Genomic DNA, 72,089 nt, shown 5'->3' on the forward strand with positions numbered 1-72,089 from the left:
AGGAACACCCTTAAGGCGTTGATATCCTTAGGTGGCGACCAATCTGTGACACCCTGAATCTTCCGTTGGCCCATCTTTATCCGCCCTTCCTCGATGACATGTCGGAGGAAGTCGATATGCTTTTGGCCTAATGAGCACTTGGATAGCTTCACATATAATTTATGCTCCCACAGTCGGGCTAGGACCTTCCGCAGGTGCTTCAAGTATTCCTCCAATATTTTGCTATATACCACAATGTCATCGAAATAGACCACTTCGAATTCATCAATGTAATATCGGAAGACTTGGTTCATCAAGGTGCAAAATGTGGCTGGAGCATTAGTTAAGCCGAATGGCATGGCCAGAAAGTCGTACGACCCATGTCTTATTACACAGGTCGCCTTGTGTTCATCTTCCTCAGTAATTCGGACTTGCCAGTAACCTATCTTCATGTCTATTTTGGTGAACACTATAACACCGCCCAATCTATCGAACAAGTCTACCATTAGCGGGATATGGTACTTGTTCTTCACCGTGATTGGTTTAGTGCCCGATAATCCACACAGAGTCATAGGGTGCTACCCTATTTCTTTTGGAATAGCACTGGGACACATAAGGAGACTTGGAGGGCACAATAATCCGCGTTTCTAGTATTTTCGTCAAGTGTCTCTAAAGCTCAATGAGTTCGGGTTGTGACATTTTGTAAGGCGCCCGAGCACGTGGCTTCGCAACCGGCACCAACGCAATCTCATGGTCCACAGTGCACCTAGGTGGGAGTATCCTTGGCATGTCTTGTGGCATGATATCTTCAAACTCCTTTAGCAGCTCTTCCACGGGTGCAAGGATGGGACCCGGAGAGTGTTCTATATCTTCAATACAAAGGGTAGCTAGGAATGAGGTTCATGTCTTTTGACTCCCTTCTTCAACTGCAAAACCAAGATGTTCTCAGCGTCTATCTTGATGGTTGTGCATGGGATAATACAAGTCTTGGCCCTATTTGCTCCTATCATCAGTAGCATGTCGCATAAGGTACATGAATGGTGTTGTTTTGCCTTATGAATTCCAACCCAACTAACAGCTCGAAGCCATCTATGATCTCCACTCGCAAGTTGAATTTTCCTTCATAAGGACCAAGCTTCACTGGCACTCCTTTGGCTATTCCACCCATTGGCTGAGGCGGTAACTTGATAGCCTTGACATAACTTCTTCCCTTTCCCACAATTAGACCAAGGCACTCTACTTTAGTTGAGGCTAAGTAGTTGTAAGTAACGCTAGTGTATATCATTGCTCGGATGGGACTTTCCATTAACTTTTATTTCAACGAACATCAAGGTCTTCTCTTGATTAAGAGGAGGCCCCTCATCCACCTTCTCCTTCTTATTATAGACACCGGCATTGGTTCCTGCTAAGGCCTTAGAAATAAAACAAAGAAGTGCATTGAAGACACCTATTAGTTTTGTCTGGTCAACATCATCTGTGTCGTCATCCGTCCCATCATCAAAAATTTGATGGGCGTTCATCTGTGCCTATAGACATTCATTGTTCCAATATGGCCCGCTGCAATGATGGCATCTTGAAGAGGGTTTCCTCCCCCTATCATTGTTATGAGATGCAACACTATTTCTACCTGAGTAAGGAGTCTTAGATTTGGTTGCACTCTGATCTCCTCCACTTCTGCTAGGGCCACCATTGCTAGGCTGGCCCCCTATGCATCCTCCACAGATAGGCGGTTGAGGCCTATCCATTCGAGCTTCAACTTGATAGTCCCCAAGGCATTCTGCTGCTTGGATCGCATTGGGTAAAGTGTTTACCCTTTGGTCTAGCGGAGTGATCGAGGCCAACCCTACACTACTACAAGTAGCAAGAGTGGTCGAAGCAGCTTTTACCTGAGAAGGTCGGGATTGATTTCCACAGGGAGCTAGATATTGGAGTTGAGTTTCTATCTAAATTGGAGTTGCATAATTGTTCCTAATTGCACGTATATTCATAGTTGGTTTTGATATTACTTCTAATTTTATACTACTAAGATGCTAAATTAGGCTAAGTGAAACTAAGAATAAACTATTGAAGGTTGTCTAAATAGGTAAAAGGCACTAGGGAAGTGACTTTCTCCTAGGTAGCTAATTGACAGATTCTCGAGTCTAAGGCTAGATTGTCATATTTGGGGATTACGATATAACCATTGCACGATTCTACTCATTCTATACTCTTGGTAATTCGAGTGATTTTGCCCTAATTGACTTTCTCAAGACCAATTGGGTATGATAATTTGTGCAAGCTATTGAGGTTCAAGTCAGGTATTACTATCTCTAGGTTTAACCCTTTAATTGGGGCTATCAATCTCTTGAATATGCTCCAATTCCTTGTTGGACCAATTTCATAGACTTAGGCTCTCTTTCTTAGGAAGAGCCAAAGTCAACTAGGCATAAACTAGTGTTTGCAACCATTAATTCAACATTAAAACCCTATATTTGTCCAAATATCAAACACCTATAGACAATCAAGTCTTAAAACACAAGACCCATCAATTACCCACACTAGGGTTGAGCCACAACCCTAGCTAATGGGTCTAGCTACTCATGATTATAGAAGAAAATAAAGAAATAGATGAAGAAAAACCCATAATATTTAATTACTAGATAAAACTGGAAGATTCAATGATGAAACTAAGCTAAAATTACTCAAAATAGAAAAGAAGTATTGTTCACGAGCGCAACTCCTCGTCAAAATACAACTCATAACCTAAAAACGGGAAAATAAACTATTTATACTAGGCCAAAAATTCTGGACAAAAATACCCCTGCAGGGCTAGTGTGGACCGCACAAAATCGAGTGCGGCCACACTGAGGCTCTTGGCTGAAATAATCTGATCTCTGAAATTGGCCACCGCGGGCCGCACAAAATGCACTGCGGCCGTGGTGGCTTCTATTGCGGTCCGCACTAGACATATTCCTCCAACTTGGCAACTCTATGATCTTGGGCTTTGCGGACCGCACAAAATCGAGTGTGGCTGCAATGAAGTCAATGCGGTCAGCACAAAATACTTTGCAGCCGCATTGCTTAGCTGCCTGAAATACACACTCTCTGAACCTCCTCTTTGCGGACCGCACAGAATGGTGTGCGGCCGCACTAGTCCTGTTATACTGAGCTTGACCTTGTTCTTAGTAATTGTGCATGTTTCACTCCTTTTTGAGCTGGTTTTGATAAATTGTCACCTTGTTGACCAAACCCTGCAATCAAGTACAACAGGTGAGCCTTTGGGACTATTTTGTACACATTTCTAATCAAAACTTAAGAACGAAGGAGTGTAAAATGCATCATAATCCCTAGTTATCAACTCCCCCAAACTTAAGTTTTTGCTTGTCCTCAAGCAAACAAAATAAGACCCACCCCTTAAGAGTCAATCCAAGAAAATTCAGCTGACCTAAAGTGACCTCATCTAGCATCAATTGGGACTAACAATTGCCCTCAATTCAAATGAATCATTAACAACATTCACTCTTTTAAACACCATGGATTCAGTGCGACGCAAGAGTATCAAGAGTTGACTCAACACATAAAAAGAAATTCTTTCTATTACTTTGGCCATTGTGGAACCCAAACTCACACATCCTCGACTCTCCCTAAGCAAACTCACCTTTAGCATAGTAGCACTCAGAACGAGGTTAATAGAAATACACTCATCTCTCTCAAGGAAAAATCACAAGTCTGGCTCTAAGTACCATATGTTTGCCCCTTATGTGAGTCACCACTAATGTAAGCTTCATTCTACTCAAGATCATATACGGCTTTTGTGGAGACATAGTGAAGGCTTTTGTTTTAGGGTAGGACTGTTTGGTCTAAGTAGGTTCCATCTTCCCTTTAGCACTTCTTTTTCTTTATTTTGGCACACCTTCACTTAACTTTTTAAGTCATTTCACTTCTTTCTAAGGGGTTAGAGAGACACACTGTCACTCTTTCTTGTTCATTTCAAATCTTTTCTCCTTTCTCAACTTTCCACACCTTTCATTCTTTACTTTTATTGAATCCCTTCATTCTTTTCTACAATGAACATTCTTTTTGTTTTTTTGATTTTTCTTTCTTTTTCATTGCCTTTCCTTTTCTTCATTTTGTATCTTTTACCACTTTGTTGCAATCCTCGTCTCTCCCCCAAAACTTATACTTTTGCCATGCGCTAAGGAAAGATCGGGTGCCAAGAGAGGGTATCTTTAGAACGGGTAAAGGATTATACCGTGGTTCTTGAAAGAAAAAGGTCTAAGGCTCAAAAGGGCTGACTAGGGATTTTATCATTGGTAGGCTATGAAAGTGTTCAAGATATCATTCGGATCAAGGAGAGCCTATAATTATGTCTTAAGTCAAATTACACTTAGGATTTCTCCTAGACAAATATTTAGGGCAAGTTCTAGACCAATGGATCGGGACTTGGACTTGTAATTCAAATTCTCACCACACTGATATGGGATTTCTAAAGACACAGAGTCGGGGGCCTACAACAACTTTAGATAAGATTTGAGTACACAATGGTCCCGAAAAATCACTTGATGATTATCAGCCAATACAAGAGTCTCAAGGTCACAACCTTCACCATCCTATACACATCGATTTGTTTTTGACCATAGGATCAAAGACAAATGTGTTAGGCCCAAGTGAAGCTTTGCTTGAGGCACCCTTACCAACTAACTACTAAAAAGCAAAAAGGAAAACAGACTCAAACCTTAAAAAGGTTGTCATGCCATCCTTCATAGGGAGGAGCCACCCGGTTCACACAAATTCCACCTTTGAAAAGAACCGTGGCATTAATAAAACCAAAGGCTTATTGCAAAAACTCAAAACAAGAAGCTACGAACAAAAAATAAGAAGATAAGAAAGAAAAAATGTGGAAAGTAAAATGAATATGTACAAGAGGGAATTTAATCGAATACACAATAGGGGGAATGAATATTTACATAAGAACATAACTTTTATATACAGACCCAAAGTAAAAAATACGAAAAGTGCAATAAAATGCTAAAATTATATACATACCAAAGATAAAAAAAATGAAAGAAAGCATAAAATACTACCATATGTACAATCATCCAAATATCCAAATAGTGTTGCCCCCTCAAATGAAAGTTGGCCTTGTCATCAATGCCAACTAACCAAAATAAGCACAAAATAGAGAAGAGAGGAAAAAGAAACTCCCTATAGGCCCTCCATCTGCATGGGATCTTGAGTCTGGGTCCCTGGGTCCGTTATCTACTCGGGAACCTGTGACTGACTCCCTATGACTTGTGGCTCTGCTGGGACCTAGGCCTGGACCTGGACTGAGTCCTGGCCTGATTCCTGGGGCTGGGTGGAGGAACCTCTCTGCGGGTCCTCCAATTGAATAACTGCATCATCAGACCGGGGGATCACCCTCTTCCTCTTGGGAGGCCTCTATGACTCCTGCTCTGGTTGGGGCTGGGCTGCTGGAGATGGGTCATGCAATAGCAAATCTAAACGCCGGTGATCCACCTTCAACCTTTCAACCTCGACCCGTAGCTCCTTCACTGACTCTTTTGAAGATCGAGTCTTCCTCAATTTCTTCGCCTCCCTAGCAAGTTCCTTGAGTGATTTTCCATGTGAATCAACAACGTTCGTAAGCAATTTCTGGTTCTCTAGGATCTTCTTCTGGTTGTCTAGAAGATCCTTGAAAGTGTTCTCAATGGACTGTGGGACCTATTGAGGAGGAGGTGCTGACTAAGCTTCCACCGTGGTAGATAGTATAGACAACTTAGAAGTAGCTATCTGCATCCAATTGTTGATGTTGGCGAAGGCCTGGCTCAGGCGATGGGTAGTCAATGGGTATGCAGTGGTGGAGGGTATCCCTGGATCTATAGAAGTGGATGGACCTGGGGCTATGTCTGCTGAGGTGGAAGGAGGCTGAGTAGGAGCCACTACCACTACTGGCTCTTCATACTGGTTAGTCGAAGTAGTGGCTTTACCATTGAAGTGCTTGCCCTTAGGGTTGTCAACACCCTATAGGCTATACCATGAGAAAGGTTCCTTCACCTTCACTTTTATATCAAACTTCCACTTTTCCATATCTTGGTCCTCCAGGTACATGGTCAGGAAGTTGGGGAAGGGATAAGATATGTCACCTTCGTTCACTACCCGTGTAATACCCGAGACATCACATTCCCGACGTTAACGGGTACTCTGCCATGATAGATTCTACCAAAATCGCCCGATGAATAGGGAGTGAGTTGTCGTGGGTGGTGGGGTCTAGCCTGGTGCACACAAATGTCTCCCACCTCTTAGCCTCAAAGTTCAAAGTTCTCCTCAAGATCTTCACTCCCGTAGTCAACCAATCTGGGATGGTACCTGGGATTGCCAAGTACTCCGCCAACCAAGGATGAGCTTCGTCACCCAATGCCATTTTCTCCAAGTACAAGGACTCATCCTCCTCCAAGAAGCCCAGGTAATCATTTATGGTTTTGCCATCGAATTTCACCTTCAAGTTCCGCACTTTGGTGACTGTGGTGCCCTTTTATATGTGGGCCACATTTGTGTAGAATGCCTTCACTAAATGCTCATTGGAGTCCTTCACATGGCCTATGAAGTAGTCCTATCCAGCTCTCTCTCTGAATTGCCTCAACACATTGGGGTTTGTGAGGCAAAAGGTCCCGGGTGATAAATTTACGCTCACGTATCAATTTCCTCTCGGGCCACCACTCTCTAAACTTGTGGTAGGCAACCTCACTTACAAATCTGTCCTGCCATGCCTCCAGATTTCTAGTCCTCTCTACCCCACCTACTTGGGGCTTACCCCCTTCTACTTCTTCCCATCTTCTGCTACTGGACCCTCTCCGGATAGTGAAGTTATAGGAGAGGTGGAGTATTCATTTCCACTACCGGAAGCTGAGCCCTCAGACAACTCAGAAGATATATGCACTGATGCTTGGGCAATAGGAGAGCCTGGAGGTGTATCCCTCAACCTGTTCCTCTCTGGCCAGTTAGGAATATACACTTGCACGGAGCCTGAAGATGCCTCCTGGGAAGGCTCGTACTCACTACCCGACTGGTCAATGGCTCTGTCAGCAGCTCTTATGATCCTCCGTGTGTTCTTTATGTTTTGTCAGACTTGTGAGGTCAATCTTAACTTACCTTGTCCCCTACCCCGGGAGGACTCTCCTCTTACTGATTATTTACCACCTTTGCCTTGGGATTTCACCATTGTCTGCAAATAACATTCAGTTATGCTTTGTTAGTATCAGTAGAAACAATGAAATGTAAAGTTGTAGAAAAGTTTGTTGCAGACAGTTTAAATGTTGCAGAATGCGGACTGCACAAAATGAGGTGCGGCCGCAAAGAGGCTACCGTGGACCGTACAAAATCCGTTGCGGTCCGCATAGAGGTGGGATTTAGACTACCCACTCTCTGAATCTATGCATCGCGGACTGCACAAAAAGGCATTGCGGTCTGCATTGAGGCACCACGGACCGCACAAAATCCATTGCGGTCGCGGTCCTCAAATGTCAGCATTCAGTACTTGGTTTATTGCGATCCGCACAAAATAGCATTGCGGATCGCACAGAGGCACCGCGGACCGCACAAAATCCACCGCAGTCCACACTGAGTGCCCAGCAGCCATACCAACCTAGGGTTCATGTTTTGTTCATTTTTAGTCCAATTATTCACCTATTAATAATTCCCTAAGTGTTGTCTCAGTGTTTTAAGTACCTAGTCCTAATTAAAGCAGTATTTAACTAACCTAATCTACAAGATTGAAAGAAAAATAGGAAGGGAAGGAAAAAGAACTAAGAAAAACAAAAATTCAAAGAAAATAATTAAATTAAACAGTTAAGAAGGAGTTAAAGTTACCAGAAATGAGATTTACTGAAGATTGAAGAGTCTTAGAAGTTAATTTCGTGCAATGAGAGTGATGAACAGTGATTTTTATGCTTCTGAGATTAAAAGATCGAAAAGTTTAAATGTAGGGCCTCAGGTCCTATTTATAGAAAAAGGTCCTGGGCCCCAGCTCGCCTACCCACCACGGACCGCACAAAATAGCACCGCGATCCGCGGTGCTCAAAACCATGAGGCACTGACAAGTTGACCACTGCGGACCGCACAAAATACAATGCGGCCACAATGGACCACCGCAGACCGCACAAAATTCAATGCAGCCGCGGTGGAAAACTTCAGAGACTCCCTACTTTTGTCAAATCACTTCTGCGGTCATTGATTTCTTGCCCCCGCAAAAAGTTCTTTGCGGCCGCACAAAATGAGTGCGGTCCGCATTGCCAATTTTAGAGAGTGATCATTTTTTCAACTTGTTCCTGCACTGTGTCAACATAATCCTACAGCATCTTACAACCAATCAGTCCAAAAATTAATCCTATACTACAATGAAAATCAAAGAAAAACAAGAAGAAAGACACATGGGTTGCCTCCCAAGAAGCGCTTGATTTAACGCCGCTGCACGATGCAGGTTACCATCAAATCACTTGAGATGAAGAAGTGTCACAACGTGGCTGTCATCAATCTTGACCAGGTAGTGCTTGACCTTGTGGCCATTCACTCTGAAAACTTTCCCATTTTTATTTTTCAAGTCAAGTGCACCAAACAGAGTCAGAAACACCACTTCAAAAGGTCCACTCCATTTTGACTTAAGCTTTCCCGAAAACAAACGTAACCGAGAGTTGAACAAGAGAACCAAATCCCCCACTTTGAACTCCTTGCCAGGAGTATATTTATCATGAAGGTACTTCATCTTGTCCTTGTACAAGGACGAACTGGAGTAAGCATGGAATCAGAATTCATCAAGTTCATTAAGCCGCTCCACACGAAGTTTTGCTGCCACATCCCATTCAAGATTCAGCTTCCTCAAAGCCCACATGGCCTTGTGTTCTATCTCAACCGGTAGATGGAATGCTTTCCCAAACACCAACTGATACGAAGACATACCAATCGGAGTCTTGTAAGCAGTCCTATAAGCCCATAGAGCATCATCAAACTTCTTTGACCAATACGTCCTATTTGCATTGACCGTTTTTTACAATGTGCTCTTGATTTCCCTGTTTGTGACTTCAACTTGGCCACTCGCTTGAGGATGATAAGGAGTAAAAACTTTGTGGTTGACACCATACTTTGAAAGCAAAGTGTCAAAAGCTCTATTACAAAAATGAGACCCTCCATCATTTATGATAGCATGAGGAGTGCCAAACCTTGTAAAAATGTTCTTCTTGAGAAATGCAACAACACTCCGGGCCTCATTGTTGGGTAAAGCCACGACTTCAACCCATTTTGAAACATAGTCAACTGCCACAAGAATGTATGCGTTCTCACATGAGCTAACAAACATGCCCAAAAAATCAATGCCCCATACATCAAAAATATCAACTTCAAGGATGGTATTGAGAAGCATCTCATCTTTCTTCGAAATTCCACCGGCTCTTTGACATTCGTCACACCTCTTCACAAGTTCACTTGCATCTTTGTACAAAGTTGGCCAATAAAACCCACAACTAAGAACTTTGGAAGCCGTCCTCTCCCCACCATGATGGCCACCATAGGGAGAGGAATGACAAGCTCTCAAGATACTCAATTGCTCTTCCTCTAGGACACACCTTCGGATCACACCATCCGTGCAAATCTTGAACAAGTATGGCTCATACCAATAGAAATCCAAACTATCCTATTTGAGCTTCTTCCTTTGGTTAGAAGAGAGCTCACACAGGATTTAACCAGTCACAAAGAAATTAGCAACGTCTGCAAACCATGGCATACCATTCATCGACACCGAAAGGAGTTGTTCGTCAGGAAATGAATCATTGATCTCTAGGCCATCACGAGGCCTCCCATCCTCCTCCAAGCGGGGCAAGTGGTTCGCCACTTGATTTTCACTACCTTTCCGGTCCACAATCTCCAAATCAAACGCTTGAAGAAACAAGACCCATCGCATCAGTCTAGATCGTCATCAAGTACCGGAGTGTGGCATGATCGGTATGGACTATGACCTTGGCATCCATAAGATACGACCCAAATTTGGATGGCAAACACAATAGACAAAAGTTCTTTCTCAGTCACTGTGTAGTTCACTTGAGCATCATTCATTGTCTTGCTTGCATAGTACATCGGATGAAACATTTTATTCACTTTTTGACCCAAATCCGTCCCAACCGCAACATCGCTCGCATCACACATGAGCTCAAAGGGTAGGCTCCAATTAGGTGAGGTAATGATAGGAGTGGTGGTCAACTTGTGCTTGAGAAGTTCAAAGGCTTGCATACATTTCTCATCGAACACAAACTTGGCATCTTTTCCCAATAACTTGCATAAGGGGTTCACTACCTTCGAAAAGCCTTTGATAAATCTCCGGTAGAACCCCGCATGCCCAAGAAAACTTCTAACTCCCTTGACAGAGGTAGGGGAGGCAACCTTAAAATCACATCAATATTTGCTTTGTCCACCTCGATACTATGCTTTGAAATTTTATGCCCAAGAGTTATGCCCTCTTCCACCATGAAGTGACATTTCTCCCAATTAAGAACAAGATTGGTTTCTTCACAACGGGCCAACACTCTATCAAGATTTTTCAAAAAATCATCAAATGAATCACCCGCAACACTAAAGTCGTCCATGAACACCTCCAGAATATTCTCCACTATATCGATAAAAATGGCCATCATACACCGCTGAAATGTAGTCGGTGCATTACACAACCCAAAAGGCATCCGAGAAAAGGCAAAGGTGCCATATGGACAAGTGAATGTGGTCTTCTCCTGATTTTCCGGAGCAATCAAGATTTTGTTGTATCCAGAATACCCATCCAAGAAATAGTATAATGCACTCCCAACAAGTCGGTCTAACATCTGATCAAGAAAAAGCAATAGAAAGTGATCCTTGCGGGTTACTTTATTCAACTTGTTGTAGTCCATACATACCCTCCAACCGGTCACGGTCCTGGTAGGAATCAACTCATTTTGCAAATTTGCAACCACGGTCATGTCACCCTTCTTCGGTACACATTGCACCGGCGAAGTCCAAGAGCTATTAGAGATGGGGTACACAACCCCGACATCCAACCACTTGATCGCCTCCTTTTTCACAACTTCTTGTATTTCCTCGTTCAACCTCCTTTGATGTTCTAAGGAGGGCTTTGGATCATCTTCTAGAATAATCTTGTGCATACAGAATGCAGGGCTTATCCCCCGAATATCAGCTAAAGTCCATCCAATATCCTTCTTCTGCTTTTGGAGCACCGCCAATGTGGCATCAACCTGCATGTTAGTAATATAAGAGGAAAGAATAACTGGCAAAGTAGAACTAGGTCCTAAGAACTCATACCAGAGGTGTGGAGGCAACGACTCCAATACCAACACCAGAGGTTCCTTAATTGAAGGTTTTGTTGGTGGAGTCTTCCTATTCTTAAGGTCCAAAGATAGTTTCCTAGGCTCATAAGAGTAAGAGCCCATCCCATGTAAAGCATTCACACATTCCACTCGGCCTTCATCATCATTGACATCAAGATTCAACAATACGGCCTCGAGAGGGTCCTCCACATTGATCATTGCACTTGTATCATCAACTATCACTACCGTGACAAGGTCCACAAAAGATCACACCTCGGAACTGTTGGGCTACTTCATTGTCTTGTACACATAAAAGACCACTTTTTCATCACCCACCCCGAAGGTGAGTTCCCCTGCCTCCATATCAGCTAAGGCCTTGCCAGTAGCAAGGAAAGGTCTCCCCAATATGATTGGAACTTCATAATCCACCTCATAATCCAAGATCACAAAATCAGCTGACAAGAAAAATTTGTCCACCCGAACAAGCACATCATCAATAATACTCAATGGTCTCTTCATCGTTCTATCCGCCATTTGAAATCTCATGGAAGTCGGTCTTGGTTGCCCAATACCCAAAGTTTTGAAAACTGAGTAGGGCATCAAGTTGATACTTTCCCCTAAATCACATAGAGCCTTAGCAAAGTCCGCACTCCCAATACTGTAAGGAATGGTGAAAGCACTGGGATCTTCAAGCTTCGGGGCCATTGAACTATTGCACTAACTTGGTGGGTCATCTTTATAGTTTCACAATCCATGGATCGTTTATTTGTCACCAAGTCCTTCATGAACTTAGCATAGCCTAGCATTTGTTCAAGAGCCTTCACCAAAGGCACATTAATGGATAAGCTCTTCATCATGTAAATGAACTTTTTAAACTGATTTTCATTTTTCTGCTTCGTGAGCCTTTGAGGATTAGGTGGAGGTGGCCTTGGAAAATGAGCCTTGGATTTAGGCACAACCGGCTCCGGCATATCTATTACGTGTTCCCTAGATGGGTTTATGTCATTTTGGTTTCCACCTCGACATCTTGAATATCAATCTTCACTTCTTCATTCACATTCTCATCAATCACATTTTCAACCACCAAAGGAACTTCATCTTCTTGCAACTCAACTTTATCACTCAAAATTTGCTTTTGTTTGGAGGCATTCACATCACCGCCTCGTCTACTCCTTGTAGGTACCGCCATAACATGATTGTTTCCACCCTTCGGGTTTACTATCGTATCACTTGGTAGAGACCCCTTAGGGCGAGTGTTCAAGGAATGTGAGATTTGGCCTAACTGAACCTGCAAATTTCTAATTGAAGTATTGTGGGAAGACAACTGAGCATCAGAGTTCGCATTATTTTTCATAATCCATTCAAACATCATTTCAATTCTCCCCATTTCATTGTTGGAAGAACTAGGACCTTGGGATGGAAATGGGGGTGGATTGTTTGATTGTTGGTACATTGGGGGCCTTTGGAAGCCTTGCCCCCGGTTTCCTTGATTGTCATTGTTCCAACCTCCCTGATTGTTATTACCACCCCAGTTGTTGTTGTTGCCATTCCAATTTCTCTGATTGTTCTGATTGCCCTAATTGGAGTTTTGGTTGTTGTTCCCCCAATTACCATTGCCTTGTTGTTGTTGATTGCCCCAATTGTATTGGGGTCTCCATTGTTGTTGGTTGGAAGAATTGCCCCTTTGGCCTTGATAGTTGTTCACATATTGCACCGCTTCATTCTGCCCATCACAACCATCATCTTGGAATCCACCACAATCATTGTCAAATTGCTCCGAATTCCCTTGGTTCTATTGACCTCTTTGTCTTCTTTTGTTGACTAGCATGTTGACACCCTCCATAGCATTCACTTGGCGAGGATTTTGAGTGTGTTGCAACTGTGCCTTTGCTAGTTGGTTCATTGTAGTTGTCAGCTCAGCTATAGCCTGCCCATGATAATATAACTCTTTGTGCAAATGAGTGACCGTGGGGTCACCCTGGGGCACATTGGCTCTACTTTTCCAAGCAGAGGAAGTGTCAGCCATCTTGTCAAAAATGTCGCAAGCCTCATCATAAGTTAGCTTCATGAAGTTGCCCCCCAGCAAGTTCGTTCACTATGCATTGGTTAGTTGTGTTAATGCCCCGGTAGAAAGTTTGTTGGATCATCGCCTCAGTATATCATTGTTGGGGCATTCCTTTACCATTGTTCTATAGTGCTCCCAAATCTCATGTAATGGTTCGGTGGGCACCTGCTTGAAAGCCAAGATCTCATCTCTCAATGCTTCCATATGCCCTGGTGAGAAAAACTTTGCAATGAACTTGTCCACCAACTCATCCCAAGTAGTGATGGAATGGTTGGGAAGTCGCTCAAGCCAATCCAATGCCTTCCCTCTAAGTGAAAATGGGAAGCGTCTCAACCGAAGTGCATCTTCAGACACATTAGTTTGCTTGCTCCCCCAACAGGTATCCACAAAACCCTTGAGATGTTTGTAAGAATTTTGATTAGCAGCGCCCGTGAAATACCCATGTTGATCCAGCAATGTCAGCGTCACATTGGTAATTTGAAAATTGTCCGCCCGGATCCGGGGTGGGACAATTGCACTTGCATAGCCTTGGTTGGGATGCACTCGATGAGACACTCTTGGAGGTGGCGAGGGAGGGTCTGGAATATTATCATTGGCCTGGCGGCCTCTCCTTTGTCCTTGAGGCACAATAGGGACCTCATCATCAACATTGTCATCTACCTCCTCCCCTGGCGGAAGATCTCCAAGGGGTGCTTTGTTTAAGTTTGCTGCCATTTTGTACCTGAAGTTGTGACACACACAAATTAGTAACACAGAAGGAAAGAAGAACAATACACAGAATTATTTAGATAGATAGCCAAAACCGTTAGCTCCCCAGCAACGGCGCCAAAAAGTGATCGAGGCCAACCCTACACTACTACAAGTAGAAAGAGTGGTTGAAGCAGCTTTTACCCGAGAAAGTCGGGGTTGATTTCCACAGGGAGCTAGATATTGGAGTTGAGTTTCTATCTATATTGGAGTTGCGTAATTGTTCCTAATTGCACTTATATTCATTATTGGTTTTGATATTACTTCTAATTTTATACTACTAAGATGCTAATTTAGGCTAAATGAAGCTAAGAGTAAACTATTAAAGGTTGTCTAAATAGGTAAAAGGCACTAGGGAAGTGACTTTCTCCTAGGTGGCTAATTGACAGATTCTCGAGTCTAAGGCTAGATTGTCATATTTGGGGATTACGATATAACCATTTCACGATTCTATTCACTCTATATCTCTCGGTAGTTCGAGTTATTTTGCCCTAATTGACTTTCTCAACACCAATTGGGTATGATAATTTGTGCAATCAATTGAGGTTCAAGTCGGGTATTACTATCTCTAGGTTTAACCCTTTAATTGAGCTATCAATCTCTTGAATATGCCCCAATTCCTTGTTGGACCAATTTCATAGACTTAGACTCTCTTTTTCAAGAAGAGCCAAAGTCAACTAGGCATAAACTAGTGTTTCCAACCACTAATTCAACGTTAAACCCTATATTAGTCCAAATATCAAACACCCATAGACAATCAAGTCTTAAAACACAAGACCCATCAATTACCCATACTAGGGTTGATCCACAACCCTAGCTAATGGGTCTAGCTACTCATGATTATAGAAGAAAACAAAGAAATAGATGAAGAAAAATCCATAATATTTAATTACTAGATAAAACTTGAAGATTCAATGATGAAACTAAGCTAAAATTACTCAAAATAGAAAAGAAGTATTGTTCACGAGCGCAGCTCCTCGTCAAAATACAACTTATGACCTAAAAATGGGAAAAGAAACTATTTATACTAGGCCAAAAATTATGGACAAAAATACCCCTGCGGGGCTAGTGCGGACTGCACAAAATCGAGTGTGGCCGAACTGAAGCTCTTGGCTGAAATAATCTGCTATCTGAAGTTGGCTACCACGGGCCGCACAAAATGCACCGCGGCCGCGGTGGCTTCTATTGCGGTCCGCACTAGACACATTCCTCTGACTTGGCAACTCTCTGATCTTGGGCTTTGCGGACCGCACAAAGTCGAGTGCGGCCGCAATAAAGTCAATGCGGTTAGCACAAAATACTTTGCAGCCACATTGCTTGGCTGCCTAAAATGCACACTCTCTGAACCTCCTCTTTGCGGACCGCACAGAATGGTGTGTGGCCGCACTAGTCTTGTTATACTGAGCTTGGACTTGTTCTTTGTACTTGTGCATGTTTCACTTCTTTTTGAGCTGGTTTTGACAAATTGTCACCTTGTTGACCAAACCCTGCAATCAAGTACAACATGTGAGCCTTGGAGACTATTTTGTACACATTTCTAATCAAAACCTAAGCAAGAAGGAGTGTAAAATTCATCATAATACCTAATTATCACGGAGCTCCCGTAGCTCTCTCTGTGTTCTGTACTTAACATTTTCGGGGAAGAACTATAGGCGTTTGGCTGCCTTCAATTCTGCTCATGTCTCAAGAGTATCTTCACCAGCCTTGATGGTTTCAGATTTCACCCACCACCAGAGTTTAGCATCACCCTAAATATACATTGTAGCAGTGGCTACCTTTTTTGCTTCTTCTAACTCTCCCACGGAATCGAAGTACCGTTCGATGTCGAAGATGAAGTTCTCTACTTCCTTGGCATTTTCAAGCTCTATTGTATGGTTTTGGCTCAGGAATCTTTAGCTTTTGTGGCACATGGGCGAGTTTCACAACATCCCTGACCTAGTGTCCGCCTTCTCAAAGTAGGCCTTGTGGTGAGCATTGACAACATTGAGCTGGCATGTCAAGTTGTCTATTGTTTGCTGCATGGCAGTCACCCTGTCTGCCTTGTGCCCCTATAGACTAAATCCTCAGTCCACTCCTTTTGGAGGCCCTCAAATTTACCAAAAATTTTGGTTGCCTCTTGGCTGCCATTTTTCGGCCTCCTTCATAGTCACGCCAATTTGCAATGTCACAGTCGGCCTGCCGTATTCTGTTGTCCAAGACGTCCAACCTTTGCACTATGCTGGTTCTTTGATCAGACACTATATTCACGATGGGTCATAATACATCAACCGTCTCTTTAAGGGCCGCAATGTGGTCCCCATGATTCACCATGGTCAGAAATGGAGGTAATGACAATGTGTTCCCTCGTCCGATGTCGAGCCTAGGCTCTGATACAACTTGTTATGCGACACCTTCCTGAGATTCCTTGTAAGGGCGACGTAAGGCTTAGAAACCAATGCACGTACAATTGCTATCTGCCAACTGGGGTCCTCTCTGACGCTAGACGAGGTTGTCAGCGCCATACGGGAAAATAAATGTCAAGAAAAATTGAGAGAACAAAAAAGAGAACTATGAATGAAAGAAGGCATGATTGCATTAACGAAAGCTATTGCAGAAAACTAACACGGTATCGAGGGAGAGTGACACCAGTACAGAGAACTATTTGCTTGCTTGAAAGTTTGATTGCTTGGTCCTCCCTAATAATGCTTAAAAAAAATAAACCAAAGTTACATGACTTGACCTAACTAAGTTAGAGACACATAATGGAAATACATCAAATAAAACTACTACCCTCTCTGTTTCAAATTAGATGAGGTACTTTCCTTTTTAGTTTGTTCCAAAATAAATGACACATTTCTAAATTTGGAAATAATTCAACTTTAACTCTTCATTTTATCCATTTTACCCTTAATGAGAAGCTTTTATACCCATACAAATGTCATAACCCCATAAAGTTTTTACCCCTTAAGCTTATAAGACCACAAGTTTCAAAAGTCTTCTTCTTTTTCTTAAACTCTGTGCCGAGTCAAACTACCTCTTCTAAATTGAAACGGAGGGAGTATATATTTACAATGAAAATGACTTAGATTCCTACAAGGTAGAAGTAAGTCTGTTGGAAGTAACCTTGTCTTTAGCATTAGAGTCTGCGCACGTGGCGCTGTTGGCATTTTCCTGCGGCTGGATACTAGCGAGGGCTATCGATGGGGTGACAAAGGCACATGAGCGCTTTTCACTTGGCGCAACCAAGAGAACAGGGCCGTCCATGGAGCTAGGCATTGGGAGGCTTGCCAGGACGCCATGGGATGCTCCCAAGGGGTCATGGGGCATGGCTGGAAAGCCGCCCATGACATTCTCCCCCACCTGAGTTGGCGACATCCTCGGCGCCTTACTTGCAAGATAATCATCGATCAGGATCTTGTAGGCTTTGAGGTTTGTTCCCCTCTCCCAAGTATCTCTGCATCACAACCCTGCCATTTCACCAAGAATTCTTGGTGATCTTTACTTGAAGCATGAACCACTCGATCATCAAGAATAAATTCTACACGCCTTTTCTCGGTTGAATTAGGACCTTGAATACTGGGTATTGTGAGTTGATTCCATGAAGGATCCTCCACCGTCTTCTCGAAAAGGTTTCAGAAGGCAAACATGGAAGACTGGATAAATCTTCCACCAGGCTAGGGTATCCACCCGGTGTGTAACTTTCCCAATGTGCTTCTCAATGGACAAGGGTCCAATGTATTTTTGTAATAGGCGAGGGTTATGGACCCCTGGAAACAAGTATCAATTTGGGATTTTCACCATCATTTTTTTTCCTACTTGGTATTCGACAAAGTGATGATTTTGATCAACATGCTTCTTCATCCGTTTTTGGGCTTTGACAAGATAACTCCGTACTATCTCAAAATTTTGCTTCCATTTCTTCGAGAAGCTAGAAGCTCGAGGAGATTTCGACATGTTTGGGGCATTCAGAGTGTGTGGGAGTAGAGGTTGCTATCCGGTAACAATTTCAAAAGTGCTTTTGTTTGCACTAGAGCTCTTTTGTGAATTGAAACACAGTTAAAACAACATCTAGAAGCTTCACCCAATTCTTCTGTGACCCGGTAAACAAATGCTGGAGATATTCCTCTAGCATGCCATTGAAACGCTCCGTCTGGCTATCAGATTGCAGATGGAAACTTTAACTATAGCTCAATTTGGACCTGAGACACTTAAAAAGCTGAGTCCAAAATTTGCTAGTGAAGCGAGAGTCGCGATCACTAACGATGTCTTTAGGCTGACCTCAATATTTGATAACATGAGAGAAGAAAAGTTGAGTTGTATATTCTACTGATATATATTGTGAGGTTTCTATAAATGTAACATACTTGGGAAACTAATCCACCACAACCAAGATAGTTATAAGATCTCCGACCTTGGGTAATCCGGTGATAAAATCTAGTGAAACGCTTTCCCAAGGTCTCTTTGGAACATGCAGTGGATCCAAAAGTCCCGCTTGTGTCAAGCAGTCTGGCTTGTCTTTCTGGCATACTAGGTAAGTCTTCACATACTGAGCAACATCATCAGCCATTTGAGGCCAATAATAGGTACGACAAAACAACGCCATGGTGCGTCCTTCACTTGGGTGGTCAGCCCACAAAGTATCTTGGCATTCCATCAGAAGAGTCCATGGCAGATCTCCTTCTTTAGGAACATAAAGTCGGTTCCCTTTTACCTTCAGGAACCCATCTTCCATGTAGAACCAGCGAACCTTGCCCTGTCCTACCAAATCGACCAAATAATATGCAGCAAGATCCTTTAGGAGTAGTTCTTGTATCTGGTCTCTTATAGTGGTGGACACTTCGCTCCCCCTTAGGGTGGCGCTTAGGCACACGATGCTAAGTCAGGCCTCCGACTGAGCGCATCAGCAACTGGGTTAGTCTTCCCACTTTGGTACTCCTAGTTGAAGAAAGCTCCGCTAGGAGTTCCTGCCACCTGGCCTGGCGGCCATTCAACTTTAGTTGGGTCATGAAATGGCTAATAGTTGTGTTGTCTGTCTTAACCACGAACGGGGTTCCTAGCAGATTGTGCCTCCAAAGGCATAAGCTATGGACGAAAATAAATAATTCTTTTTCTTGACCGGCATAGCGCCATTCTACATCCTTCAACTTCTGGCTCTCGTACGCAACTGGATGCCCCTCTTATAGAAAGACTCCACCTAGAGCATAGTTGTATTACGAATGGCTTGGTCAAATCAGGAAGGGCCTAGACAGGGCTACTAAACATAGCCGTTTTCAATGCGTTGAAGGCCTCTACCTGTTTGGATCGTAATACAAACCTTTGCTCTATGCTGGTTCTTAGATCATGCACCATATTCATGATGGGTCGTAACATATCAACCGTCTCTTCAAGGACTGCAATGTGATCCCCATGATTCACCATGTTCAGAAATGGTGGTAATGGTAATGTTTTCCCTCGTCCGATGTCGAGCCTAGGCTCTGATACAAACTGTGACGCGGCGCCTTCCTGAAATTCCTTAGAAGGGCGACCAAGGCTAAGCAACCGATATCTGTATAAAAAACCAATATCAAGAGCAATTGAGAGAACAGAAAAGTGAATTGAGAATAAGAAAGATTGATTGCATTAATGAAAGCTATTACAAAAAAATAATACGGTGTCGAGAGGGAGAGACACCAGTACAGAGAATTGTTTGCTTTCTTGAAAGTTTGATTGCTTGGTCCCCCTAATAATGTTTTTTTAAAAAAAAAAAATAACAAGACTTGACCTAACTAAGCTAGAGAGACATGATGAAAATACATGAAATAAAATTACTATATATTTATAATGAAAAGGACTTATATTCCTACAAGGTAGAGGCATGTCCGTTGGCAGCAACCTTACCTTTAGCATCAAATTCTGCGTGCACGGCACCGTCTGCACGCACGGCACTATTGGCATCTGCCTGCTGCTGGGTGCTGGTGAGGGCTATCGGTTGGGCGATATAGGCACATGCATTCTTGTCACTTGGCGCGACCAAGACCACGGGGCCGTCCATGGCCCTAGGCGTTGGGAGGCTTGTCAGGAAGCCATGGGTCGCGTCCAAGGTGTCATGGGGTATGGCTAGAAAGCCGCCTATGACAGTACTCATGTAATCGGCTTTGTTGCTTCCATATAACGAATGGTAATTGGGCGGATGTAAAGCATGTCTTATGAGTTCATGTGTACCCAATAGTTTTATCTCAATTACTATATACGTGTTAAAAAATCCATAAAATCAGTCGAGCTTTGGAAAAATTTCAACTGGAACCCATAAAGTTTAAGTCTTGAATCCGCCTTTGATGACATTCTGCTTGAACTGTTAGATGGCCGCATACAGTATTTTTCCGCCTTGTCAAAATGGTCTCAATGATCAATGGATAGTTGCATAAACTATGAACTTGTGGTCAATGCAGTGAGTAAAAAATCATGGTGAAATAATCGACGTGGTACTTGTATAAACTGTAGCAATTCATACCTGCATTTTGGATTTATATCCTCTCTTCCACTTTTTTCCTTATGTGTGTTCTTTGTACAGATGCATTCCGAACAGAGAGCTCTTCAATTGAACTACTTATTACTTTCCCTTTTCTTAGCCCTAACAATATAATAATTAGGTGGATTGTAATGTATTAACCTAGATTATTCTTATAATTGGACAAGTTTGATTTAGTTGCTGCTCTCTTTTACATGGCAATGTGTTGGAGTTCGCTTTTCTACTATCCAAGTTCTCAAATTGCATTGAATACACAATTTGTTCTAATACAAGCTCTATAATATGTGTTTTTCTGGTTGTTTAAATTTGCTGTTAAGTCTGAATATTTTGATTTCTGCAAGGTTGATCTTCTCCTAAGCAGCTGGAAGAAAAATCAGCAATATTAATTTTCTTGTATTAAGATTCTAAAGCGCTGCGAAAATGTTGCTCAAAGAGGTTATAAGTTTCATTTAAAATGTGGAGGGGTAGCATTTCCCAAGCATTAAAAATCAAGGGGATTGAGTGGATTTTACTCAAAAGATTAAGGAAAATTGAGATAGAAGAGAAATATATGTTGCCAGAATTTGTGACAAGAAGGCACGCTCTCACAATTATTTGCTGATCAGCGGTACTTAAAAGAATAATTCAAGTCCAACAAAGTTTATAAACAAAAAGAGGACCAAAAATAGAAAATAAAAAGCTACACAATTTCTTGAAGAAGGCTCAGAAAAGAACTCATTCATCGTACATGATAAGAGACAAGTGAAGTACTTCTTTATTCGTAAAGAATGAGATTGAGAAAATCATAGTTGTGTAACACCTCGTGAAGGAGAGCTGAGTGTCAAAATTAACCAATATGCTATTCTGTGATTGATGAGCAAGTAAATAATTTATGTAACACCCAAACATCGGTTGGTAGTAACATGTGAAAATTATTGGAAACTGAGACTTCATTGATCACTGATGTTCAAAAAGTTACAATTTGAGTTAGCATCCCAAACTTTGTACATGATCATTGAATTGAGACTATTGCAATTTGTTCTATCCTATCCAAAAGCAAAAGATATAGGACTGTTCAAGGTGAATCATAAATGATATTGGAATGCTTAATCAGCTTGTTCCTGAATGATGGTAGGTTTCAGTTGAGCTAAAACGGCCCAAAGATACTCTTAACATGATGTGATATTGTCCGTTTTGTACTATAAAGCTCACGGTTTTCCCCAAAAGTCTCACACCATTAAGAATATTCAACTCCTTAAAAGTAGAAGCTTTTTCCTTTCTATTTTCCATGTGAGACTTTGTTCACACACACCCCAAAGAGACTAGCCAAATATGAGAGATTTGTAATTTCCTTCTACAAGAATAAAAACATAATTATAATAAATATGTTGTCCTTTTCTTTGAGAGATAGAAAAATCAAATATGGTAAAAAAATCATGACAAACACCTTACACCTTACACCATTTGTCTACTATTACCAATCCTTTTCCTTGTGTTGGAAGTTTAGGAGAGGAGCTGAAGACATGGCCTCCCTCTAATCCATGGCCGAGTGTTGCTAGTTTATCTGCAGCTTGTTAGCTTCTCTGTAGCAGTGGTTGATGACGAATCCATGCTCTTCAACTAATTCTTGAATTTCCTCTATGTACTTCTCTAATCTCCATACTGGCTTCCATTCTCTCTTTAACACATTTTGTGAGCAACATGGAGTCTGTCTCTCGTAGAACAAGATTTAATCCTCTGTCGATGCACCATTTTAGACCAAAGAGCATTGCAAATGCTTCTACCATGTTACTTTTGTGCATGGGCCTCGTGGGATGGAGTAGGCAAATAATGTATTTTCATAGCTATCCTTGGTTATCCCACCACCTCCACATTGACCCAGTAGGCAACTTCCATCACTATTGAGCTTGATTCCTAGTGCCGGATGCTTAATCCATTTGACAATTGTTATTGTTCTATGTTGAATGTTTAAGTCACATGCTTAGCATAGGCTGGTCCAGGAGTCTCCTAACCTTGCTCTTCCAAACTGGTTTCTCAGGGTGTGTTTGGGGTGAAGGAAAATATTTTTCTGAAAAATGAGTGATTTTATCGCTTATTTTGCCTTATTTGATTGGTAAGTGGAAAACTTTTTCTGTATTTTCTAGTATTTGGTTAGAGATTATAAAATATTTTTAGGAAATTATTTTTTTATGCTACTCTCCTCAACCCACCTTCCCCAAAATCCCCATGTTTTCAGTACCCCAACCCCCTCCTCCGGACTCCATTTTCTTCAAGAATTTAATTGTTCTTTTCAAAACTCACAAACCCAAAGGAACTAATGTGCTAATATTTTTTTTAAAACTTTCCCAGTGAATCTGGGTATGTTGTATATATCTATAATAAGGGGGAGGGGGTTGCCTTACCTCCATAGATTACAACACGGGGCAAAAACACAGTCAGGTGATCAAAGTATCAACCTCTGTGACGGTACAAAGTATATCTAACTAACAAAAAAGTTCGCTTTGTCGTACCTAGTTCTAACACTAAGAACCTGAAATTTTTCCAAAAAGAAAGGGTCCTTTTGCTCCCCTTGGCATTTGATTAAAGGAGAGGTAGATATTATCCTCCATCGCACTAGTTGCATACTTTGCTAAAAAATCTGCCACTTGGTTAGCTTCCCTATAGCAATGAGTAGGAGTGATATTGGCAGGGTTCATGTACTGTGAGATCTCCTTCATAGTTCTTCGCGATTTGTAGTGTTGAGTATGGTTGTTCTTCAGCATGTTTGTCGCTAAAAGAGAGTCAAGTTCGATTGTAAAATTAGTGACCCCATTTTGTATGCACCATTTAATCCCGAACAGTGCTGCTTGAGCTTCAGCTTCATTATGGCTATCACATTTAGCTAGGATAGCATACATAGGCCATACAGAAGTCACCTTGATCATCTCTCAAAGTGCCACCGAGACCAGCTTTACCATTACCTTGAATATAACTGCCATCAGTATTTAACTTGAGTGTTCCCTGAGGAGGCTTCAACCAAATGACAATGATAGCCTCTTGAACATGCTGTTTAGTTTTGTCATATCATCACAGAATCTGACCCAGGGCAATCAGTTTGCATTTAGGGAAAGCTCTATGTACGGCTGCTTGAATATTCCAAACAATCTGTTGCTTCATGTTGTAATAGTTGAATCTTTTTTGATCCCCATATCTACAAGAACATCCAGCCTTCCAAATTTCCCCACAAATGATGGTCAGAGTAATTTGAAGAATTTATTTGAGGACTTCATTGCTGTATTTTTGTTTCCACCAGTAATTGAACCATCCTCTGATAGGCATTTGCACAAATTTTATCCCCATCGGGTCACCAATGGTTTTCCAAATATTTTTAGCTGCATCATTTTTCATAAAGACAGGTTGCATAGACTCGTTGCAATGGTTAGTACAACATGAACATTTAGAAACAATATGCTTACCAAAATTAAGAATGATTTCATCAAATGGAAGTTTAGATAACCATAATCTCCAAGCAAAGAATGATATTTTAAAAGGGATGCTAGAGTGCCATACCTTATGGAGGAATGGATCCTTGTTTCTGTTGTTTCTAAGCAAATTGTAAGTGGTTTTGTTTGAGTACTTACCATTCTCTGTGAGGTCCCAAATAGGTTGATCCGGAATGTTCTAGTCTCCTATGTTAATCTTCATGATATATTCCATGGTCTCTTCAGAGAAGATGCTTCCTAGTTTATTCCTGTTCCATTCTCCATTTTGAATATACTCTTTGACATGCACCTTGGGATTAGTATTGATATCCCCATATAAAGTTGACAGAGGACCCTTACCTGTCCAATTATCCCACCACATGCTGGAGTTTCCAGAGTTTATAAGCCACAGGATATGAGGTTCTGTGTTGTCTCTGATTTTCCTCAAATTTTGCTATTCATGTGAGTCCTTATCAGATTTTTTCTTACTCACCAAATGAGACCTCGGACAGTATTTATGCTTCATGTAATCAACCTACAAAGAAGGAATTGTTCTAATTCTCCACCATCTTTTAGCAGTTAACATGTTATCAAAAGTTTCCATCCTTTTAATACCTATACCTCCCTCATCTAACGGATAGCATAGCTTCTTCCAGGATCTCCAATGAAATTTCTTTTTCTCACCAGAGAGACCCAGAAGAAATTAGCAAAATATTTTTCAACGAGATTAAAAGTACCTTGGGGGCCGGGGGGGGGGGGGGCATAGCGTAAAGAGTATAGATAGGCAATGATCGCAGGACATGCTTAATTAAGATAATTCTACCTCCATAAGAAAGGTTTTTTCCATGCCAACCATTCAATTTCTTAATAATTTTCTTTACCAAGCAGTCAAAATAAGCAATCTTCTTCCTACCTATATAAATTGGACAACCTAAGTAGTTAAAGGGGAAGTTCTTATCCATGTAGCCCGTGATATTTCTAATTCTATTAATTCTATTGGCACAAGTATTAGGAGCAGTTAAAAAGAAACTCTTATCATTATTGAATTTTTGCCCAGAGCTATCTTCATACTTCCTAATGACATCCATAATGAGATTAATAGAATTATTGTTATCACTGGTGAATATAACAATGTCATCTGCATATGTAAGATGATTAATACAAGTACCATTGGGAGGCATAGAGAAGGGGGTATAAAAGCTATTTAGAAATAGATTATACAAAGAGCATGTGAAAACCTCTGCAGCAAGGATAAAAAGTGATGGTGATAATGGATCACCTTGTTTTAATCCTTGACTAGATGTGAAGAAACCTTTTCTATTTCCATTAATTATCAGAGAGTACCAAACACCAGAGAGAAGGTTCTTAATCAAATTAATTTAGTATTCTGTGAAACCAAATCTCCTAAGCACAATAGTGATAAAGTTTCAAGAAATTCTATCATATGCTTTAGCCATATATAATTTTATAACAATATTGCCACTAGTATTGACTTGAGAAATAGATTGAATTATCTCTTGAGTTAACAACACATTTCAGAAATAAGCCTTTCTTTAACAAAACCACTCCGGTTTGGAGAAATTAATCTTGTTAACACAGGATTTAGTCTAAGAGAGAGTATTTTAGAAACAATCTTGTTAGTAAAATTAGAAAGACTAATAGGTCTAAATTTATTAAAAGTGGTAGGGGCATCTGTTTTGGGAAGTAGGACCAAACAAGTATGAGTATAGAATTTAGTAAGAGGAATACCTTTGAAGAAGTCCCACACAACAATATTGATGTCTACCTTGATGATGTCCCAACAGCTTTGAAAAAAGTACCATTGAATCCATCTGGCCCAGCAGTACTTGTAGCCTACAGATCAAATACTGCATTTTTTATCTCTTCCTCACTAGGAATCTCATCCATCCTGTTTCTATTTTCATCAGTGATCCTTTTGGTGATGCAATTTAGAATAGTAGGATCAATACTTGAAGTTGGAAGGTTGAAAATTTTGTTGAAGTGTCTGATAGCTACTTTTGCTGTTTTCTCCTCTCCCTGAATCCATTTATCCTTATGATTTTTAATCCTATTCACCTGAAGCTTTCTTCTTCGAGATACCATGGAAGTACCTTGTATTTATATCTCCCTCCTCAAACCATTTTATATTGGTTTTTTGAAGAAGAAGGAGTCTTGCATATGAAGCCATCTCATGTACTCCGCATGCGCCTTATTTGTTTCTTCTCTGTCATATTCAGAGTTATTGGTTAACTCAATCTCTTTAAGGCATTGAACTTTTTCTTCCCATTTAAGAACCTGTTTATGAATGTCCCCCACTTCTTGTCTAGACCACTGACTTAGTCTCCTACTCAACAGCTTTAGCTTGGATTGAAGTCTCCATATATTGTTGCCATCAATGTTGGTACTCCAAACTTCCTTGGCAATGTTATAAAAGTCTTCCTGCTTAGTCAAGAAATTAAGGAATTTAAAGTAGGAAGTGTGCTTACCTGCTTGATCAAAGGCTTTCATGAGTAAGGACGTGTGATCTGAGCTAGTCCTCACGAAGTGTTTGACATTAGTAATATGGAATCTTTTACTCCACTTGTCGTTGATGAATATTCTGTCAAGTCTTTTCCAAATTCTCTTCCTTGGACACCTATTATTGCACCAAGTAAATTTAGGACCGGTATATCCTAAATCAGTAGTGCCACAATTGTCCATACAATTATTGAATTCAAGGCTCCTATGCATTCTGTGAGGTTTGCCACCCAGTTTTCCCTCTGGATCTAAGATGACATTGAAGTCTCATCCAATGCACCAAGGACCCTTAATATCTAGGCTTATTTCCTCAAGACTGCACCAAAGATCTCTTCTTTCCGCAGCAGTACATTTAGCATAAATGGATGTGATATTGATGGGAGGATGTTCATTACAATCTTCAACCTGAATAGTGATATGTTATTCATCATTGAAGGTAACTATGACATTGCTAATGTTCTTCCAGAAACACCATACTTTTCCATTGTCATTAGAGATACAATTTTGAAATCCCAAGAATTTTCTGTAGCCCTCAACCTTGTTTTTGTCTACCATAGGTTCCATGATTGCTGTAAAAATAATGTTGTTGATGTCTATAAGCTTTTTCAGCCTATGAATGGCCTTCTTTGACCTCACCCCTCTAATATTCCAGAAGATTGTACTAATCATAGAACAATTTTAGGGGAGATATCTGTCTGTTGTTTCCTCTTTGCTGAGGATGTGTTTTTGATTTTTTTTTCTTATTAGGTCATCTTGCCCTGATTCTGCCCCTTCTATGTAGTCCTCCTCTTCAAAATTTTTGTCTTCTTGACTGCCTTTTTTTTGTTGCTCAGGATCTCTCATATTGTGATTTGAAATTGGCTCTTGCTCTGAATGTTTAATAACTTCCTTCAAATTGTTGTGTAAGCCATGTTCCTGATATGCGTAAAGTTCCACCATCAGTTGAGTACCAGGTTGTTCAATGATATTGATTGGCAAACATGTCGAGCATGTGCTATCAATCTGTGCCACTTCTCCATTTCTGTTTTCCCCTCTTATTTGTGTTTTGTGTTTAGCTTGTTGGTTAACCACTATGCTCGAATGTTCTTTCGCATTACTGGACTCTTCACTGTCGATAACAACCTTGTGACACTGATCTTCTTGGGCATTTTCATTTATAGAGCTTTCCTTAATCATAAAGATGGTTCGATTGTTGTGACCATTGGTCCCTTGTCTTTCTTTATTGTAGCTGTTATTAGTCTCCTTGTTCCCTCCTTCTATTGTCTGCTCCTGATTGGTAGAGTTCCTGGAACTAGTATCTTGTTTGGTTTTTTTTTTGAAATTGAGTAGGTTTGAAAACAACTTTGCTTTTTTTTCTTGGGCATCTTCTTTTGCTTACTCTTATTCTTCTTCTTTCTCTTGTTTGTTCTGTCCTTAATGGATGTTTGATTTGCCTCTTGTTATCCGGAGTATAGTGTCCTAGAGTAGTTTTGAATCTATGTTGTGTCTTCACTTGTTTTTCCTCATTAGCATCTTCACAATTGCCTTCTTTTTCCTTGCCTTTAATCTGAATTTGAGTAGTAGTAGCCTTCTTGTTTTCTGCCAAAGCTAGATGTTTCTCCTGTTTTTCCTTTCTTTGCCCTTCCTTTTCCTCTTTTTGGACTCCACTGTTATCCCCATTCTCATTTGTCAAGTTCTCTTTCTTCTCAGCTTCCCCTGTTTCAGTACCTCTCTTTCTTTCAAAGACCCTACAGTTCATCAAGTTATGCCCCAATTTCTTTCATTGCTTACAATACTTGGGAATACTTTCATATTCAATTTTTTGAGTGAAACCTCTAAGAGGAGCATTCTCATCTTCGGATCCTACAAACACACTTTCAACAAGAGATTTAAGGAGATCTATCTCCACTCTAGCTTTTACCATACTCGGCCTCGTTTTACCACCAGCCGCAACATCTAGTGCTAAAGGGGTTCCAATTTCACTACAAATTTGTTTAGCATAATGCCAATTATGCATGTTAAAAGGTACCCCAGGAAGTAAAATCCATACCGGAACTATTGGGATGTCTTCATCCAGCTTGAAGTCCGGAGTCCACTTTCGCAGTCACATTTGAAGGCCATCGCTTTCTACAACTCTTCTATACCAGATTGAGTTGAAATCATCCTCATTTGTGAAGTCCAGAAAGACATTATAATTATCATAGACACCAATTTTGGCTCAACCTTTAACAGGGAATCTTTCTCTGAAGGTAGCCCTAATTTTTTCAATTTGGGGCCGTAGTTTCAAGAATCTACCCACAATTGTCAATCTGCATTCATCCGCCATGATCCATAGTAGTCTTTGACTTTAAAAATCACTGCTGGCATTCCATTGTGGGTGGTATGCCTGGCGATTACTGATTCTCTAGGGTGCCTCATATTGGGGGTAGGCATCGGAGTTGCTGTTGTAATAGTCATAGCATAGGATTTTTTTGTTTGATTGAGATCCACAGCTTGATTCTCCTTGATGTTTGCTTCCTGATGGCCACTTGTACGCGCCGAGTCGACTCCGTTCGACGGTGCCATGCGGTGGTGCGTGGCGGAGATCGTCTAAAAGTTACCGTTTATTGTAAATAACGGCTAAATGTACGGAGAGAGTTTTTTGTCTTAGAGAGAGAATACTTTACTTTTTCTACTTTACTTTTTTCATACAAGAACAACCTTGAGCTCGATAACTAAAAAGAAATATGTTATTTTGTTGAAAAAGAAAGTATCTTTTCTATAATATATAAAGAAATTATTCATTTTGTTGAGTGAAAGAAAATAATTTTTCTACATCATAAAAAGAAAATACTCAATTTGTTGAAATAAGAATATCTTTTTTACATCATGAAAAGAAAGTACTCGTTTTGTTGAATGAAAAAAATATTTTTTCTACATCAGGAAAGAAAATACTTAGTTTGTTGAAATAAAAGAAAATATTTTTTCTACATCACGAAAAGAAAATGTTTTTTTATTGAAATGAAAGAAAATACTTTTTCTACATCATGAAAAGAAAAGCACTCGCTTTATTGGGAAAAACAATATTTTTTCTATTTTAAGAAAAGAAAATACTTAGTTTGTTAAAATGAAAGAAAATACTTTTTCTATATCATAAAAAGAAAGTACTCATTTTGTTGAAATGAAAGAAAATATTTTTTTTCTACATCATGAAAGAAAGTACTCATTTTTTGAAAAAAATACTTTTTCTAATCCAGGAAAAGAAAATATTTAGTTTGTTGAAATGAAAGAAAACACTTCTTCTACATCATGAAAAGAAAGTACTCGTTTTGTTGAAATGAAAGAAAATATTTTTATTATCATGAAAAGAATATACTCATTTTGTTGAAATAAAAAAAATACTCTATCTACAACATGAAAAGAAAGTACTCTTAATAATAGTTCTATTTAGGGTGGGTGGTGGGCGAGGTTGGGGTGGGTAGGGTGTGGTCGGGGGAGGGGGTAGGGTTGGGGTGGTTTGGGATTGGTGGGGGTTGGTGGGCGTGGGCATGGAGAATAGGGTGGAGAAGGTTGTATAAGAGTTTTGGAAAATATTTTCCCTCCTTTTGATAAGGAAAAATTTTCCTCCATTTGAAGAAAAATGAATTGATAAGAAAAATAATTTCCAAAGCAATTAAACCAACCAAACATGATTCGTACCAAACACACGCTCAGTACTTGCACCATATTAAACAATATGTTAGTAGTTGATATGTAAAAGGAAGGTCTTACAAGTTCAAATAGATTCTAGTGATGTAGGGCAGAATAGGATTAGTGATTTTATGTTGTTCCCTGCAGAACCAATCGAGGGCTCTAATGCTGTTCAGATGGCTCTAATCTCTATCATCCTTGGATTCATTTAGGATGATTCCCAGATCAGTGATTTTGTTCTTTAACCTAAATGTCGAAGGTTAATGCGAAAAATTCCCGACGCTGAAATTTACAATTAATCCAATGTAAGTTAAACGTGAAAACAAGTTTTCTGTATTTGAGCGGCATAGCATAATATGTCGTTTATATAATATCGTCGTATCTACAGTTTCTTGTAGTAGCTTACCAAATTAGCTTGGTACATTTTCGCATCTAATTAAGTAACAAAACTTTTGTACAAGTCACAAAAATTGGATAAAAGTCCTTAGCACGTGATGACGTGAATTAGGGGTGTTCAAACCGAACCGGAAAATCGCACCAAACCGAAAAATCAAACCAAACCGATTAAAAAACCCGATTAGGTTTGGTTTGACTTGGTTTGGTATTGAGTAAAAAACCCGAACCAAACCGACATATAAATATATAAATTTTATTTATGTTTTTAAGACTTTATAGTGATTTTTCTTTAGAAAATATAGAAACATTTGGGACCCTCTCATGTATTAACCTTGAAAGCGCAAATTAACGTAAAATTATTGTTAGATGACTAAGAAAATAACTATCATGTGTTACTAAAAAAATTTTCTCATTATAATATTTTAATAGATCATATGTTTGTCAATTTTTTCCATATTTACTAAACATATATTCACTTATCAAAGCTTTATCTATAATTTTAACAAAGTAAGATTGAAATAATATTTCTGTAATAAAAAAAACCCGGAAACCCGAAAAATCCGACAAAACTAGACCAATCCAAACCGATATTGGTTTAGTTTGATTTTGATAAAAACCGAACCAACCCGGCCTATGTACACCCCTAATATAAATATATATTAGCTCTTCTTATTGGAGCAAGTTGCCATTTACCAAGCCGACGAAGATGAAGAGGCCAATCAATTTAGACCATATCAAGAGCATACCATTCGATGTTCAATGGACAATACTGAGATAAAGCTTAAATTAACATAAATTAAACCACGAACCTCAAAGCAAATCTCCACGTTATATATATATATTAATTATTGTGGTGGGGATTAAGGAAATAAAAAAGTAAAAGAAAACAATAATAGCTATAGAATCTAATCCCAAATGTATCGTTCACTCCAATTGATGACCTCTCCATCTGGGACAGCATCTGCACAAATAACATATGGTAATTGTTAGGAATAGGAAAAGGGATGGCATGTATTCATACATTTTTACATAAAAAAAATAGTTACCTTGAAATTGACTTTTTCAATTTTCTCTTTTCCTTTAAGCTTGCTTGAAGCGAATTGTATGGATCTCTTCAATAATCCGAGAGTTAGCTGCTAACACTTTTGTATCAAGAGTCATCCAATTATCTTCTATCTTTCTCTTGTATTCTATGTGAGCATTTATGAGATACTCTTTCCAAGTGTATTTGCTAAGTCTCCAATAGTACTTCTTCAGCAATTGTTGACGTAGAAACTTTCTAAATCTTTGGTCACACTGTACTGTTAAACACTTGGGCCAACAAGTCCAGAAGATGGCATCAAAGTAAGTTGAATATGATGCAGTTGAATACCCAGAAATAGATATTAAATTCTCAACTTGAGGTGTGGGATGATGATCACGTATTCCACTTGCTCTCAAACTCCAAAGTGTATTAGACAATGTCAAGTCCACAGGCTGACCATTCAACTCAACTAGAAATCTCCTTAAGTCAATGAACTGCTGAGCATTCCACATGTAGCGATAATCTATGGAAATCCTGCATTGGCTTGAAGCACGTTCAAAAGAGAGAGAAGGTAATCTAAACTGATTGGAAAAGACCAAGGAGAGTAACTTGGGCACATCAAAAATGGCTTGCACTAAGCATTCACAGTTTCCTATGCTACAAATTGAACTTGAGATTTTTAATATTTTCAAATACTTACAATAGCGTAAGCTCAATTCCTTGATGAAGGGTAGTTTTTGTATGAGCTGGAATAGATCGGTATCATCAATTGTGGCCTTCACAAATTCTACTCTTCTGAGATTTTGGCAAGTACCAATATTCAAAGAACGCAAAAATACATCAACACCATATGAAGAAGGCTGTAGCTTATCTTGGTTCACATATTCGAAAGAAAGCAATTTTGGTGCATCAACAATGTGAACTTCCTCAATTGGGCAGCATAAGATATGAAGAGACAAAAGGTTAGGAAGATTTGAAATACGAATGCAACTGAACCCGTTACAGTATTGATATGATATCATCATGAATTCATGATATGAGGGCCGCAACATGAAATTAGGCTATCAAGTGTTGATTCAGAAACAGTAACATAACGCAAGCTTAGACTTGTTAGGTTACTACACTTAAATTTTACTATCTTCAAATAGTATTGATTTTAGTTTTAGTATTTTGCATTGATTTAGCTCCAGTTGCTGCAATGATTCCATCGAAAATATTGTATCAGCTGACAAATTATATCTTTCTGAAAATAATCCTGATATGCTTTTCACCAAAAGTGATACCTGTGAAACCCTTTTCTTTGCTATGATATCAAACCATTTATCCACTATACCGTCACAATCAGTTTGATCAGAAAATAAGATACAAAGCTTAAAATTTGAAACAGGTATTTTTTCATGATGATACTTTTCCAAAGTATTGTCCACAATCCTCAAGAACTGACCATGAAAGTCTACAAACTTACCATGCCGTCTTTTAAAATCAGATTCATCAAAACTGAGATGGGAGTTCGTAGAGCATGCTTTTAGCCATGGCTTTGACAACACACTGGTTCGAGCCGCAGTTTTTGTGGGGAGACGAGAGAGTATATTGTGGAGAATTTGTGTTGGTAATTCTGATGTTCTATCCATGGTATTAGGGTTTGTTTCCTCTATGTCATGTTGGAGATTACACGTTAGTATTCAAAGAATAGAATACATGAACAATTGGAAGTCTAGTCCATATATAATAATTGGAGTCCAGTGACACGAGTCTTTGGAGTTTAGAGGAACTCTATTTACACCACAATCACAATTTGATCGAACAGATGAGTACAACTCTTGGATTAAAGATTTTTATTAGCGCAAAAAACTCAGTCGAAAATAGGAGAATAGAAAGGATATATACTGTCTGGCTTTTATCTTGTCTTTTTCCATTCCGTTTATTTTTTTTATAGTTAATTTCCCACTTAAACTGGGGGTGTTGTATTAATCTTGAAATGATGAGGGGGATGGTCCTTACCTCCAAAGATTACAACACAAAGATAAGAATATCCTTCAAAAAGAACAGGAGATGTTCCTATATATACTCCCCTGCTCAACAAGACAATCTCTGAAGTTCTATCGATGATGATGCTAATGTTTGTTTCTTCCGGTGAATGTTCGTTTTCGTTGCATGCAATGGTTCGAATTGGGCTACCTCAATTGTTTCACGCTCCAAAAGAAGATGGTAATCTTGCCAGTTCACTAGTACTAGGAGGAATGTCCGTGCCAAGCACGGACTTAACAATGTAGCTTTTGTACCTCCTAGTTCTACAACTTAATTATGTAGTAGAACATAGTTGTAGAACCCTTCGGTGGCATGAGTCTTTAACTTGTAGGTGAGTAACATGACTTTTGTTTTTATTTTCAAGGATTTGAAATAGCAACAGTTAGAAGAGTGCAACGGACCGATAGAAGACATTCAATGTCAATTAGAGTGTCTCACTAGGTGATGATCATAACATACAGATAAGGAACAATAGTAAATGTTATGGAGAATATGCAACAGATCGATGGTCCAAATATATGTTATCCATCTTTTCATAGGTACCATGCCATTATTGTACTCTGAATTAACAAGTTATATATCCGACTACCTTTTTGGTCGAAGACCTCCGTTTTTTGGCAAGAAACTCTACGATAAGATGGTGGTTTAATTCAAATGTTGTTCAAGGAGGAATTCAAGTGTGGCTCATCCATATGCATCATTTGATTAAAGTACTCCTAACATTTTCGATTATTGGTTGTGATCAAATACGGGAATATTAAGAATTCCTATTGCTTAACTTTCTCAAATATGAGTCCTTTAATCGAGTTCCTCTACTTTATTATACTCCTTTCATCCCAATTTATGTGATGTCTTTTGAATTTCGAGAATTAGGCTTCTTAATTTTAACCCCGAATTCGGACATAGAATCTTTTAGTTTTTTGAACTAAAATTTACGTATTTGAAAACTACATAAGCATATTATAAGTCACAATAATTAACAATTCAAAATAATTAATTTAAACGCATTGAAAAAGATTACGGAATAAAAAAAATACGCTTAACTCTCGAAATTCGAATTGCAAATTGAGACAAAAGAACAAGGTTTTTTTTTTTCTCTTCAAAAGAACACGTTCAAGAAGCAGATTTTGACTATCTTTTGACGAGTGTACAGTTCCAATATTAAGTATCTCCGCTATCTCCGCCTCCCCTTTTCAGCCTCAAATGATTAGTTTAATTGAAGAGTGTAATAGCCACATTAAAACATTATGTGAAGGAGAAAGTTCTGTGTCCAGACTTCATAGTACCTAAGAATTCTTTGGACATTTAAGCATAATCCATTCTACTTGCAATTGCGCACCAGGCTTTTATTGCTACAACAAAGCACCTGTCTCCGGAAAAAACAGAGCACATCACCAAGAGAAAATGCAATGATAACAAATTATAACAGTCCAGAATTTTCAAACAGCAACAAATCATCTGCAAAATTCATTCCACTAAAAATGTTTTGCATTATTACTCAACTCTAGCTGGCAGTTCCTTTTGGAAATTCTTTGCGCAAAAGAATTTCCCGTATATGTCAATTGAGAGGGCTACTAACACCTCTTTTATATTGCATAATTACAAGCATATCAAGGAACATTAAATTGTTATCTTCTGCCCAGACTCCTATCTAGAGAAATGGTATTCTTGGATTGTTTCATTCTAAATGAAACATTGAATCCGCTATTTGTGTATGATTCCCTCAATTTGAAGTTTCAGTTTTGCATATTTTGCCTCCTCTGTACTCCTTTTTATGGAAATGTCATTTGGAGAGTGCATTTCGAGAAGATGACTTCAGGGAAATAACCAGTTTATCTAACTTATCTCATTACTGCTTTTAATTAAGTTTTTGATTAAATTTTCTTGTTTTGTACTCAATGGTTTGCCATCATCAATAAGGGGGAGATTGTTAGCTTCAAGGTTTCACGTATTAATTTTGATGATAACAAACCAGCACAATTATTAATCAAAGAACATTTACTTGTGGTAATCTTATTTTTGTACATGTTTATTCAAGAAAAAAGATGCTGATAAAGATCCAAACAAATAAGAGAAAGAGAATATCATATGAAGAATTTATCAAGGAAGATTATTTTCAGAGATTTAATCTCTAAGTATCATAGAAGAAATAATATTTGAAAGTGAATTTCAAATATTTAATGGCTTACTACAATATCAGAAGAAGAATCTACGAAAATTATGGATAGAAAGTTTTTCAACATCTTGAAAGGAAAATTACTAGAATCATGGGGAAAAATCTATTATTTTGTGGAAGAAAAATACCACATGGAAAAGATACTACAAGACCTAGGAATATATTATGGATGTAGTACAATCTATATTATGGAAAGAGATTATTTTCCAAGATTAAGAAAGGAATATTTTCAATATAATAGGAGAGAATATATTTTCTATAGAAAGAAAATATCTATATTATGGAAGATTATTTTCCAGGATCAAGAAAGGAATATTTCCAATAGGAGTTTAAAGATGCTACTATTATTTATGGAAAAATATTCTTACTACATTTCCTCTTTGGTATGAAAAGAGAATAATATATGGAAATAAATTTGAGTTCCATATAAAGAATGACTATTGCTCTTATGGAAATTCATGAATATTGAATCAAGACTATGGAAGGTTGAAGAACGATGCACGTGGAGATGCAGCAGAAATTAATTATGAAATGCAAGGTTTTCTAAAGAAGATCAACCAAGATATTGCATCCAAATAAAGAGAAAATATTCTATTACTATAAAAGGAAAAGAATCCTCTACACAAGGATTCTCATGTTGGTACTCAATGAAAATTTATATTTCAAGAAAGGAAAGTGGAGACAATTAAAATCTGTCCAAATACAAGAAGTCAAACAAGGAAAAAAATCAATATTGCAAAGATGCCTATGGTATATCCATCTTCAAAGGAGTGTCAAGTTAACATACTATCCATATTTATACAAGTGCTGGAGCTGCAAATTATAAAAATAAATAAAGGAGCAACAGTCAAATTTCTTGGGTTATGCAATAGAAAGAACAAGTTGAAAGGGTTATAAATATACAAGCTTATGAAGGAAGAAAGTACGCAACCTTCTATACAATTGTCTACCAAACTACAAATTCTTTGTTCTACTCTTAACAAGCATTATAATTCACTTTTAGATTTACTGTGTACACAAAAGAGAGAAGAGAGACAGAAAAATATTGGAGAGGCAGTGTGTCCGAGAGGTTGTGTCATTGTTCGTTTCTTTGGCGAGCGAGTGAAAACCAAAGGGTCGTTGTTGGTGAGCGAGTGAAAACTAACCCTTGTTCGTTGTTGGTGAGCGAGTGAAAACTAACATTGTAAACGTTGGTGGTGAACGTTAAAAATCACACAAGTTGTACTTAACCCAAATTACAAAGAGTTCAAGAGATAACATCCTTACAACCCAAGGAGATTGGATTAGGATACTACATTGGTTCTGAACCAGTATAAAATTCTTGGTGTCATTTATTTTATTGCACTCATATTTTATTATACACCTTACTGTTTGTTGTGAGTGGTATCTATTTAAATTGAAGTACTAACAGTTTTGGTGCAAGCTGTCTCTGCATTAGTTGACTAGGTCTGAAGAGTAGTCGACTAGAAATTTAAAAAGGCTACAATTCACCCCCTCCTTATACTTTCAATTGGTATCAGAAAAAGTCTCACATCTTTATTTTTTGCTTAACAGCAAATGAAAAAAGATCCATGCCAATTTTTGAAACCGTACTTCTAGAGGGATACTTAACAAGAAGGCCACCGTACTTCAATAGCCAATACTATAGCCATTGGAAAGAAAGAATGAAGGTTTATATCCAAACAATAGATTATCGAGCCTGGCTAGTTATTCAGAATGGACCAAGACTTATTCCGAACAACAGTGATGGAAAGAAGCTTGTAAAAAGGGCATACATATTTGACTACACAAAAGAACAATTGGATACTATGCAAATAAATGCTAGAGCAATCAACATGATCTATTGTGCGATTAAAGAAGAAGAATATAAGAAAATATCCACATGTGAGACTGCTAAAGATATAGGGACTCCAACAAAGTTAAGGAAATGGAATCCACGTCAACTCTTGAAGAATCCGAAAATGGTGAATATCGAGAATACTTGGCCGTGATACCCAGGATGAGAAAAAGGATGTCACGACCCAAAAATCCTTCCGAAGGAGTCGTGATGGCACCTAGTCTCTAAACTAGGTAAGCCTAACATTAACTGAAATAACATTGATATTTGCCAACTTTAAATTCAATACTCTTAACAATTTATAATTCCCAAAATCGGTTGTACAAGTCACAAGCCTTTTTAAGAGTAGTTATACAAAATAAATACATCATTGTTCCGAAACAAAGGGAACAAATGGAAATAAGTACAATTGAAGGTGACTCTGAGGACTACGAACGCTGCAGTAGGTTTACCTTGAGTCTCCACCGCAACGAGTAGCTACTATCGATCAAATACATGGGTCTGTACAGAAAAATGTACAGAAGTGTAGTATCAGCACAATCGACCCCATGTGTTGGTAAGTGTCTAGCCTAACCTCGGCGAAGTAGTGACGAGGTTAGGACCAGACTACCAAATAAACCTGGGCAAAATAGCGTACAAAAATAATAGGAAGCAGATAACAATGATGACAACAATGATCAACCAGTGATATAAATAGCAGGCAACAAGAACACCATAAATGTTTCTCAACAAATAATAAATACAAGTGCAATCAATTAATCAAGTCCTTCAAATATAAATCTTTCTCCTATAAATCCTTCAAGTAATAATCTCTAAGATAATATGCTTTTCAATAAATATATTTCGAATATATATCCTTCAAATAAATATCTTTCAGATAAGCATCTTTCGAATATAATTCTTTCGAGTAAAGGTCACCTTGTGACACCTCATTTTATAATCATAAATAATATAGGTCTCAGCCCACTTTCATATTTTCACGGCACCTCGTGCCCATATTTATGTCACAACCGCACGGACAACTCACGTGCCATTAAATAAAACCATAATATTTTCCCTGGCACCTTGTGCCCACATATTTCTGTCTCACATTGCACAACAATATTCTCATGTTACTCAGCTCATAAGTTCCATAACCTAATACAATTAAGAGTGTTCAAGGAGTCTCATCCGCTTAACATAAAGTAGAGTACAACTTCCAACCCAATTAGGAAATCAACAAGAAAAGATGAATTTTTTTTTTGAAATCATTTGATAAAGAAAATACCATTTTCAATGAAAGTACAATATCGAAGGAATCATTACCTTTAATACGAGAAATTAATAAATCAAAACATAGTAGAAATTCCTTTTTAAGTAAAGTACAACCTCAAACGGTTTAAGGAAACTTTAGTTGAGAAATCAATTGAGTTAAATGTAATAATTCTTGAAATTTGAAGTATTGAACATATTAAAAAAATAAGGCGAGGTATTGTAAACACTATGGATTCCAACACAAAGGATCACAACAGTAAAAGGATCTAAACAGTTAATACACTTGAATTGTTAATAACAAGTAAACACAGCAAACAGAAAGTGCACGGCATCACCCTTCGTGCTTTAACACTCTCTCACCAAAACAATACACAGCATCACCCTTCGTGCTTTACACTCTTCCTCACCCAAGCAACAAACACAAGACAAATAGGGTAAGGGAATCTATAACATCGAAATAAAATCAAGTAATAACGGAAAATCAGTAAATAAACGTACAGGACAACATAACTCAATTAGAATCAAGAAAAATCAAGGACAAGTGCACGACATCACCCTTCGTGCTTTTACTCTCGTCCTCACCATAAGAATCAATATAAACTACATGGAATCACCCTTCGTGCTTTACACTCTTCCTCACCATAAAATCAATATAATTGGCACGGAATTGTACATCGTGCGGCACGACATCACCTTTCGTGCTTTACACTCTTCCTCACAAAATCATACACGACATCACCCTTCGTGTTTTAACACTCTTCCTCACCCAAACAAAAATCACAAGAAATAAGGGCAAGGAAATAAATGAAATCACAATAAAATCCCGGTAAGGGGACAATAGTACAACAATCAAATAAACGGCAAGGGAAACAACATCAAAACAATAACATCGCGGCAAGGGAGACAATAATATCAAACAAACATCCCGGCAAGGGAACAATAATATCGAACAAACATCCCGGCAAGGAAACAATAATAATAATAACATATGAAGCGCAATAAACCACAACGGAGTCATAACAATTATAATACAAGACTCACGGGCATGCTTGACACCAACGTATAGATACTCGTCACCATGCCTATACGTCGTACTCCACAATTAACATGTAGCAAATAAGACACAACTCCTAATCCCTCAAGCTAAGGTTAGACCAAACACTTACCTCGCTTTGCAACCAATTCAAAATTCCAACAAGCCTTTGCCTCGCGAATTCGTGCCCGAAATTCCCAAATCTAGTCATAAACAATTCGATTTAGTCAATAAAATTTATAGGAATTAATTCTATATGAAATTCTACATTTTCCATTAAAAATTCGAAATTGCACTAATAATTTGCCCATGGGGCCCACGTCTCGGAACCCGGCAAAAATTACGGAATATGAAACCTCATCCAACCACGAGTCCAACCATACCAATTTTACTAAAATCCGACATCAACTCAACCCTCAAATCTTCAAATTAAACCAAGAGGGTTTTCAAGATTTTCCCAATTAAAATCACCAATTAAATGCCAAAACTAGTAATAGATTCGGGTAATCTAACCAAAATTAAGTTAAGAACACTTACCCTGTTGTTTTCTCTGAAAATCTCCTGAAAATCGCCTCTTCCCGAGCTCCAATTCGCTAAAAATAAATCCACCCGAGGCCCTCAGGACTTCAACAAAATACACCAACAAGTCCTAAAATATGATACGGACTTAGTCGAAACCTCAAATCGCATCAAATAATGCTAAAACCGTGAATCGCATCCCCATTCAAGCCTAATGAAACTAAGAACGTCCAACTTCTATATTCGATGCAAAAACCTATCAAATCAAGTCCGATTGACTTCAAATTTTGCACACAAGTCGTAAATGACATAACAAAGCTATGAAAATTTTTAGAACTAGATTCCGACCCCGATATCAAAAAGTCAACTCTCCGGTCAAACCTATGAAATCTTTAACCTTAGATTTCTAAATTCCGTTAAATGGCGATAATTTGATCTAGGGACCTCCAAATTCGCTTTTGGGCATATGACCAAGTCCCAATTCACGATACGGAACTATCGGAATGGTCAAAACTTTTATCCGGGTTCGTTTTCTCAAAATGTTGACCGAAATCAACTCAATTGGGTTTTAAAGCTTTAGTTCACAATTTAATCCATTTTTCATATAAAAACCTTCCGAAAAATTATACGGACTGCGCACGCATGCCGAGGAATTATTGATACCACTTTTCAAGGTCTTAAAAATACCAAGATAATTATTTAATTTAAAGATGACATTTTGGGTCATCACAAAGGAAGATTAGGAAGAAGCATAATAGAAAATCTCAATCCATCCAGAATCATCAAAAGAATCTCAAGAATGAGGTTCAACAACAAGAGAACACATGCTTCTAACAATGTGGTAAACCTGGACATATAAAATTAAAATATACCAGTCTCAAGAAGAAAAATCATAGAATCTCAACTTGGAGCGACGAGGATGATCAAGAAGAAATGACAAGCATATGTCTCAAGAAAAGAGGAGAAACTGACGGGGTGTGCTTTAATGCTATTCTGGATTGTGATCTCAAGAAAAAGAATCAAAAATCTTGGAGCGACAAGGATGAATCTGAAAAAGAAAACAATAACGAAAGAATGGAGAATCAATGTTTCATGGCAATGGGAGAAATTAGCAAGGTATGTCCCACTCCTTTTATGTATTGAGATAAATGTGATGAATTGCAGGATAATATCGGATTGGTTTTCAATGACCTTGAGAAAGTTCTAAATGAATATAATAAGTTGAGGAGGAAGAAGAAGAATTGGGAGATCCAACTTGAAGAATATAACAAGTTGATACATGAGAAGAAAGATTGGGAGATCCAACTTGAAAAATATAACAAGTTGAGAAATGAAAAGAAAGTCTGGGATATTCAGCTTAAAGAATATCTGGTGAAGAACAACTTACTTCAAGAAGAAAATTTTGAGATTCGCAAACAAATAAGCAGCTTGCAGAAAACCTTTAGCCACTACTTTGATCGATCAAAGTTGTCTCCTTGGCTTAACAGCTATAAGTCGACTGAAAAGAGATCTACTCGTAAACGTCCTACTTTGAACAGGTTGACTGAGAAAAGCTCCAAGTCAACTAATAAGGCCGCTGCAGGTAGACACTCTTCTTCTCATGTTCTATTCCATTATTGTGGCAATTCTAGACATAAAGTATTTGCATACAATTATGCCAAAAGTTATGTTAGATCAAAATATGTTTGGATATCTAAACATTTATATGCATCTCGAATTACACAATATACTAACCATGAAGGACCCAAAGAGATTTGGGTACCAAAAATAAATTAATTTGTTTTGCAGGAATTCTAAGTCTAGCCATAAAAAGGGATAAATGACATTTGCATAATGGCTGGTCAAGGTACATGCTTAAAGATGCTTCAAAGTTCATACATACTCTATAAATGATGAAGAACTATTACACGTGATGGTAAAGCTTAAGTGATTGGTATCACTAAAGGTTATTCAAGTTCCTTTGGATGATTTATAAGGTGATACGTATCTAGTAACATTTTTTCTGGTTAAGTATAATATGATATGTACAACTATATATTGCTTGAATCGACTAGCTGCAACATACTACTATTATATTTTGTGTTAATCTTATCCTTGACATAGAGATTTTGAATAGAACGAATTTATATCTTGCATCAACCATGCCATTTGTATAAGCATTAGGATAAGCAAGCATACATGCATGCATTCCTTTCATGTAGTTGTGAGCTTAAGATAATTTTTGAAGAGAATTACTTCTTATATCCATTCTCTTGGTAAAAGTTTCAATACATCATTCAAATCTAAGAAGGTTGTTTAACCTTGATGCCTCGGTAACTTGTGCATGTGGAGATACTTGACTATTCCTAAGACACAATTTAACAATCCGGCCAGTCATTTTGAGAATTTAAGCTATGTTCGGCGGCGTAAGGTCTTGAACAACTTCATATTATATGTATTGACTTGTGTGCATGGTTGAATTCAGTTACTGGATGATTCGGAGTCGAATTGGAAGAAGAAATCTTGTTTTGGAAGCTTAAGCGGTGAGAATTTGACTGGAATTTGACTTTTAAGTAAAAGGCTCCGAAATGAGTTTTGGATGATGGTAGCAACTTTGTATGGTGATTTTGGACTTAGGTTTGCATTCAGATTCGGATTTGGATGTCCGTAGGGTAATTTGAAGCATTTCGCGAAAGTTGGAAAAGTTGAAGTTTGGAAAATGGAGAAGTTTGACCCATAGTTGACTTTTGTGATGATGGAATGTGATTCCGAGAGTTGGAACAACTCCGTCTTGTCATTTGGGACTTGTCTGCAAAATTTGGCGTCATTCCGGGTTGGTTTGATTGGTTTCAGCATGATTTTTCGAAGTTGGAAGATTTAGAAGTTCATAGGTTGATTCATGGTGCGATTTGCATTTTTCGGCATTTTTTGATATGATTTGAGATCCTGAGCGAGTCCGTGTTAGGTTATAGAACTTGTTCGTGTGTTTAGATGGGGTCCCAGGGTCCCCGAGTGTGTTCCGGGTGGGCTACGGCTCAATTCCTCCTATTTTGAACTGCAATTTTCTGCCTTCTGGTGTTCTTCTTCGCAATCGCGAACTGCCTTTCGTGTTCGCGAAGTATTGCTGTTGACTACCTCGCAATCCTTCATCGCATTCGCGATTATCCTCCCACATTCGCATAGGCCCCATTTCTTGTCCCTCGCATTCGCACTTTTTCCCTCGCATTCGCATAGGGTTCTTTCTGGAAAGCCACACTTTCCTCTTCGTGTTTGCGAGCCTCCTGTCGCGTTCGCTAAGCACAACTGGGCAGCTTCCATTTTTCTTTTTCGCGAACGCGATCCTTTCTCCGCATTTGCGATGCACAAAGACATGGGAAGAATATATATCTTCTAAATGGAGGGTTAGGCCATTTTATCATATTTTGACTTGTGGAGCTCAGTTTTGAGCGATTCTTTGTAGGTTTTTCAAAAAAATTGATTGGGTAAGTGTTCTTCATCTAGAATTTATTATATTCTATGATTTTGTCTTTATTTTTATTATTTAATTTGTGTTTTGAGTTGAGGAAAATGGTGATTTTTGAAGAAAGTTTTCAAAATGAAAAATCATGATTTGAAGGGTGAAATGGTATTAGAATTTGATAATTTTGTATGGTTGAACTCGTATCGGAATGGGTATTCGGTTTTTGTAGAATTTATCGGTTCCGAGGTGCGGGCCCGGGGGTCTACTTTTGGACCGATTTTTTGTTAAAGATTGAGACTTTATGATCTGGAATAGCTTCTTATGAGTTTTATTTGTGCTTTGAAGTTACTTTGGTTAGATTTGAGCCGTCCGGAGGTGTTTTCACCCGAGAAATTCATTTTAGAGTATCATTTTGTCGTCTTTGAAGTAAGTATCTTGCCTAACCTTGTGTGGGGAATTTCCCCTTAGAACTTGAGTCTTCTATGTTGATTGTAATCCGTGTACGCGAGGTGATGAGTACGTGCTCAGACTTATTTATGGATAGTTGGCCTTTTAGGGTACTTAGGTCCTTATATTCAATGTGTAGAAGTTGTTCTTGATATGACTGAGCTTATATTTACTAGTTTCACATCTACATGCTTAAATTAGAATTAATTGCTTTAGGATTCACTTTTATGGCCTATTTGACTCTTATTTGACTTAACTGAAGGTTTTACCTCTTCTCTTGTCATGCTACTATCTCTTCATAACTGCTTATATTTATTTGAAATTATCATCATCTCCTCCTCTAATTGTTTAGTCTTAATTGAGGTTATGATTACCTTTCCGTTGTCTATCTTTAATTGAATTGTTGAATATTCTTCGTAATTGTCCAACCTTAAAAGAAGTCTAGAAATCCCATGTTTAGTTGACTTGCCCTTATTTGGAACTATTTGACTCGTGTTAGTTTTTCCTTGTTGTCGAACTGTATGTTGTGGAATCGTTGTGGCATATTAGTTCCTGCCTTGTTGAGTTGTTCCCTTTACGCCTACCATTCTTTACTCTGGTTATTCCTTGTGAATGAGTTCTACCGTTTCTTTGTGATTTAAAATTCTTGAGTTGGTTTACTTGTCGTACTTTGTATTGTTGTCATTGTTGATGTTGTACTCGTTGTGGTGATGCACGAGGTTTCAATTGTGTTGTAACTGTTATCTCTGTTGGTTGCTCTGCGTATTTACTTTGGTACTACAGAATGATATTTCGAGAGATCCACCTGCATATTTACTTTGGGACTATGAAACGGTATTCCAAGAGATCCCCCGGCACTACATATTTACTTTGGAACTACGGAACGGTATTCCGAGAGATCCCTATGCACATTTACGTTTGGGGCTACAGGACGGTATCCTGGGAGATCCCCTGTCTTTATATCTGTGTTCTACGATGTTGATCTTTTATGCTTAAATTCTTTAAATATTTTACGTGTTGTCCGTTCTTTTCCTTATACTTACTAGCTGGTACGATGTCACGACAAAAAACACGACCCGTCGTGATAGTGCCTATCGGGGAACTAGGCCAGCCTCAACTCAACAAACCAACACAACAACAATACGTTTGAAAACATTTAACGGAAGTTTTTAACATTTAAAGAAGACTGATTGAAACATAAGAAATTCCAAAATAAGATACAATCCAGCCCAAAACCTAGGTGTCACAGAGTGCATGAGCATCTAGGGAAATACATAGTCCATTACAACATCTAAAGAAGCAACTGAAATACAACTGGAGAATAAGAAGGAGCCAAGGCCTGCAAACGTCGTGCAGATACCTCAATAATCTCCTAAGCCTGAAGCCTCGATCAACAACTGCCACTGGGTCCAAAAGTGCCTGAATTTTCACACAAGGTACAGGGGGTAACGTGAGTACACCAACTCAGTAAGTAACGAGTCCAAACTATGGACTGAATGGTAGTGACGAACTCAACCTCAACAGATATAATAGAAACAAAGGTACAGAAACATAGGCATGCTTTCGGTTAAATAGACAGCTCAAAGTAATAAGGCAAATACAAATCTAAACAGTTTAAGATATATAACTAAACTGCCTCTACATGCCAATGCACCGTCTATGTGAAATGCACAACATATTCCCACTCTTAAGTGTTCAACCACTCGGTGGCCTAGGGAATCCATCCCAGAACATATACAACACTGACAGCAAGTCACTCAGTACCGAGGAAAAAGGGCACTCCAACCCTATAGAGATATCCATCTCAAGGCATATATAAATACTCAACCACTCAGTACCGTATATGGCCATCTGGCCCAGGGAAATCCATCTCGAAACATACTCATCACTGACTATAAGTCACTCAGCACCAAGGAACAAGGGTAGTCCAACCCTGTGGAGAAATCCATCTCCAGATATCAATACTTCAGAAAAATCCATGTCCAGGGAAATCCACCCCTCAATAATATCATCCGCGCCCACTGTGGGTGTGCAGACTCCAGAGGGGCTCCTACGGCGCAAGCGCTATCATAATCAATATAACTGCTGAGTCGTGCAGCTCAACCGCATAATTGTCACTCATAATCAGGCCCTCGTCGTCACTCATTCATCACTCTCCAATCTCACTCATGGGCTCACCATGTCATGGAAACTAGCCCGGAAACAATGATATGTTGTGCCAATAATAACAACTGAGAGTGAGATATGATATGAAATGCATGAATATGACTGAATACAAAATAACAGTGAAATCAGTGAAATGACAGCATGAAACAACCACTAGGGGTCGAAACAGTATCGACAAGAAGCTCTAATATGGTATCTAACATGTTTACAACTCAATTACTTTACCACATAATGAAAACTTGGATATCAACAAGAAAGAGTCATTAAACGATGCCATGGAATGAACCAGGTCACGATTCTCATGGTGTACGCCCGCATGCCCGTCACTTGGCTTGTGCGTCACCTCAATACTAACCACATAACACGTAGTTCGGGGTTTCGAACGCTCAGAACCAAGTTTAATGTGTTACTTACCTCAAACCAAGATAAAAGCCTACTCCGCAATGCCCTTGCCTCTCGACTCAGCCTCCCAATGTCCCAAATCTAGCCACAAACAATACAATAGGATCAATATAGGCCAAAGGAACCAATTCCGCAAGAAAAATACCAAATTATAGGCCAAATCCCGAAATTCACTCAAACCCGGCCCCCGAGCTCACGTCTCGAAATCCGAGAAAAATCACAAAACTAGATACCTCATTCACTCACGAGTCTACCCATACCAATTTCAGCATAATCCAACATCATTTGGTTCCTCAAATCCTCAAATTAGTCTCTCCAAAGTCCCAAGCCCTAACCCCTTATTTCACTTCAAAAATCCTACTAATTAGGTGGGAAATCAACGGGAAAACACAATGATAATAGAGCTCAAGAAACTTACCTCAGTGAAAACCCTTGAATCCCCTTCAAAAATCACCCACAAAAGCTCCAAGGTCCGTGTTCAAAATGGTGAAAATGAGAAAAAATACGCGAAGTGTTCTATTTATACCTTTTGCCTAGCAAAATCGCACATGTGGTACCATTTACGCTTCTGCGACACAGCACCTGCAAAAATTCATCTCAGGTATGGATCTCACTTAATGCACTAGGTTCCGCATCTGCGGCCAACCTCTCGCTCCTGCGATTGCGCACCTGCGCATCTCACTTTGCTTCTGCGGAATAGGCTAATCTCCTTACTTCCGCATCTGCGACTCAGCTGCAGATGTGAACTCTCTTACGCACCTGCGGTTCTAGGCCAGGTCCTCTATGTCCGCATCTGCAGATAACCAAGCGCACCTACGACCTCGCACCTGCCGTTCCCACTCCGCAGGTGCAAAAACACCACCAGCAATAGCTTCAGCTGCATTCTTCTTGTTCCAAACTCCCCGTTAGCCATCTGGAATCACCTCGAGCCCCTCGGGGCCTCAACAAAACATACCAACAAGTCATATATCAACATACGAACTTAGTCGAACCTCCAAATCACTCCAAACAACATCAAAACACCAAATTACACTCGGATTCAAGCCTAAGAACCTCTTCCAAATTCTGCAAACGATACCCAAACCTACCAAACCACATCTGAATGACCTCAAATTTTACACACACATTAGAAATGACACCATGCACCTACTCCAACTTTCAGAAATCCATTCTGACCACAATATCAAATTTTTCCACTGTTGACCAAAATTGCCAAAATTCCAACTTTTGCCAATTTAAGCCTAATTCTAATATGGACCTCCAAATCACATTCTGGACACACTCCTAAGTCCAAAATCACCTAACGGAGCCAACAAAACCATCAAAATTCAAATACGAGGTTGTTTATACATAAGTCAACATCCGATCAAATCTTTCAACTTAAACCTTCTCATAAGAGACTAAATATCTCAATTCACTCCAAACCCACTCCGGACCCGAACCGACTAACCTGGTAAGTCAAAAAATAGTTGAAGAACACAAAAGAAGCAGTAAATGGGGGTAACAGGGCTATAACTCTTGAAACGACCGGTCGAGTCGTTACACTCTCCCCCTCTTAAATAAACGTTCGTCCTCGAACGAGTTAGAAACATACCTGGAGTCTCAAATAGATGTGGATATCTGCTCCGCTTCTCCTGCTCAGTCTCCCAAGTAGCCTTCTCCACATGCTGACCTCTCCACTGTACTTTTACTGAAGCTATATCTTTTATTCTCAACTTTAGGACCTGACGCTCCAAAATAACCACCGGCTCCACATCATAAGTCAAATCACCATCCAACTGAACCATATTACAATCCAAAACATGAGATGGATCGTCGATATACTTCAGAAGCATAGAAACATGAAATATTGGATGCACGTTCGACAAGATATGTGGCAAAACGAGCTCATAGGCCACCTCCCCGATCCTCCGAAGCACCTCAAAAGGCCCAATGAACCAAGGGCTCAGCTTGCCCTTCTTCCCAAATCTCATAATACCCTTCATGGGTGAAACCTTCAGTAGAACCTTCTCCCCAACCTTTAAGACACATCACAGACCTTTCTGTCAGCATAACTCTTTTGTCTTGACTGTGCTGTGCGAAGCCGTTCCTGAATCACTTTTACCTTGTCCAAAGCATCCTGAACCAAGTCTGTACCCAAAGGTCTAGCCTCACCGGGCTCAAACTAACCCACCGGAGATCTACACCGCCTCCCATACAAAGCCTCATATGGAGCCATCTGAATACTCGACTAATAACTGTTGTTGTAAGAAAACTCCGCGAGTGGTAGAAACTGGTCCCATGGACCCCCAAATCCAATGACACAAGCATGCAACATGTCCTCCAAAATTTGAATAGTGTGCTCGGACTGTCTATCTGTCTGAGGATGAAATGTTGTGCTCAACTCAACCTGAGTGCCCAACTCTTGCTGCACGGCTCTCCAAAATTGCAACGTAAAATGCATGCCTCGGTCTGAAATGATGGAAACTGGCACACCGTGCATGCGAACAATATCTCTAATGTAAATCTCAACCAATCGATTTGATGAATAGGTAGTACTCATAGGAATGAAGTGCGCGGACTTGGTTAGCCGATCCATAATCACCCAAATAGCATCGAACTTCCTTGAAGTCCATGGGAGCCCAACTACGAAATCCATAGAGATCCGCTCCAGCTTCCACTTTGGAATCTCTATTTGCTGAAGTAAGCCACCCAGTCTCTGATGCTCATATTTCACCTGTTGATATTTGAGACACCGAGATACAAACCCAACTATATCTTTCTTCATTCTCCTCCACCAATAGTGCTGTCTCAAATCCTGGTACATCTTTGCAGTACCTGGATGGATGGAATACCGCGAACTGTGGGCCTCCTCTAGAATCAACTTTCGAAGCCAATCTACATTGGGCACACATATCCGGCCCTGCATCCTCAATACCTCGTCCTTATCAATAGTTACATCTCTGGCATCATCATGCAGAACCTTGTCCTTGAGGACAAGCAGATGAGGATCATCATACTGACGCTCTCAGATATGATCAAACAAGGAAGACCGAGAAACCACACAACCGAGGACCCGAGTAGGCTCCGAAATATCCAACCTCACAAATCGATTGGCCAAAGCCTGAATATCAACTGCAAGAGGTCTCTCCCCGATAGGCAGGAATGCAAGACTACCCATACTCATTGTCTTCCTACTCAAGGCATCGACCACCATATTAGCCTTTCCTGGATGGTACAAAATGGTATATCATAATCTTTTAGCAACTCCAACCATCTTCGCTGCCTCAAATTGAGATCCTTCTATTTGAACAAGTGCTAGAGGCTACGATGATCAGTAAACACCTCACAAGACACAACATAGAGATAATGCCTCCAAATCTTTAAAGTGTGAACAATGGCAGCCAACTCCAAATCATGAACAGGGTAGTTCTTCTCATGGGGCTTCAACTGAAGAGAAGCATAAGTAATCACTCTACCTCCTGCATCAACACACACCCAATACCAACCCAAGAAGAATCACAATATACCGTATAAGAATTCAGAAGTTGATGGCTGAACTAACACTGGAGCTGTGGTCAAGACAGTCTCGAGCTTCTGAAAGCTCGCGTCACACTCATCCGACCACCTGAAAGGAGCACCATTTTGAGTCAATTTGGTCAAGGGCGATGCAATAGAAGAGAAGCCCTACACAAACCGATAGTAATAACCCGCCAAATCAAGAAAGCTATGAATCTCTGTGGATGAGGATGGTCTGGGCCAACTCTGGACTGCCTCTATCTTCTTCGAATCCACCTTAATGCCTTCACTGGACACCACGTGCCCTAAGAATGACACTGAACTTAGCCAGAACTCACACTTGGAGAACTTAGCATAATGTTTTTCCTTCCTCAACCTCTGCAACACAATCCAAAAATGTTGCGCATGCTCCTCCTAGCTATGAGAGTATACCGGGATATCATCAATGAATACAATAACAAACAAGTCGAGATAGACTGGAACACACTGTTCATGAAATGCATAAACGCTGCTGGGGCATTTGTGAGTCCAAAAGACATCATAAGGAAATCATAATGACCATATCGGGTCCTGAAAGTTGTCTTAAGAATGACCGAGTCCCTAATCTTCAATTGATGATACCCTGGCGTGAGATCAATCTTGGAAAACACCCTCGCTCCTTGAAGCTGGTCGAATAGATCATCAATGCGCGGCAAAGGATACTTGTTCTTGACTGTGACTTTGTTCAGCTGCCTATAGTCAATGCACATTCTCATAGTGCCATCCTTCTTCTTCACAAATAGAACAGGTGCACCCCAAGGTGACACACTAGGCTAAATAAACCCCTTAGCTAGGAGTTCCTGAAAGTTAAGGCCATAAATTTGGTCGCGGGAAGATAGACCTAAATTTGTAAACTTGCTACAATGAAAGTAGTTATGAAAATACTGTACGAACAGTTACGAAAATAATGTACAAACTTATTTATTTGAGAGTTCAAAAAATAAAACTTCCACAAATTATTTCTTGTTTCATATTTTTACATCAATATGAAGATGAGACGCCATCTTCATCAGTGCCGTTAATATAAAAGGGCCCTCTTTTATGAAAACCCATATATATTGAAGCCACGATCTATTAAAGCATTTTAAGTGCAAAAATAAGCTCAAAATATTAAAGAGCAGAAAGCATACTATGAGACAAAAGCAATAAAGATATTTATATCATTACCCCAAAGAACAGGGGTGGTAAAACCTTCCAAAAATTATCCACAAAAACACAATGGAATTCCAACCAAAAACCAACATCGAACACTTTCAACAAAAAGTCGGGAAAGTGGATAGGTAAGGAGCATCATCTATGGGAGAAAAAGGATCAACTTGAGGAGAAGAGGGTTGAACATCGGCTTCACCAGGATCAAGTCCATCTCCGTCACCCTTAGAACTTCATCTTCAGGCGTAGAGAAGCTTTGACACTGCTGACTATGTTCAATTGTTTCTCTAGCCTTTGCAATCTCAGCGTTACGGTCAAAACCTTCCTAGCTAGCTTTAGTTAAAGTCTCGAAAGGAGTATTCAAAAAAGCCCAGCTAACATCAAGTGATGACTTATCTTCAATGGCTTTATAATCCTTCTCCCATATCTCGATCTCAGCTTTCAATTCTTTTTTTGCCTCCGAGGCTTCATATGCTGTCTTCAAAGGAGCAAGAAAACTTTCAAGGAACTGACTCTTATCTGTAGAACCACGAAGGTATTCTTGAGCTTAGGTAAATACCTGAACCAGATCACAGGTGTAAACCTCTTTTCGATTAAAGAGCTCTTTCAAACTCCTTATCTCTTCAGTAGCCTTGGAATGTTGTTCAGTAAAGGAGGATTCCATTCTATCCCTATCTTTCTCAACTTGACTGGAAGAAGCTTTTAAAATCGCTAACTCAGCGGAGACCATCCGCAGTTGTTATTCCAAAGATCATTTCTCCTCTGCATGAACGTCTTTCTCCAGCTGAAGGCATTCAAATTGTTCTTTCCAGTTGTTAGCCTCAGTGCACAACTCAATTACATGCTGGTCAGTCCATGAAATCCTTTTCATAAGCTTTGTACCTGTCAAATTAATCTACAAAAAGAAAAAAGAAGAGGAGCTGTGGATAAGAAAAAAGGAAGGAAACTTATCTTAAGAGAAGAGTGAATGATGTTATTCATCAAATTAAAGAACTGTTACCCTCTAACTTCTTCTTTTCCATGAGTCCTAGCAATGATTTCAGCCCTACATAAGCTTGTCCAGATTTTTTTCCAACAAATTCCCACCATCGGGGACTTCAATTAAAACTTTTTTCATGCCATGCCTGCTGCTAAAAGGCTCAACTTCTACACAAGGAACATCAGTGGGGGCAACTACTGGGGCAACTTTAGGCAAAGAAACAGGGGGTTTAACAGTAGGTGTAACAAACAACACTAGAAGGGAAGCAAGTGACAACTCTTTGAAATAGGCATGGGTCTTTCTTCACCCTCAAAGCCATGGGCAAATAATCTTTCAACGGGACCTGGGGGTCTAAGTTACTAGTGTCTTCATAAAAAATTTCCAAAGGGACACTCTTCAGCTCATCAACAAGTTTGAAAGGAATTGAACTTGATGTGGGATCTTGAGAGACAGAGATTTCATCATCTGAAACCAAGTGTCTTCTGACATGTGGTTTTCTCACTAAGGAACCTTCTTCGGCATCCTCTTCATCATCAGACCCACGGGCTTCAGTAATTTTTACCTTGAAGGAAGAAGCACTCAGAATCCACTCTTGTGCAGAACTTACAGAAAGCCTAGCTTTGGGAACAAATGCAGGATTGATGCCATGAATGGCAAACCCTAATAAAAAAAAAGGGGTGATGGAAAAGTTATTTATGAACAAGTAAAGAGGGAAAGAAACCACGAGAATAAAAAGGTACCGTGAGTCTTCATTTCCAACTATGAAAGAAATTTCCAAGTTCTTTTGTCCATGGGAGAAACAGTCAATATTTTTTCTACCCAAACACGAAAGTCAGGAATTTCTTCGAAGACTTCAACGGTTGTTGAAAAAATAAATATACAATTATGTAAAAGAACTCAAGACATCAAAGAAAGAAAAAAAGGAAAAAAAAACTTACGTGCAAAGTTCCATTTTTATGGAAAAGACATGTTTTCTTCACCCACTAATCCACTGGTGGGGGCAGCAATAAATCAAGCGTGCCAGCCACGGTCATGGTCATTCTCGGGGGCTTGACTAAAACCCTTTTGTTTCTAGCTACGAGAGAAAAGACACCTTCACGAAACAGCTTTGGAGAGTAAAGGTGAAGTAATTGACGAAAGGTAAAAGGAGCAGAAAACAAATCCGACAAATAGCGAAGGCAAGAAACTTTCCTCCACATGATGGGACTGATTTGACCAAGGCAACATTAAAATAGCAATAGAAGTCAATGACCACTGGGTCAATGAGAGGTTTAAATCCTAAAGTGAAAGGATAGGTATAAATGAAAGAGAATCCATCATAGTAAGAAGTGATGCTTTGGTTGGCACCAGGAATTAAAACTGAAAAATCTGGTTTCCAAGGACATTTATGTCGAACTAAAGAAAGTAGACCAGGAGTGATCAGACTAGGGTAGTGTTCAGCAGGGTTAAGAGAAGTTGTAGAAGAAACTTAATTTTTCATGGCTTCACGATCTGACATAAAGGAAAACTCTTGAGAAACAATCTAAGAAACTGTAGGCTCATGCATGGGTTCATTCTGACCCCTACTCTTAGAAGAAGATCTAGGAGTTAAAATGGGCTCTAGATTTAGAAGAAGATAGTTTGATAGAACTACTTTGAGAAGTAGAACTGCGAGTAGACAACGAACCAAGATTGCGGAATCTATCACCTTTCCTACTCCTAGTAGGAGCAGTAGAAGGAGCAAGCTCATCAACGATCACAACTTTACGAGGGTTTGGTGTTGAAGAAGACATGATTAACAAAGAAAATATAGAGGAAAGATAGAGGAGTACGAAGGAAGGTTAAGGAGATGAATACAAAGAAGAAGGAAGAAGATCTCAAAAAATCAAGTGTGATGAACTATTTATAAGGAGAGGCAACCGTCATCAAGGTTGATCATTATGAAGTGTCATAATAGAACCGTCACTTTCGACTGATGCAGTTGCAGAAAAACCCTAAAAAAATAGTGAAAAATTGTAGAACCAATCAAGTTAAGACACGTGCATGTGCATTAAATGGATGTGACGAGCATTAAATGAAAAGAGCATTATGATACTCGAGAAACAGAGGCAACGAATTCCTACCATAAATCCTTAACATTTCTCAAATACTCAGTTGAGAATATTCAGAAAGTGGGGAGACTATCTATATTAGTGGAACAAAAGCATGACACGTGGACTATCACTAAGGAGGCAAGACATGTACATGCACCATCAATATAGCAACAAGTGGCATTCTTAATTAGACGAGTTAAAGAATGCAAGAAGGCACGGGTGGAACACCCTCGGGGTTACACTGAGAAAAATGCGGACCTGGTAGCTGTAAAAGGAGAAATAGGAGCGGAATGGATAAAGACCATTAAGAAGGAAAGATGCACGAACCTGTCATAAATAAAGAAGGGAAATCAGTATATAATTACGTTTACGGGAAATCCTCAGCCATAAATACTTCTGTTACAATTATATATGGTAACGGGTAATCAAGGCAATTAATGCCATTAACGAGCCCGAATTAAGTAAGGAAACCGTTATTGTATATTCCTATATAAGGATTTAGACCACGTTTTTAATGAACTCTGATTTTTATTGAAATTTATGCAATTATACTTTACTTTATTCACAAGGTTCTAACCGCAACTTTGGAAGTAATTATCAATTTATTTCATATTTTCTTTCTTTGTCAATTATTTTCATTCCTTGCTTTATTCTTCAAATTATTGGGAAAGTGAAGTAAATCTTAGTTATTAGTAACCCAATTTCTTCTTAATATTGATTTTGACTGAAAAATTTATTTTTGGGTTAAACAAACGTAGCTGCAGCAAATCAGCCTCCAATATAATGAACCAAAATGAAGACATCATTGGCATATACTAATCATCCAAGCAAGTGGAATTGATCATCATCCCATACCTGAAATTGAGAATTTAACATTGTCTAATAATGAACACTATACAACAACATCATCATATTCAACTTACTTTGATGCCATCTTCTGGATTTGTTGGCCCAAGAAATTGATGGTACAATGTGACGAACGATTCAGAAAGTTTTGATGTCAACATTTGTTGAAGAAGATACTACAAAAGAGAAAGACTAAATGTACTTGAAAAGAGTATCTCGTAAATTCTCAGATACAGTACAAGAGAAAGATTGACGACTGTTAGGTGACTCTTGATAAGAAGATATTGAGAGTAAACCCTCGTATCATTCAAAAGATGCATACAATTCTTTTCGAGCTAACCCAAATGAAAGAGAACAAATAGTCATCTATTTCAAGGTAACGATTTGTTATGTAGAATATATAAATTATGATGATACATTCACACTTTTATTTTCCTTAGTACATTGGATTGGTATCCCCTTACTCTTTCCTAATAGTTAATCATATTGTTTTTGCAGATGCATTCCGAGATGGAGAGCTCATTAAATTGGAATGCTCATTGTAGTTTGGGATTTGGATTTCCTTTGTTTTCATTTGCTAGTTAATCTACTTAATTAATTAACCTGGAGACCACAAAAAAATTTAACATGGGTTTATTTTTAGCTCTCTCTCTTTGTAGACTTGCTTAGTGGTCGGTGGTTTATGTCAATTTCAACAATTTCAAGACGATATATATAATTGGGGTAATAGAATACACGGTCAAAAATTACGGGAGTTTCACTTGTTTAGTTCATCATCATCAGCACTGAAACTTTATTTGCATGCCTGCACTAAGTTACAACTCCTGAAAATAAATTGTAAATCCTTCCCGTGTCTTAAATTCCAGTTTTGTCGTTTATTCAAAAGATTGAATAAAATTACATTTTTGCATCCTAAACTGGAGAACTTGAACTTAAGTAATTAACATGGTTGACTTACATGATGTTATCTATCATTATTACTCCGAGTTTACGTTTGCTCAAGCTAATAGATAGAGTCCCAATTAGCTCGTCTCATGTGGTTAGTTCAAGGCTAATGGAAGCTCAGATTTGATTGAAGTATGATCATGCAAACCAATATATAGGTTGCCTTACATGATAACTTTTGTTGAAAATCTGTGTGAAAATTATTTGTCTTTTTCCTTGACAACTAAATCAAAAGGTATGGACGTGACTAACTGATTAATTTCTTTTCAGGTTAGACGATTCGTGTTGAATATAATTTATCATTGTCTATGAAGGAGATAAGATTTTTTTGGCGCAATCTTGGAAGCAACATTCGACCACTCTGCTCAAATACATATGTTGTTGGAACACAACATGATTTAGGTCTGCAAGTTGTAAGCCAAATCAGTAGCTCGGGAGTTCTATGTATTATCCCTTATTATTAATATATCATTACAATATGAGTAAGAAATGAATATTATTATGTTTTCATAATATAAGTTAGTAATTTCTCCTTAAATTGATATATGTCTCTGTCATAATACACACTTACAAATATAATGGTATGCTCGCCAATGGTTTTATTTTATTTTATATATATATCAATTCTTCCCAGTGTCTCTGGGTTTCATTCAACCAAAGAAGGTGCTCCGCCTCTTTATCTACAATTGTTACGGTCAGAGGCGGATGTAGTGTTCTACCGACAGGTTCAATTGAACCCATAACGTTTTACGTAAAGTAAAAATTTATATGTAAACATTCAAAAAAATTACAAAAATAGTGGATATGAATCCATAACTTTAAAAATATATATAATGGGTTCAGTGCTAAAAACCTTATCAGTTAAACCCATAGAGTTTAAATCCTGGATCCGCCTCTGGTTACGGTCACAACATATAAGTGCACAACTACGTCTTATCCCACGATGGTAAAAATATTTAACAAATATACTAAAATTAATATTATAGTTAAACGATTTAATTTATTCGCGGTTATCCCTTGCGATTTTTATTTTTTAAATACACAATAAGCAAACAAATATCATTTTTTGCTTATTTTACGTTTATTTTCAGAATTAACCTTCAGTGCAAAACTATTAGCTTTAGATTGAACATAAATTGAATATTTTTAATTAATTACAAAAAAGTTTAAACCATATTAGCAATTTCCTTCTACAATCGCAAAAGATGGAGTTTCGTCAGCTTAGGTTTGATGGGGTTTGGGGGAAAGAAATTAAAAAAAGCAAAGACATTTAAAAAGAAAAGAAAAATATGAAAAAGACCATTCATTTTTGGAGCCAAATGAACCACGATATTGGGGAAGAAAACAGAAAGAGAAAGAAGAAAAATTAAAATGAAGCAAATAAAATTAAAAGAGGAATACAAGTACTGAAGGGATTATTAATATCAAAATGGAAAAAATATTTTAAGGGATTCGATTCTGCGACTGTCCCATCTAGAGATCTCTCAAGTGCACTTTCTAACCAAAGAACTCACCTGCTTATTTTGTTCCTGGATGCTTACTAAAATTATTTATTAATTTAATACTAATTGTTTACATAAAACAGTGGTTCCACACCAAAGCTATAGGTGCTAGAGCACCCATATGGCTCCACGTGCATCCGCCCATGATAATATATATATATATCAATTCTTCCTAGTGTCTCGGGGTTTCATTCAACCAAAGAAAATATTACACAAAATAAGTTGGGGGGAGGTCAACATCCCCTCCTCCAAGCCCTTTTACCTTAAATCTACCTTACACCAAAAAGAGTTAAAAGTTACGGTCCTGCTAACAACAACAAATATTAACTTTCAAGCATAGAGTATCACAAAAACTGAATTTTTTGTGCTTATGTCTGAAGGATGACATTTGGATCATATCAAGTCTGTACAATCCCCTACGGGTGGCAAATGTGCGGGTTGGGCTGAATTTGAGCGGGTCAAGATGGGTTAGGTTAATAAATGGGTCATTGCCCAACCCAATCCAAAGTGTACTTGGGATAAGATGGGCTAAACAATGGGTCATAACCCAATCCGCCCAACTTGATCCATGTTTTAGAACCATGCTGATCTTGCATATAAAAAACCTTTTACCTTAAAATGTCTAAGTCGAAAAAAATTTTGGGGGTAGGGGTGGGGCGAGTGGGTGATGCAGAAAAACGAAAAAAAATAGAAAATAAGAAATTAAAAATAAGAAAAAACGTAACTTTTTTTTTTGAAATACAAAAAAAAAGTAAAAATTTTTTTTTAGGGGAGGGGGGGGGGGTGGTGCAGAAAATAAAATAGAAAATTAAAAATACAAAAAAAAAAAGTAAAAATAAAATTTGCAGAATAAAAATAGAAAATTGAAAATACAAAAAAAAGTAAAATTTTTTTTAAGGGAAGGGGGGTTTTGCAGAAAAACGAAAAAACAGAAAATTGAAAATACAAAAAAAAAAAAGTAAAATTGGGGCAACTAAGTAAATTTCTAGATAAGTTGGGTTGAGATCTCTTAAAAAAAGTAAAAAAATTCTTTTTGAGGGGAGGCAGGTTTTGCCGGGGGGGAGGCAGGGTGGGTGGATGGTGCAGAAAAATAAAAGAACATAAAATTAAAAATACAAAAAAAAAAGAAGTAAAATTGAGGCAACTAAATAAATTTCTATATAAGTTGGGTTGAGATACATTTTATTTTGGGTGAGTTTCATGGGTTGTATTTGGGCTGCTTAATGGGTCAGAATGGGCTATAAAATATAATGGGTTAACTTGGGCTCAACCCAAATTGACCCATAAGCTAAAATATTTGTAACCCAACCCATTAATCTCTGGGCGGGTTGGGCGGGTTAGATGGATTTGTACTCAAATTGCCACCCTTATAATCCCCTAGCTCTTAGTGGTAGATCAATACTGGAGTCCAACATTTTGTCAATATTTTCTATGCTCCACTTGGCTAATGCATCAGCTACTTGATTGGCTTCTCTAAAAGAATGTTGGAATGAACAGTTAGCCATTCTAGCAAGTTCCTGAGTTTTCAAAACTATTTCCAACACATGCCATGGTGATTTAATGCTACCCTTTAGCATGTTGATGATTAGTAAAGAATTACCTTCAATAATAATGTTAAAAAAATCATTTTCGTTACACCATGTCAAGCCAATTAGAACTGTTTTGGCTTTTGCGACATTGCTGCTGCAAGTTCCAAGAGGAGGAGAAAAGGCCATGATTAAAGTACCATTGACATTCCTGCAAATCCCTCGAGCTCATGCCAAACCCTCTTTTGTTTTGCTTCCATCTGTGTTCAGCTTGATCCGCGAAGAGGTAGGCTTCTCCCATGTCATTCAATTCTGGGAGAAAGTTGCATTATTTGATCACAAATGTAAAACAAATCTGCTGACCAGTTCTTGTTTACTTTTGTTTTGGATAAACTCCATCTAAGCTGAGTGAGGACTTGATAAATAATTCTCCTTATTGAATACCTGGTATCGCCATGCCTTACTCCATATCTAGTTTTCCATATTTTCCAACAAATAACCATTAGTATGATTTGTAAGAGCATCTTATGAATGCTATTTTTGGGACTAGTCCTCCACCATCTAATCAGTATAGCTCTGATTGGAATATTATCCCATCTAACACCTAGTGGGCTACCAAATATCTTCCATAATATAACGACAATATCTCCATTCATAAACGTGTGATAAATAGACTCAACCTGTGGGGTCTTACAACAAAAATAACTAGAGATAATATTCGTCCCAAAATGAAGCAAAATATCATCAAAAGGTAATTTGTTCTTCAATAATTTCCATATAAAAAGGATCTTGAATGGGAGGAGTTTATGCCAGATGTCCATCATGATGGTAGACTTTTCCTTTCTTTGTCTGATAATGTGACATGCTGAAAATGTAGAGAAACATCCACTAGCATTAGGAGTCCAAATTGGCAAATCAAGACAATTATGAGCCCTAATAGTATTAGACAGAGTGTGTTCTGATAAGTGTTCTAGGAGTTACATATGCTCAATATACCAAATCTCATTCCAAAATAAATTATTGACACTCTAGTCCCTAGGAGGGTCTTCAACATGAATAAGCCAAGGCCCTCATATCTCCGGTTATCCCACCATAGATTGCAACTACCATCATTGATCTTCCAGATAATTCTCTCCTCCATTATATCCCTATTTTTTAACATCTTTCTCCAAGGTAAAGGTTGGCTTGGCCACATCAGATGTAATTCTACAGTATTTTGCCTTAAGTAATTGAGACCATAATGAATCAAAGGCCCATAATCTCCACCATCTTTTCATGTTGAGACTCACTAATATCTTGCAGACTTCTAAATCCCAGTCCACCTTCATGGGTGGGATATCACATGTTGGACCAAGAACTCCAGTGGTATTTGGCTTTATCCCCATTAGAACCCCAAAAGAACCTAGCTAAGTGTTTTTCAATCTCCTTGAAAACTGTTATTGGAGGTGCAATCGCATCTAATAGATGAATAGGCAGGGATTGAAGAACATGTCAAATCAAAATATTCCTACCTCCAACAGAGAGAAGTTTCCCATGCCAGCCACTAATCTTTTTCACTATTTTGTTCATCATGTCACTGGAAATAGAAATCTTTTGTCTTCGAATATAGAGAGGGAATCCCAAATAAGTGATATGGAACATAGCCTGCATATGATATGTGACCTCCTTGATCCTCAATATCTGAATGGTCTCAATGATGAAGAAAAGAATTAGTAATTTCTCCATCAGAATTGAACATATAAACGGTCTGAAAAAGAGTTTAAGGTCACTTATGTGGAAAATTCTTCCATGTAAAATCCATCTGTGAAGTTCACCAACTGTTCACTTGACTTGTAGGTTCAATATAATCAAGAAGCACATGGAATTTCTTGTTGATTTTGTTGCGGAAGATCGTGTATTAACTAGCACACAAAGCAAATAGAGAAGAAAAATCAACACAAGGATTTAACGAGGTTCAGCTAAGCCTAATCCTCGGGGTAGAAGCAGAGAGGGTTTTCCATTATGAATGAGAAGAAAAGCATAATACAATCTATATAATCCCCAACTACAACCCCTATATATAGATCCCAAATAGTCTCAAACCTATAAGAGAAAGGTTTTCTAATTTGACAAGGACTATAGATTTTCCTTTCCCAAATCTATTTGGACGATGGCTTTTCCTAAACCTATAGGGATTATGAGTTTCCTAAAAATACAAGGAAATAATTCAAGCCACAAAATAACAAATCTTCCCCCTGGCTTGAATTCTCTTCATCAACAGGAACAACGTCTCTCTACCTTGCCCTCAGCCCTCCCAAGGTGTCTACCCATTGCCTTACACATCAACCAAGTCTAGGCAACACCTAAACTTGTTAAGAGACTCAATCTCTTCAGCCATAAAACTAATCCGTCGATTTGGTTCTGTAGCCGAAATAGCTTCTGGATAACTATAACACTCAAATGCATCAGCGGTCTCTGCAACTGCCAAAGCGAATGCCATAGGATTCGTATATCCAAGAAGATTCCCATCAACTACATTTGCAAACCTTTGCGGTTGGTTGATCACTCTTTTCTCTTTGTCTATTGCAATGCTATATAGTTGTTGTTGTGCAGGTGCATCAACATTATCATCTTGATCAATAATTTGCATCTCCTCAACTTCCTCTACTTTAGAACTACTGGGATGAGCTAGTTGAGATTCAATTTCTAGCTCTATGTGATAACTGACACCACGATCTGTTTTTATTTTTGCCTTCTCCCTCTGACTATCCAGTGAGATAGATTCATTGAATGTTACATCCCTACTAATAATTAGCCCTGGAGTCTTTTGACATGTGCACCACAACCTATAACCTTTCACTCCAGTTGCATACCCTAGAAATATGCACTTCTTTGCCCTCGGCTCAAGTTTTCCATCCTTCACATGAGCATAAGCAGGACAACTAAATATCCTTAAATTTGAATAATCAGCAGGTGAACCGGACCATACCTCAAAAGGAGTTTTGAACTCAATAGCTGTGGATGGAAATCTGTTGACCAAATAACAAGCTGTATTGATTGCTTCAGCCCAAAAATCCTTGCTAGCACATGAGTGTGAAAGCATACTTCGTGCCCTATCACAAAGTGTTCTATTCATACGTTCTGCAACACCATTTTATTGTAGTGTTCCGACACAAGTGCGGTGTCTCACTGTGCCCTCTCTGATGTAGAAATTATCAAACTCAAAGTTGCAAAATTCCAACCCATTGTCAGTTCGAATACGCTTAACTTTTCTTTCCATCCGCCTCTCAACCATCGTCTTCCATTTAACAAATGTTGGAAATGCCTCATCTTTTATTTTCAAAAACTACACCCACACCATCCTTGAGTAATTATCAATCAAAGTCATAAAATACTTAGCACCACTCTTGGAGGGAACTCTGCTTGGACCCCACAAGTCTGAGTGTATTTAATCTAAATTGTCTCTGGTCTTGTGCTCAACCTTCTTGCCGAACTTTACCTTGTCTGTTTACCAAATACACAATGCTCACAAAAATTCAAAACTTGATTTTTGTACCCATTCAACAAATTCTGCTTACTCAACAAAGACAATCCATTATCACTCATATGGCCAAGTCACAAGTGCCACAATGAGACTGATTCAGATCACTTTTCCCAGAAGCTACAGCAGCTTCCCCTTCAACTACACTGTCTTGAAGATGATATAATTTAGAATGTTTACCCTTCATAAGTACCATGGAGCCTTTACACACTTTATATATATCATTCTTGGAGTGAAATTTATACCCTTGATCATCTAAAGTCGAAAGAGAAATCAAATTTCTTTTTTTCCAAGGAACATGCCAATACTCAATGTTTCTAATAATTCCATCGAACATTCTCAATTTGATGTTACCAATCCTCTCTAATGGTAATGGATTATCATCTCCCATGTAGACAGTCCCACTCATTTGCTTGTAAGTTGCAAACCAATTCTTGTGTGGACATATGTGGAAAGTAGCACCAGAATCAAGAACCCAAGAATTCTGCCCATGACTAAAACTCACGACACAGACTTCCCCTACATAATCACTATCATTAGAATTATTGCAGTGTCAACAACATTTGTCGAATTATCTATTTTCTGCTTCCCTCTTTTCTCCTGCAGCTTAGGACAATCTCTCTTGTAGTGACTTGCTCCCTGTACTCATAACAATTCTGCTTCCTTGCTCTAGATTTTGATTCTGTTTGTTGTGTTCTTCCTCTACTTACAAGACCCTCACCCTCAATTCTGCTATCCGAAAAGATCTTTTTTAACTCTTTAGATTTTAGTGCATTACTAACATCTTTCAATGAAATACTGTCCTTCCTATATAGCAGCATATCAGCAAAATTATCATAATATGGTGATAAAGAACATAACACGATCAAGGCATGATCTTCACTCTCAATTTTGATATCCACGTTCTTCAGGTCCATTTTAATTGAATTAAACTCATTAATGTGAGTTTTAACAGGTGTACCTTTGATCATACGGAGATTATATAACCTCTTTTTCAGGTAGAGGTAATTTGTCAGTGATTTCGTAGAATACAGATCTTCCAGCTTCTTCCATGCCATTGCTACAGAAGTTTCTTCAGTAATTTCCCGAATAACGCTATCTGTAATGCTCATGAAGATCGCACTCAAAGCACTCTTCTTTAGATCTGCCTTTTCTATATCTTTCATCTCTTCAGAAAAATCCTCATCAATTGCCTTCCATAACCCTTGTAATACTACGGATAATGTCATCCTAATCTTCTATAGACTAAAACTAGAATCCTCGTCAAATTTCTCTACTTCGTATTTTGTTGAAGATGATTAAGACATCTTAACCCTAGATTATATGTAGAAACCTGATCCTTGCTCTGATACCAATTGTGGAGAAAGATCGTGGATTACCTAGCACAAAATCACACACAAAGCAAGTAGAGAACAAAAATCAACACAAGGATTTAACGAGGTTCGTCTAAGCCTAATCCTTAGCGCAAAAGCATAGAGAGTTTTCCACTATGAATGACAAGAAAAGAACAATACAATTTATAGAACCCCCAACTACGGATTACTAGTCATAGTCCATTGAACTCTAAAATTGACTATAGGGCTTCTTTGCTTTTGCGAAACCCCCAACAATAACATAATTCTCACGAGTAACCCACACGCTCCACCTCATGGACCCGCCGGGCGCCGCCATTCCGGCGTGTCTGGATAAGAAAAACACTGTTACCACACGTGTGAAGTAAACCACTGAAGAAATCGATAGAAAAACATCTTATGCAACCACAATCACAACTTCCCCAAGCTCATTTGCGTGTCCTACCCGCCATGAACGAGAATCAGTGATTGCAACACATACCAGCCACAATGGTATGCCGACAGTCATGTTCAAAGCATCAGACTATTATGAAATCATGGAAACCAAATGCAAATTTACACTTGTGGGCAGATTTCTCAAACGTCGCCCTCAAATAAACCGAATTAGGTCTAAATTTAAGGAATTGATTTCATTAAAAGGATCGACCAAAATTGGGGTGTATGATAACTACAACATTTTGCTTGACTTCACTAATGATGAAGATTTCTTCATGATTTAGTTTAAACAAGTCATCGAGATTGAGGGCCAACAAATGTGGCTTCAAAAGTGGTCACCGAACTTCAAACCGGAAGAGGATATCCCAATTACTTCGGTATGGGTACTTCTTCCTAGCCTCCCTTTTTCATATGCATATATGTCACTATGTCAAATAAGTGGTCAGTTCAATTGGTACTCCTCTCGGAATGGATTTGGAAACTAGAGGCAAAACTAGGCCAAGTGTGGCTAAAGTAAGAATTGAAATAGACTTGCTAAACCACAACCAGAATCTATGTATGTGGGGCAATTATATGACAATGCACCTTAAAAAGGATTTGTACAAAAACTCGAATATGAAGGAATACCAAAATATTGTAAATATTGCAAGAAATTGGTGAACAATCTGTTAAATTGCCGGGCCATTGCAAGAAACAAAGCTGCTGAGGAAAGGGAAACTGAGATCAAGAGAAGTAAAGAAACTATTGAAGATGAACTTACCTCATCCAAAGAGAAAGGAAAAGTCCAGGGAACTATAGAAGATAGTAACATCAAGGGGACAAAGCAAAAGTCGAACATGCTTCATAGCTACAGGGATGTCAAACAAACTGAAGTGAATGGGAAAACTCAAAATCAAGAAGTTATTCAAGGAAATATGGCCTTCCAACACAAAAAGAAGATGGAAGAAGTCCAAGACATTAAAGTTAGAACATCCAAGAAAAATAAGAAAACCAGCAAACAAAAGAAGCTTCCCAAAAAGAAATCCAATGTGATCTTCAAACCTATGTGGTCAAGCTAGTGGCTGGGGAAAAAATAAAGAAAAACAAGGTTGAATAGGCCATCCGACTACAACAGTAAGAGCAAGGAGATAAGGCGGGAGATATTAATATTTGTGTCAACCAAGAGATAGGAAACAAAGAGAAAACTTGTGAAAACAATGATTCCAAGGATTGATACAACTTCAATCAAGCAAACAATGCTTCTGATGGGTCAGAGGATATAGTGCAAGAATCCACCAACATTTAGGGGAACATGGCTCATGACAAGGGACAAGCTCATAATGATCTAACTAAATACCTCAGGACAAATGAGGGATCAGTTAGCATACCTTCAGAGATCAAAGAAATGCCAGTAATTAATATGGTGTTTCAACTTGAGCTAGAACCTCCATAGTCATCGACAAATAAAGAGCAACCCATGAAGGAATTAGATCAACATATATAGGTTAATTCTCCAAATAAAGTCACAGTGAGGATTTTTGAGGATCAGATACAAAGTGCTCAAAACAACTATGAAGACAATGATGGATTCTCCCCGGTCAAAAGGGTAGGAACAGAAACAAAAAGATGAGAAGAAAGACAAAAGACAAACTGAACGCTTCCAATGTAGAAGGGAGTACAAACTAATATTGTTGTTTGCACGATTACTTCCATCTTTTGGAATACTAGATGTGTGAAATCAAAAAAAGCCATTCCTAGGCTAAAAAAAAACTCATCACCATGCATAAGGTGGAACTTGATGCTATTTTTGAACCTTTTGTTAGCATGAATAAGATTGACAGGTACATGAGATTCTTAGGTTTTCAACATTGTGCGCCAATACAAATGGTCAAATTTGGTTTCTTTAGTTCGGCAACTATCAAACCAAAGTGATTGACAATAATGACCAACAACTTACAATCAAGATGCATTACAACCCTGCAACTTGTGATATATACCTCATAGCAGTATATGCAAAATGCACTGCTACTGAAATGAGAGACCTTTGGAGCAGTTTGGAAAATATTCACACGCAAAACAAAGGTCCTTGGTACATTAGGGGTGACTTCAATGTCATATTGGATCTAGATGAGAAGAAAGAGGGCAATCCTCACAAAATGCACAGAAGTTTTGAGTTTAGTAGTTGTATGGATAATTGTGAGGTTGCGGATTTGGGGTTTGTAAATTCACCTAGTGCAACAACTGGAAAGCTAGGAAAATGATTTGGAAGAGACTCGACAGAGTTTTGTTAATGATCTGTGGTCTCTAGTATTCCAGAGTAACATGGTCATACACCTTGCTAGGACTTGCTCAGACCATAGTCCACTTCTCATTAAGTGTCAGAAGGACCTTTAAGCTGGTATCAAATATGTCATGACCCCAATCCCCGGTCGTGATGGCGACCAACATGATGCTAGGCAAGCGCGACCAATTCGCCACTCACAATTACTTAAGTATAATCATGTTAGATTAACATGATTATAACTCTGTAGCAATAGATAAGCAGTACGGAAAAATCCATAAAATATCAGTATAAATCCCACTGATCTGGTGTTACGAGCCGAGAGCCTCTATTACTAGTCTGTGTAGCAACATATACATAGAGTTGTCTAGAATGCAGAAAATAAAGAGGATAAGGGGAGAAATCGGGTCCTGCGGACACCATGCAGCTACCTCTATGACTCCGGAATAAGCTGAACAGCAGCAGAAAGCCCAAACTATGCCTCCGGGATACCTGTATCTGCACACATGGTGCAGGGAGTAAAGTGAATACTCCAACTCAGTGAGTAATAGCAATAAATAATGACTGACGAAAAGAAAACTCGTAAAAACACTACGCAGTTCTATATTTAAACGGTGAGAATATCAAAAACAACAACTGAATGAAGAAGTCAGTTAAAAGTCCTTTAAACCAGTATTCATTTCATTTACTCCTCACGATAACTGAATTCATATTTGTACTGCTGCGGCGTGCAGCCCGATCCACATAGTATACTGCTACGGCGCGCAGCCCGATCCATATATATATATATATATATATATATATACTATTGCGGCGTGCAGCCCGATCCAAGAATAGTCTATATCACTGCAGCGTGCAGCCCGATCTATATATATATATATATATATATATATACTGCTGCGGCGTGCAGCCCGATCAAAGAATAGTCGACTGCGCTCAATGGGAGTGTACCAACTCCGGGGGGGGGGGGGGGCTCCTTCAGCCCAAGCGCTATACTACTGTGGCGTGCAGTCCGATCCATATAATATACTACTGCGGCGTGCAGTCCGATCCATATAATATACTACTGCAGCGTGCAGTCCGATCCATATAATATACTACTGCAGCGTGCAGTCCGATCCATATAATATACTACTACGACGTGCAGTCCGATCCATATAATATACTACTGCGGCGTGCAGTCCGATCCATATATATATATACTGCTGCGGTGTGCAGCCCGATCCATAGCATATCAAATACCCTCACAATGGGGTTCTCGACCCCTCTCAGTCAATATAGACTTGGCTTCTCGGCGCACTAAGATAAGACGGGGTTCTCAACCCTCACGTTACTCTCATTAGGATTTAACAATTTCTAAAGCTGGTTCATATCATGTTTATCAGTTAAGAACATGACTGAGGGTATGATTTCGACTAGAAAAGTGAGGTCAACCAATACAAATGCCCCCTAAGGGTTCTACAGATTGGCACAAGGCCCCAAACATGGCAACTAGCCCATAATATAACGATATTAATTAAATCTCAGTCAAAAGTACAGTAGAGTCATCAAACGGGATGGACCGAGTCTAAATCCCCAGTAGTAACAGACCCCACGCTCATCATACAGTGTGTGTCTCATCTCAACATAGCACCACGTTGTGCAAATCCGGGGTTTCAAATCCTCAGAACAACATTTATAACCATTATTCACCTCGAACTGGCTAACTCTCTAGCTCGCGACGCCTTTGCCCCTCAAATCGTCCTCCACGCGCATCGAATCTAACCAAAATCAGAGCGAATACATCACATTATGCTAAAGGAACAATACCCAATCGAAAACAATCGAAAAATATCAAGAATCACGAAGTTGGCAAAAACCCGACCCCGGGTCCACGTCTCGAAACTCAGAAATTTTTACGTCATCGGGTTCCTTATCTCGCCACGAGTCTATACATACAAAAATCTCTCAAATCGGACCACAAATGGCCCCTCAAATCCCAAATTTAGAATTTCAATTTCAAGCCCTAATTTCTTACAATTTGGCTATATTTTCATGAATTTCGAAGATGATTTCACAATATAATCATGTATTTAGTTCATAGGACTTACCTCCAATCACTTCCCGTCAAAACCCCTTCAATTCCCGTTCAAAAGCTCTCAAGGTTGCTCAAAAATGGAGGAAAAATGGGTTGGGTTCGCGGATGAAATGTTTTAACATTCTGCCCAGATCACTATAGCTCCTTCTATGCGATCGCATAGCACAAATATTCTGCCCCCCAGATTTAGCCCTATGCGATTGCATAGGCCTCTCTGCGATCGCATTGCACAAGGTCTTTACCCTGTGCGATCGCATGCCTTCCACCACGATCGCATAGCACAACCAAATAGCCCCTCGAATTCCTTCTATGCGATCTCATGACACCCTCTGCGATCGCATTGAACAAAAATACTCTGCAATTTTTCTACTGCATTTTACAACTCCAAACTTCCCGTTATCTATCCGAAATCGCCCCGAGGCCCCCGGGACCTCAACCAAACGCACCATCATATCTTAAAACATCATCCAAACTTGTTGCAATCATCAAAACACCTCGACTAACTCTAAAATCATCGAATTACACCGAATTCAAGCCTAAGTTCTTTTGAAACTTCTAAAACACGCATTTGATCAAAAACCCGACCAAAACACCTCCGAATGATCTGAAATTTTGCACACACATCCAAAATCACCTAACGAAGCCACTGCAACACTCGATATTCCATTCCGACTCTCGGATCAAAATCTTACCTATCAACCGGAAATCGCCAAAATACTAACTTCGCCAATTCAAGCCTAATTCAATTCCGGACCTCCAAAATCAATTCCGATCACACTCCTAAGCCACATATCATCCCCAAAGCTAACTAAATCACCGGAAATCACATTCGAGCCCTCTAACTCAATAGTCAACACCCGGTTGACTTTTCCAAAACAAGCATTCCTTAAAGAGACTAAGTGTCTCATTTCCTATTAAAACCAATCCGATTTAACTCTAACACACCGAATACCGACAACAAAACATGAAGAAGCATAAAATGGGGGAAATGGGGCGGTAAATCACATAACGACGGGTCGGGTCGTCACATTCTCCCCAACTTAAACAAACGCTCGTCCTCGAGCGGGTCAAGAAACATACCTAGGATCTCAAACAGGTGAGGATATCTGCTCCGCATCTCCCATTCGGTCTCCCAAGTAGCCTCCTCCACGGGCCGACCTCTCCACTGCACCTTCACCGAAGCGATATCCTTTGATCTCAATCTCTAAACCTGACGACCCAAAATAGCCACTGGCTCCACATCGTAGGTTAAATCATCATCCAACTGGACCATGCTGAAGTCTAAAACATGAGACGGGTCCCCAACATACTTCTAGAGCAAAGAAACATGGAATATCGGATGCACACTTGACAGGCTGGGTGGCAAAGCAAGCTCATAAGCCACTTCCCCAATCCTCTGAAGCACCTCAAAAGGCCCAATGAACCAAGGACTCAACTTGCCTTTCTTCCCAAACCTCATAACACCCTTCATGGGAGAAACATTCAGTAAGACCTTCTCACCAACCATACAGGACACATCTCGAACCTTCTGGTCTGCATAACTCTTCTGACGCGACTGTGCTGTATGAAGCCTCTCCTGAATCACCTTCAGCTTCTCTAAGGCATCCTGAACCAAATCTGTCCCCAATAGTTTAGCCTTGCTGGGCTCGAACCAACCAATCGGTGATCTACACCGCCTCCCATACAAAGCCTCATATGGAGCCATCTGAATACTCAACTGGTAGCTGTTGTTGTAAGCAAACTCTGCAAGTGGTAGAAACGTATCCCATGAACCTTCAAAGTCAATAACACAAGCACGCAACATGTCTCCAATATCTGAATAGTGCGCTCGGACTGTCCGTCCGTCTGAGGATGAAACGTTGTGCTCAACTCTACCTGAGTACCCAACTCTTTCTGCACGACTCTCCAAAACTGCGAAGTAAACTGAGTACCCCTATTTGAGATAATAGACACTGGAACCCCATGCAATCGGAAAATCTCCCGGATAAATATCCCTGCCAGCTGATCCGAAGAATAGGTAGTACATACTGGAATGAAGTGCGCGGACTTGGTCAGCCTGTCCACAATCACCCAAATAGAATCAAACTTCTTCAAAGTCCGAGGAAGACCACTCACAAAATCCATAGTAAATCTCTCCCACTTCCACTCCAGAATAATCATCCGCTGAAGTACGCCACCCGGTCTCTGATGCTCGTACTTTACCTGCTGACAATTGAGACACCGAGCCACATACCATACTATATCCTTTTTCATCCTTCTCCACCAGTAGTGCTGCCTCAAATCCTGATACATCTTCGCGGCACCTAGATGGATGGAATACCGCGAGCTGTGGGCCTACTCCAATATCAACTCCCGAAGCCCATCCACATTGGGCACGCAAATCCGGCCCTGTATCCTCAATATGCCATCACCATCAATGGTCACATCCTTGGCACATCATGTTGAACCCTGTCCTTAAGGACAAGCAAATGTGGATCATCATACTGGCGCTCTCTGATGCGGTCATACAAGGAAGACCGAGAAACCACACAAGCCAACACCCAACTAGGCTCTGAAATGTCTAATCTCACCATCCGATTGGCCAAAGCCTGAACATCAACTGCAAAGGGCCTCTCCCCAACTGGAATGTACGCCAAACTCCCCATGCTAACCGCCTTCCGGCTCAACGCATCAGCCACCATATTGGCCATCCCGGGGTGATACAAAATGGTAATATCATAATCCTTGAGCAACTCAAGCCACCTCCGCTGCCTCAAATTAAGATCCTTTTGCTTTAACAAATGTTGAAGATTGCGATGATCGGTGAATACCTCACAAGATACGCATATAGATAGTGCCTCCAAATCTTCAAAGCATGAACTATGGCAACCAACTCTAAGTCGTGAACATGGTAGTTCTTCTCGTGGGGCTTCAACTGACGAGAAGCATATGCAATCACTCTACCCTCCTGCATCAACACACAACCAA

General features: G+C 39.1%; 2 protein-coding genes and 1 long non-coding RNA gene across 3 annotated transcripts; all 3 read right to left on the reverse strand.

The window, feature by feature from the left end:
• Positions 1 to 22,932: 22,932 nt before the first annotated feature.
• Positions 22,933 to 29,223, reverse strand: LOC107820451 (uncharacterized). Its single transcript, XR_001655922.2, has 3 exons — positions 25,786 to 29,223; positions 24,397 to 24,571; positions 22,933 to 24,305 (listed from the first exon to the last, which is right to left on the reverse strand). It is a non-coding gene; the product is annotated as an uncharacterized LOC107820451 (long non-coding RNA).
• A 3,522-nt stretch (positions 29,224 to 32,745) lies between these two features.
• Positions 32,746 to 33,252, reverse strand: LOC107820444 (F-box/LRR-repeat protein At1g48400-like). Its single transcript, XM_016646733.2, has one exon. The coding sequence runs from the start codon at positions 33,250 to 33,252 to the stop codon at positions 32,746 to 32,748; it is 507 nt and encodes a 168-aa protein (XP_016502219.2).
• Positions 33,253 to 59,319: 26,067 nt separating this feature from the next.
• On the reverse strand, positions 59,320 to 59,667 carry LOC142165790 (uncharacterized). The gene has a single exon (XM_075224163.1). The coding sequence runs from the start codon at positions 59,665 to 59,667 to the stop codon at positions 59,320 to 59,322; it is 348 nt and encodes a 115-aa protein (XP_075080264.1).
• Positions 59,668 to 72,089: the final 12,422 nt, after the last annotated feature.

This window comes from Nicotiana tabacum, chromosome 11 (assembly GCF_000715075.1).
Source record: "Nicotiana tabacum cultivar K326 chromosome 11, ASM71507v2, whole genome shotgun sequence".
NCBI classification, from domain to species: domain Eukaryota; kingdom Viridiplantae; phylum Streptophyta; class Magnoliopsida; order Solanales; family Solanaceae; genus Nicotiana; species Nicotiana tabacum.

Excerpts from the sequence above, each read along its gene's own strand:
- LOC142165790 (XM_075224163.1), bottom strand. The coding sequence starts at position 59,667 with ATGGCCTTTTCTCCTCCTCTTGGAACTTGCAGCAGCAATGTCGCAAAA.
- LOC107820444 (XM_016646733.2), bottom strand. The coding sequence starts at position 33,252 with ATGGATAGAACATCAGAATTACCAACACAAATTCTCCACAATATACTC.